The sequence below is a fragment of the Uranotaenia lowii genome, chromosome 3, assembly GCF_029784155.1.
Source record: "Uranotaenia lowii strain MFRU-FL chromosome 3, ASM2978415v1, whole genome shotgun sequence".
NCBI lineage: Eukaryota > Metazoa > Arthropoda > Insecta > Diptera > Culicidae > Uranotaenia > Uranotaenia lowii.
The window spans coordinates 92,369,389-92,441,477 of NC_073693.1; the positions used below are offsets into that span (position 1 = coordinate 92,369,389).

General features: G+C 37.0%; 1 protein-coding gene across 1 annotated transcript; it reads right to left on the reverse strand.

Annotated features, from left to right (window-relative positions):
- Positions 1-33,295: 33,295 nt before the first annotated feature.
- Positions 33,296-36,793, reverse strand: LOC129752416 (uncharacterized). Its single transcript, XM_055748200.1, has one exon. It carries the CDS (start codon positions 36,791-36,793, stop codon positions 33,296-33,298), a length of 3,498 nt encoding a protein of 1,165 aa, XP_055604175.1.
- Positions 36,794-72,089: the final 35,296 nt, after the last annotated feature.

Consider the following 72,089-nt stretch of genomic DNA (forward strand, 5'->3'; position numbering starts at 1 on the left):
ATTGATTTGATTTGAGATTTTGACACACCCCTTCCCGTGATCCGATCTCGCCCAAATTTGGCATGAGATCTTGTACTAGGCCAAGGATCAGTTTTAGCCTGCAGCATATAACTTTTTCAAAAGTCGGGTCATTTGGGGCACTCTAATGCTTAATTTTCATAAAATATGCTCAAAAACTCCACAAATAATGTGATTTAATGATGTAATCGATCCATTTATACCAACAAAATTAAGGGAATTGAATCTAAATGGCTCATATAAGCAGATAAGGTTTGCGACACATTTTATTCAAAATTTATTTGTGCGATGATGTGAATATTATTTTAAGAAAAACTTATGCAAGGAAATATTCATTTGTAAAAGCATTGAAATATGTTTCTGAATCTTTTCAATATTTAATTGGAAAGGAAAGGAAAAATGAATGATAATTTCAAAATCCTGCGATCTATTCAAAATTAGTTAATGGACACTAGGGTGTCCCAAAATTGAATAACTTCTGGGAATCTGGGGGCTCACCCTCCAAATGGTAGATTAGGATGTGCAGAACAAACTTTTGTATGGGGCCGACTAAAAAAAATCATGTTTAGAGGTTCCGCAAGCGCGATCTTTGAAAAAAGTCCACTTTCAAAAGATTTGATTTTAAATAAATTCTGGGTCCAAAAATTTTCATAAAACTTATTTATTTTATATTTTTTTAATTTTATTTGGGTTAAATACTACACGTAAAAAATGAAAAATGATACAAACTTGTATTAAAATGTAAAACAAGCAAGCTATTTCGAAGAAAAAAATTTTTTTGGTCCAAAAATTTTGAATTCAATTGACCAAAATGTGTACCAAGCGTAAAATATTTTTAACACCTATGCCATCAAAAGATGCGTATTTTTGTACAGTTAAACTTTGCTGAACAAAACATGTTGTTTGTATCATCGTGTGAAGAGCTATTCACGGTTGAATCCTTAATAAAAATCACAATTTAGGATATTTTTTATTTAATTTATCAAAATTGTCTTAATAAATACCTACTTTAAAATCAAAATACTTGCTAAAAAGACTTGAATGGTTTAAGGAAGTCATCAGAAGGCCATATGCCAAATTTGAGCGGAATCGGACAACAGGAAGGGGTTGCACTGAATCTCAAGTGTGAAAAGGATTCTGAGACATAGTGTTCTAAAACAGCATAAAAAACTGGTTTTTCATCAAACATGTTTTTCTTTACCAATCGATTGCTTGATTATGTAGATTTTATTAAAATTTCAACCAAAACTAACGTTTCACCTGAAGACTGCAACTCGATTGGACTTAAGACAAAAAAGTTATGGCTGCTCAAAGATTGTATTTTGGTTACAAATTGTCCTGTAACACGGAATGAGTAAAATTTTCTTTATTCTGTGTTAAACGACAAATTGCCAAAAAAATACAATCTTTGAACAGTCATAACTTTTTTATTTTAAGTCCAATCGAGTTGCAGTCTTCAGGTGAAATGTTAGTCTTAATTGAAATTTTAATAAAATCTACATAATCAAGCAATCGATTATTAACGAAAAAAAATGTATGATGAAAATCCAGTTTTTTATGCTTCTTTAGAACACTATGTCTCAGAATCCTTTTCACACTTGAGATTCAGTGCAACCCCTTCCTGTTGTCCGATTCCGCTCGAATTTGGCATATGGCCTTCTGATGACTTCCTTAAACCATTCAAGTCTTTTTAGCAAGTATTTTGATTTTAAAGTAGGTATTCATTAAGACAATTTTGATAAATTAAATAAAAAATATCCTAAATTGTGATTTTTATTAAGGATTCAACCGTGAATAGCTCTTCACACGATGATACAAACAACATGTTTTGTTCAGCAAAGTTTAACTGTACAAAAATACGCATCTTTTGATGGCATAGGTGTTAAAAATATTTTACGCTTGGTACACATTTTGGTCAATTGAATTCAAAATTTTTGGACCAAAAAAATTTTTTTTCTTCGAAATAGCTTGCTTGTTTCACATTTTGATACAAATTTGGATCATTTTTCATTTTTCACGTGTAGTATTTAACCCAAATAAAATTAAAAAAATATAAAATAAATAAGTTTTATGAAAATTTTTGGACCCAGAATTCATTTAAAATCAAATCTTTTGAAAGTGGACTTTTTTCAAAGATCGCGCTTGCGGAACCTCTAAACATAATTTTTTTTAGTCGGCCCCATACAAAAGTTTGTTCTGCACATCCTAATCTACCATTTGGAGGGTGAGCCCCCAGATTCCCAGAAGTTATTCAATTTTGGGACACCCTAATGGACACTAGAGGGCCTAATTCAGCCGACTTATGAAAAGCTAAAATAGATCCGAGGCCTAGCACAAGGTCCAGTGCTCAATTTGGGGGATCGGACCACGGAAATAGAAGGCGCAATGAGCCTAAAATTTATAAGGAATTATGAGAAATTTTTCTTGGAAAAAAAACATGAACAACCAGTTTTGCACCAATTTCTGAAGTCCCTATCGGGTGATTTGTTTTCATTATAGTCATTCACAAAGTTTCCGTTTTGACAAACAGTTTATCCCAAGGTCTCATTTGGATATGAGTTATGGTAAAAAAAACGTATTGAGTTTCAAAAATAAGCATCTGATGGGTCAATTACAATAAAAAATACATGAATGATCGTTGATTGACGCTTTTATACCTGTTTTGAAGCTTATTAACTGTTTTATGACAACTCTAATCGAAATGCGTTCCTCAGATGAAATATTGTTATAATTTGAGCTAAAAAAAATAGGGTACTAAGGACCAAAATTATTGGCGAAAAACTGTTTAAAAGGTTTTTTTTATCCTGAACGAATTCCGCTCAATTCTATACAAACTTAAGGTTTGTTGCGCGACTCCTTTTCGTATTAAAATCTGGCTCTAATTTTGCATAGAACCCTGGGCTAGTACCTTCATATTTTAATTTTGTTATCCAATTAAAAATCTCTGCGTGGGATTTCCTTTAAAAACGGGGTTCGATTTAGATTTTCTAGCAATATTCTTCTAGCAATATAGGACACTTTTTTTTAAATATTTTATGAGTAATTTATTTTCCTTTAAAGTTTTATGAATTCGTACGAAAAAAAAATGTTTAAAGATTTTTTTAATCTCAATGCATAATTTATTCCATAGATATTTAGTTATTTTGTTTGAAAATAATATTAGCTAGTAACATGGCCGTAGGAATGGGGGGGGGGGGGGTTGGGGGTTAACCCCCCCCATTAGTGTCCAAAAAAGGAAGCAATTTATTCTACTCTAAACTCAAAATTTTAAATTCATAATCAAATTATGATAACAGAGTAAAGTTTTTAAGAGTAGTTCCCAGGTTCGAAATTCAACAGTTTTTTTTAAATTTTCTCATTTTATCATAAAAAACTTAGGTCTTAGTATTAAATTTTAATCAATACACATTTCGGAAGTTCTGGTTCTAATTTCCTATAACCAAAATTTAATTTCTATTTTCGTATTTCTGATTTTGTATCCAGTTTATTATTCTTGTTTTTCAGTTCGAATAATCATAAGAAATATGAAATTAACAAGGCTATGATCATTTAGTATCCGGGCACTTTATTTCGGTGATAGCTACGTTAATAGAGCTCGGATATGCAAAACTTTAGGAGCGTTGTGAAAAGGACTATCTTGCCTATTTTTGATAGATTTTTAAGTTAACGTGTGTTTGAGATATTTACGATGCAAAAAGACATAGTACAAAAATGTTGCACAAATTTGCTCCTTTTACGCATTTTGCGCCTCGAAAATTCTTCATTGCTGACTTGAAAGCTCATGAACTATTGATTTTTCTGATTTTTTTTTCGGACCAAATGGTTAAGAAGTATAAGGAGCCACTCTAGGATCCACACGAAGTTCTAACCAACCATCGGAGTGCAACCCATGATCTAAAATTTGGTAAAAATTCTATGATTATTGGGGATAACTGAATGCAGACTTCTTAAATAATGCAAAAAATCCATTTCTGGCAGGCAAAAAATATTTCCTGACTAGTAGTCTTCACTAAATAACTAATAATGATCAGTTCCAAAGATCGCAATCTGTGCATCCGGCTTTTACGCAATATGACAGATGTGTTTTGATGGATAAAAAATGTACATACGTAAAAACCGCATTTAGGAGATAAAATTCTTCGACATGTCTACTTATGAAAAGGTTCCAACCAGATTCCAATTGCTTTTTCCAGGTAGTTTGTGTAAAATATCATGATTTTGCAAAGGTTTTGCTTCTAAGGTAAAAAAAATAAATCAATACGTGACTGAAAAAAGTGTAATTCGGATTTACAATACAGATTAAAAATAAACGATTGAAAAAATTAACAAAAATTAACCAGAACTACAGAATTAAAATAATACATTCATGAATGAAGGCTCTGAAATTTGGCTCACAAAATTCTGATCTGGAATTAAGATTCGGATATCGTTTTTTTATTTTTACAGAAATCGTACAGAAATTCGGAAACTGATTCAAAGCTGAATTTTTAAATTCAAGTTAGGAATTCAGATTCAGAATGCAGATCCAAAACTCAGAAAAAAATTTAGCTTGTTATTGAGTTTATCAATCAACATAAAATTGTTGAGATATTGAAGAGAACATGAACTTTAAAACTTTAACTTGTCAACTCAATTTCTAGATTTCAATTTTTTTTTAAATCAAAATATATTTGTACACACGGTTCACCTAAAAATTACAAATATAAGGTAGAATTTGGGTTAATTTTCTAAGTTTTGTTTTAGGCAAAAATTCCCAAATGTTATTTTAAAAAAATCATCCACAGGATTGTCATTATGAAATTGATTCTTTGTGCAAAATGTTTGCTGTGAAAGAAAGAAGCATCTGATTTTCACTTAAAAAGCTGCACAATATTCTATTTTTTTTTCGTTGTATTGTTTATCATTATTTATTTTGCAGTTTTTTTCAAAGCCAAATTTTAAACTTAAAACATAAATTTGGTTTAAGTTTGCATCAAACAAATTTGAGCCGACAAATTTGTATCGCTTTTTTTAATTTTTTTTTTATCAAAGGTTAGAATCTTGGAATTCGCAAAAGAGTTTGGAAGATTGGGCTTGTTTTATTTGAGTATAAAAATAGTTTTTTTTTATCAAATTGAAGTTTGAATCAAATTAGTTTGATCTAACAGACACTAGAACAAATTCAAAGATTTTAACCATCGATGATCGCATATTCCATATTTTGATTCTTAAGGTTTCATTATAAAATTTCAGGCCATTCTTTAGGTAAAGAACCACTTTACTTAAAGTAACAGTTTAAAACGAAAACTATTAATAAGTACTTAAAAATAAATAATCATATTGTTACTAACATTTTTTTTAAATTTATTCATTCGTGCATTGTTGGGCAAAAATCATAGATAAATATCAGTCGCCAAACCTTATATCATGCTTAAAAAATGACTTTTAACAATCATTTTGCAATAATTTTTTTATATAGCTATTTTTTTGACAAAGGTTTATTTCAAATACAGAATAATTGTTAAAATCTGTTTATTTTCATACAAATTTTTTTAAATTTTTAACGTCAAATAAACTCCGAAAAAAGGTAACTGAAATTCTTTTGATGGAAAATGAAGCTCAAGAAATAAACTTTCAAATGCTGAGCATATTATTTTTAAATAATGAAAAATGAAAATCGGGTTTCCAGTTCAGGGGCGCTTGGAATGGATCATTTATAACAAGAATTTCTTTAATGAATTCTTTAACTTATTTTTTTTTTATCTCATCGGCAAAAATAACTTAAATGATCTTTTTAACAACATTTTCCTGCATGGAACATTTAAGATTCGTAGATTAAAATTGAATAGAAGGATATCAAAATAAGTATTTTGAAAATATTTGTCGAAGTTTTTTACTGTTTTTTTTTTATTTTTCATATTATACAAAATACCTCTGATTTTATTCTATTAAGTTCAAAAGCAGGAGAAAGGGTGCTTAATCGGAAGGGCACGGCACCCTTCCAAATAAACGAATTTCAAATCAAAATCAAAAGCAGGAGGAGGGGCAATGTGCAGCAATCATTTAAGACTTTTTTGCAACACCCCATCCCTTCTTTTTCCCAAAATTGACGCTTTTCACCAAAGTTTTAAATTTCTTGACTGATTTTTTAAATATTTTAAAAATAATCCCTCTCAGGAGCTAGCTTTAGGGCCACACTAGGAACTAGCTCTAGTCGGACCCCAAACCAGTGAATTCGCTCTTTTTTAGTCTAAACATAACTTTTGTTTACCTTTTTGTTCGAAAACTTCCAAAATTTTTTATTGGATTTTATATTGGAGCCAGGGCGGATGTTTACACGATTTTTTTGGCCATGTAGATCAAAAGAATACTGCTGTTTCCTACGCATTTTGGTTTGGGTCAATATATTTTTTGAACAATGTATTTGTCCTTCTGTCTCGTTTCTAGCATAGATTCTTCCAGGTTCTCGTAAAAAATGTCAATTTTATCATCAGAAATAACATAACCGTTGGTCCGCATGAAAATTTTTCTATCACCGCCCTCTTCGGACACCTCATCACTATATTCACCATACTTTTCCACTTAAAAATCGGAGAGAGAAGAAAAAGAGGAGGATTCATATATTTCTTGTTGTTAAGCTTAACAACTTATCAACCAATAATGGATCTAAAATTGATAGGAGAGGGATTTTGGGTACGAAAAAAATGGATATGATAACATTAGTTTACAGCATTTTTGAACTAAGTTAATTGACGATCATTTTATTTGTAAAATCAGGCGTTAAACTCAAAAAATCTCACAGATCAGTTTTTGAATTTTGCTAAAATAGAGATTTTGGAAAAAGATAAAAATACTTGTACTTATACTCAAATATCTCGGGTTGCATAAAAAAATTAAAAATTTCTTTTTCGCATATTGAAGATGGATAAGTTTGCTACTGATATTCTGAACTTTATTTTTGTGCATCAATGTATATGGTGTATTTTTTTAAGAAACGCAAAGAAACCATAACTTTTACAATCTTTAGTCGATATCGTTCTAGAAATTTTGGTTTCAAACTGACATTCAAGGACCATAAAAAATATTTTTTTAAATTGTTACTTTCTAGTCCAAAACCGTCGATGACACTAAATTTTCTCTAAAAAATCTCTCTTCATGGCGTAGTCAGAAGATATTGTCTAGGTGTAATAGCAGACATGTGCGCCTGCATTTTTCAAAGGAATTTTGTTTTCGCGTTCTGAGAAAAAAAAAACCCGATTTCCGCAGCCGCAAAGGTCGATTTGTCTCCTGTTGGTCCCCCAAAACATGATGGTGATAGATTGGGTTTGGCAGCTAAACGTCCAAATGAGTATTAAACATGCCGTTTTCTTAGACTAGCCGGGGCAACAAGAGTGTCCTCGCATCTCTTCTACGTACGGAGACTGATCATCGTCAGCTGGGGAGCATCACATTTTTCAAATTTTACCAACCCACGATCGTCTTTGACTGGCGACTGCCGCAGCAAAAGTGATCCAAATGGACTGTTAATATAGATCTATAAATTTTTTTAGAAATCTCAAAACGAAAGACCGCTTTTTGCTTATCCTACTCCAACTAGTTGGGGAAAATATGTTTTGGCGAGCGTGAAAAATTCCACTTATTCGTCAAGTTGACAGGAGAACACTGTGAAATTCCCATCAGCCATCAAATAAAGGGGGGCCGGCAAATCGAAAACCTCCTGACCCTCCAATTTAGTCTGGTCGTGCGAGAAATCGTTTTGTCTGTCAGGTGCAGGATTTTTCGTCTACCATCATTAATTTGAACCTATGAAGTCTCCAAGGGAAGGGTACTGACTGGAAGCAACAAGAAGCTAGTTAATTGTCCACTCGTGGCATGGCTTAGATCGTCGGTCTGGCCACGCGGAAAATATCAAGGCGCGAAAAATAGACGACGACCACGAGATAGAGTTATAAAACCAGGAATGTCACATCGTCGTCTTCGTGTTGGTTCCCCGAACATCTGTCCCGCGCCATTTGTTCGGACGATCGTTTGAATTGTGATTTGTTGTTTTGGGTTTTTTTGCTTCTCCTCTTGGGTGCTCGCTCGTGTAATAATTTCACAACCTATCTATGGCCAGTGCGTGTGCGTGTTTGTCAGCGCGGCTAAGTCTCTAATTTTAACGTCCCGCTGACCTTGTCGGAAGCATCTATAGGGTTCTTCTGAAACACGTATGTAGGTATGCTTTTTCTAAAGAAAGTTATGATAAAAGGGCGGCATTTAAAGGGCGAACACAAAATTATTGCGACAAATTTAACAGGGCAAAACTTTTTTACCATTGGGTTAAAATCAACCAAATTTCGTACATTTTCTTACTGATGTGTATTGTTTACATGCTGTCGAACTCGAAGTCGAGTTTTTAGATTCAACGAAAATGGAGGTGAACCAACGTGAATCGAGAAAACAATTTCTTTCAAAAGACCTGGAATTTCCTGACCTGTCGCACCGCCAGTTGGGAATAATGTTAAACATTCATCATTCGGCATGTCGCATAGCTACAGGGGGGTGACAGCCCTATCCTTTGTCATTGATTTTGACAACCATCAAAATAACGGGCCCACGATTTTGTGGGCCCATAACAAACCTGACATTTTGCTGTCAAGGAACCGGACTAGATGTCAAATCCTAGAGAATTATGAATGATTGCACACTAACACAACAATCATTCTGGTTCCTCATTGGTTGAAATTTTGACTTTTTCAACTCTTTACTGCTTTGAGAGGAAAACACCATAAAAGTTTCTCCCGATGGATAAAAAAAAGAAAAAGATTCTTGTTCGCAAGAAGAACCAGATTGTCACCCCCCTGCATAGCTACGTCCAGAATGCAAAAAAGAGAGCTAAACTACATACATACAAGGTACAGAACTTCCCAAACCGCGATGAAAGGCAACAATCGATAGCTAAAACTCGGGCACGGAAGCTCTACGAGAAGATGCTGACAAAATATGACTGCTGTGTGGTGGACGACGAAACGCATATAAAATCCGATGCTAAGCGAATTTCGGGGTTAGAGTTTATCACCGGCAAGAGCAAGTTCGATGTGGACGACAAATTTAAGACGAAGAAAATGTCAAAGTTCACCTTCAAATATCTCGTTTGGCAGGCCATCTGCTTTTGCGGACTAAGGAGTGAATTTTTCATGACAAAGGGCACAGTAAATGGCGAGATCTACAAATCTGAGTGCCTCTAGAAGCGCCTTTTGCCGTTCAAGCAGCAGCACGACGAAGCTCCGCTATTTTGGCCAGATTTGGCATCATGTCACTATTCTGAAAGTGTCCTGGAGTGGTATGAGGCCAATTTTGTTACTATATAATGTTTGTTACTATATTTGTTACTATATAAGTATTATTTTTAAGTACTTTGACATTAGGAGTTTTCGTATTAAACCGCAACTTTAGAAAATTGGCCCAAAACCTCAAATGAGAGCTAAATTTGCTTTCATCGATGGTTAAAATCTTTGAATTTGTTTATGAGTCTGATAGATCAAACTTAGTTGATTTCTTTAAAAAAAAAACTGATTCTATACTCAAATTAAACAAGCCCAATTTTCCAAACTATTTTTCAAATTTAAAGATTTTAACATTTGATGAAAATAAAACAAATTTTCAAAAAAATGTAAGAGATAAAAATTATCAGTTTCTCGGATGAAATTTTTTAAAGCCAATTTGAACCAAATTAATGATAATAGTATGAAATTTTGGCTTTTAGAAAACTGCAATGATAACACATCGCGAACAAAATACGTGTTATTTCGTTTTTTAGCTAAACGCTTGTATGCAAAAAGCATAATTCAAATGTTACGAATCAAATAATGAAACCTCATTCTACAAAATGTAACATAACATTTCTCGCAACTCAAATATCTATATTTAATTAGCAGAATGTTGTCTTTTGGTTTCTGAAACATAAAATTCCAAATTTTGGTGTCCTTTATGTATTGATAATGAGAATACACTAGGAAAATATAAAATTTTGTGCAAATTTTTTAGATGAAGATTTTTCTTGAAAAGTAATATTTTTTCATAAAGAATCAATACCATAAAAAAAACCTGTGGTGTGAATTTTGTTCTGATTTGTTTTTTATGGTAATTTATCAAGTGAAGTAAGAGATTCTTGATTAATTTCAAAATTCTTTTCGTAGTATTTCGTCTAGAGCAGGGGTTGGAGAACTTTTTGAATCATCATCCCAAACATTTTTATTTAAGATTTGGTTTTATGTTACGACCGGATGTTGTTCATTAATTTTTTTTTGGCTTTTTCGGTCTTTTAAGTATATCAAACAACTTTGTTTTGAAATACCCTGGTATTTTAAAACAAATTTGGTCGATATACTTAAAAGACCGAAAAAGCCAAAAATAAAATATTTAATTTTTATTTGAGTTAATATAACCCCACGACGAAGAGCAAAAAAAACGAAAAAAAAATTAAACACTCTTCTACGTTTTGGAGAAATGATGTTGTTTCATGTTCGAAATAATTGCATCAAAATTGGGACTTTTTGATGTAGGGGCGATTTGAATACAGTCTTCGGCGTTATAGCTTTCAGCTTATCACAAATATGTATGTTGTTCCAAAGGGCAGTCACTTTTTAACCGCCTCTTCATGTGCAATTTTGAAAGCCTTAGCCGCTTTTGACATCCAAAAAGACGACAAATTTGGTTTGTTCTTAAATTGAATGCGTGCTTCCTTATTAGACCGAAGTTCGAAAATTGCTTCTGGCAAACCTGAAGGTTCATCTGGTATAGTAGCAATTTCAAGATCTTGAAAGTAATCAGAAAACCACTTTCTGAGTTCGACAAGATGTCTTACAATTGTATCCTTGATGTCTGCAATAGTTATATCTTCAGCATCTTCCACAAACAAAGCTAATCTTGAAAAAGAAGCAATCTTGTTCAGTTCTACTTTCTGTCTCCAATAATGCAGTTTTAAACCAAACTTGTTTCTTTTTTTTTTGTTTCGGTTATTGTCGTTTTACCATCTTTATGGCATTCGCGACTTTATCAACGTTGCAGTTGGCGGATCGTTATTGAAAAACTTATCCGGTACAACTGTCTTCGATGTTTACTCTTGGTCTCGAACTCGCGGACATCGGCTCAGGAGACAACAGACTTGCTAACTGAGCTATATCACAAGCCCTCTTTAAACTAAACGCTGACATCATTGCTGCCGCTGAAATGATATCAAGTTTTTTTCCTTGCAATTTTTTCAATATATTTAATATTCAATTCATTTATACCATCAAATTCAATATATTTATATTTCAAAAATGTCCGTTAAATAAGCGAGATATGCAACAAAGAAAGAGTTTTTGGACTTATCTGCAAGAATATATTTTTTGACCAGTCATAAAAATTTCGACGTCATTTTTAAGAGTCCATATTTGATTTAGTACATTTCCGCCACCTTACTTCTGTATAATAAAGTAGGTCCGTATATTCAGCTTCTCCATCCTGACATAGTTCACGAAATAGCCGCGTGTTGAGTCCCTTGATAAAATTTACAATTTTGATGACATAATTCATGACAGCTTCCAGAGTAGGTTCTAAATATTTGACCATAAGAGCCTGGCATTGGATCACACAGTGAGTTACTTGAATATTCCGATTACTTTTATTTACGAAAGCCGAAAAACCATTACTATGGCTTAGCATAGCTGGAGCTCCATCCAAATATACAGAAATACAGTTTTCCCAATTTAAATTCTGTACATTGAGATATTTATTCACTTTATTATTGACATCAATTCCACAAGATCTCAACTCGAACGGAGAACAAAACAGCAATTCTTCTTTAAAACTCTTTGTAGCGAACATATACCATAAGCTGTGAATTGCTACCGAAATCGGTTGTCTCATCAAGCTGAATAGCAAAGCATTTTGCCTGTTTTAAAGCAAAAATAACTTGTTCCCTCACTATTTCGGCTAATGTAGAAATTCGTTCTTTAACTATTCTAGCAGACAAGGGCACTGAATCCAGTTTCTTCGCTTCTGTTTCGCCACACATAATCTCTGCCATTTTAACAGCAGCTGGTTTAATCAAATCTACACAAATAGTGTATGATTTCTTATTTCGAGCAATCAACCAGGCCACTTTAAAGCTAGCCCTCGAAACTGAAAGCTGAATGTACCAAATAAATAGCTGGTCAATATTTGCCTTTTCACAGATATTTTAGATATTTCTGTCCTTTACTGCGCAAAGTATAATCACTCGAAAACGCTTTAGTGGTGGAGGAGTGCCCTGCATACGCAAAGTTTGTTTTTTCAACATTTTGTATTAGGAAATTTAAAACTATGAATGAAAAATTCTATATTTGTTCACACCGTTTATTCATTCTGTCTTATTGTAATAAAATATTATCGGTTTGACCATCCTTCAAATTCAATGTTCACCATTTTATGAAGAATGATGAAAATCTGTACCAATCTGTATAAAATTTGAAAATCTGTTTTATGAACAGAATCTGTACCGAAAAAAAGACAGAATCTGTACTTTTAAGACATAATCTGTTCATGTGGCAACCATAAATACACCATAAGTTGAGTGTTCTGCAAAAACGTATGAAAGAGGGTGGTTTGAATAAATAAATGTATATGTATTGTATCCGTAAATACTGAGCGAGCTTTCAAAGCATGTTATTTAAATGTCTCAGGGGGAAATATTCACTTCTGCATATGTCGCTAAATTCTTTACTTTCGAAATAAAACCAACAAAGTCATAAAATTGCAAAATGAAAATATACACTTTTCACTCACAAAATATTCACTGCTACCCCCAAGAATTTCAATTTTACCTCATTTGGGGTAATTTATCCCGGTTCCCCGACCGCTGGTCTAGAGATAAGCCGTGTGTAGTGAGCCAAGCAGTTATTTATTTGTGCCTGATAAAAAGCAAGGTAAAAAGTGCCCTAAAACGTTTGTGCTCTTGTATAACAATAACCCTAATTGTAACTAGAGATCGCACTCTAATAATCGGCAAGCCCCTGCTACACACTCCACCCCGAGACACCAGCCCGTTGGGCTAAACTTCACCGAGAAGCTCAATCTGTCACCACATCGGCTGGAAAAAGGCTGGGAACTTCTGGTCACACTGGAAGCATATCCGGTGTATTTACAACCCCGCCAACGTCAAATCATCCACGCTTCTAGTTGGCAAACGTTCGCTACTGTTGGGCGGAAGTTTGAGTTTGGTCGTTTCGGAGATTTCCGTAGTCTAGCTGTCCTGCCCCTCCTCGATTTGGGGAGCAATGCATACGACTCGTTCAAAAGAATTTCATTCTGGCAAAACCTAGCTGTGCGGTCTCCCTTCCGGTGTGGCGCTTTTTTAAGCCGCATAGTAGGTATTAAAGTCAGAGCAGCACCGACTACATATTGGCGCCCAACGTGGATTTGGCATGGCGTGGATTGAACTAGCAAAATCTTTGAAATCAGGTTGTGGTTCTTATGTTCAAATGGGATCAAATGGTTTTCGGTAATGGGCCAAAACGCGTATTGTCTATTTGCACGTTGTTAGTGAAAAAACGGCATTAAAATTTTCTCCATACATATCCAAACCAGACGGCTTGAATCATGGCTTAAAAATACTTCTCTCTTTTTTTTAATTCGTTTATAGTCGTTTTTACATCTTTATGTCATTCGCTACTTATATCGACGAAGCAGTTGGCGGACAGTCATTGAAAACCTTATCCGGTACAACTGTGATCAAGGTTTACTCTTGGGCTCAAACTCACGGACATCGGCTCAGGTTGCAGCTGACTTGCCAACTAAGCTATATCACAGGCCAAAAAATATCTCTCTCAGAAATGGCGATGTACAGCATCATTTTCTGTTCAAACTTATGTTTGAACTTTTTTTAATGTTCGGAAAAGTAGTATAAAGGGTGATACGGTCAAAATTTGGTCTATATCAACTTGACGTATTTCTTTCAATTTTGCATTTAAAAAACCTGAACACTCCTCATTTTGAAGGTGTGTGTGTGTGTGTGTGTGTGTGTGTGTGTGTGTGTGTGTGTGTGTGTGTGTGTGTGTGTGTGTGTGTGTGTGTGTGTGTGTGTGTGTGTGTGTGTGTGTGTGTGTGTGTGTGTGTGTGTGTGTGTGTGTGTGTGTGTGTGTGTGTGTGTGTGTGTGTGTGTGTGTGTGTGTGTGTGTGTGTGTGTGTGTGTGTGTGTGTGTGTGTGTGTGTGTGTGTGTGTGTGTGTGTGTGTGTGTGTGTGTGTGTGTGTGTGTGTGTGTGTGTGTGTGTGTGTGTGTGTGTGTGTGTGTGTGTGTGTGTGTGTGTGTGTGTGTGTGTGTGTGTGTGTGTGTGTGTGTGTGTGTGTGTGTGTGTGTGTGTGTGTGTGTGTGTGTGTGTGTGTGTGTGTGTGTGTGTGTGTGTGTGTGTGTGTGTGTGTGTGTGTGTGTGTGTGTGTGTGTGTGTGTGTGTGTGTGTGTGTGTGTGTGTGTGTGTGTGTGTGTGTGTGTGTGTGTGTGTGTGTGTGTGTGTGTGTGTGTGTGTGTGTGTGTGTGTGTGTGTGTGTGTGTGTGTGTGTGTGTGTGTGTGTGTGTGTGTGTGTGTGTGTGTGTGTGTGTGTGTGTGTGTGTGTGTGTGTGTGTGTGTGTGTGTGTGTGTGTGTGTGTGTGTGTGTGTGTGTGTGTGTGTGTGTGTGTGTGTGTGTGTGTGTGTGTGTGTGTGTGTGTGTGTGTGTGTGTGTGTGTGTGTGTTGATGACTAAAACGGCAGAATCGCTAATAGTTACCAAATCAACCGTTACAGATGTTATTAAAGTGTTTGGGGGACGTTTGTTGACATCCATGAAACCTGGATCGGGGGGAAATCTGGATCGGAGGCTGTACACGACGATGCTGATGAAGTTTGACTGCGTGGTAATGGACGACGAAACATACGTCAAAGCTTCCGGGATAGAAGTTTTTTACGGCAAAAGGAAGGGGAAAGGTAGCAGGTATTTTCAAACACATGAAACAGTCAAAGTTCGCGAAGAAATATCTGGTTTGGCAAGCCATCTGTACCATCTGTGCATTTTCATAGCTTCCGGGACTGTCAACCAAGAAATTTACGTGAAAGAGTGTTTGAATAAACGTTTGCTGCCTTTCCTGAAGAAACACGGTTGTTCCGTACTGTTTTGGCCGGATTTGGCATCTTGCCATTACGGTAAAAAGGCCATGGAGTGGTACGCCGCCAACAACGTGCAGGTGGTTCCCAAGGACAAGAACCCTCCCAACACGCCAGAGCTCTGCCCAATTGTGAAATACTGAGCTATTGTCAAGCGGAACCTAAAGAAGACCAAAAAAACTGCTAAGGACGAGCAGCAGTTCAAGGCAAACTTGCTTCGAAGAAGGTGAACAAGGTGGCTGTACAAAATCTGATGGCAGGGGTTAAGCATAAGGCCCGGCAATTCGGATTTAGAAAAGCGGAAGCCTAGCTGAATATTTTTCCTGAATTTTATACTAATTAAACTTAAAAGAGAAATTTAATTTGATTTTTTAAATAAACGATTTCACCGATTTACACGCGTTTTCCCTTGACCAAATTTTGACCGTTTCATCCTTGGAATAGTATCGATCGTTTCCGAGGATCTACGTCTTCGAATGAGGAAAGCAACATTCGCCGTCCAAAACGAAACATTTTCCGGTAAAACTTTTATCATCCAGCGCTATTGGGATTCAAGAGTCGAAATCTGATCCTCAGTGTATTGTGGAAGGCACGAGAAAGAGAATGAAGTCCTTTTGCATCCATTATTTTTGCTGGTCTTCCACTACCTTGCTTGCGAATAGTTGTTGGAGATTCGAGGATATGGTAAACAGTGGAAGCCGCCACATTTCACTTTTATCATGTTATACTGTATACATTTTTATCGAGATTTTTGTGTAGATCGTAAAACTGTACAACGCGCTCGTGAAACGCTTCTTTTTTCGAAGGCATTTTAAGCCATACTGGGTAAACCTAAACAAAACAAAAAAAGCTCACACATACATACTTCCGCATACAAAAAATCAAAAATTTTAGTTGCTACTTGTTATTATTAATCATTTGAAATAATAAAAAAATGTGGGGAAGTTTTTTGTAGAAACTAAAAACAAAATCATAGAAACAACGCATTTAAAATATTACTCCGAGAAACCTGTAAAATTTACGAAAGTAAATTGCTTTGAATGCAATGAAAGACCACAATTTGTTAGCACTTTTCACTCTCACTGAGACATTTAGTTCAACTGGGTACTAAATATAAAAATTTCGGTATTTTCCTAACTGTTAAGGAAATTTTTCCCAACTCAACCCACCCTTACGTACAACATTTTTAGGGTATCCATTTAGTGGTCGCGGTTTGACGCGATCGCAGAGGAAGGTGATTTTTCGCGTGCGCCAAACCAAATCTAATAGCTCATATTTGGCTTGAGCCATCCGCATGCTCGAGCAGACTTTATGACACGACGAGATACTGGGAGGGAGCTATTTTCGTCCACCATTTGTTCATCTACCAAACGAAATAACGCACTGGCTATCTTCCACCGTGTCATAATTTCTGGCCCGCGAAATTGGAGCATATTTTTCTTTTATAATTTCGCATATTTAGAAAACACACCACTCGCCAGATGACTAATAGAGAGTGGATCCATCTCACTGGGGGCTGCTTATAGGTGCTTAGAGCTTGCTAAATCACGGTTATTATTTTGTTTGCCGGGATTTTTCCTGCTTCTGACGGTGTAGTCAGTAGTGATTCCGAGCTAATCCTAGTAGATGATGTGATAATTTATTACAGAAAATTAAATTTTTTAAATAGATTGCCCATCGTCAACCTTGTTTAGCTTGAACTAATTAAGAGAATTAAATTATAATGTGCTTTTCCGTTGTAGGATTTTTTTTCTCTTATTTCGATGTTTTAAAATTTTAAAACTTTCATCAATTTGAAAATAAATTTGAAAAATAAATTTAACTTTAAACAGATTAATTAAGACTTACATCACATCCATAGAATCCTCAGTTTCCCAGATGTAGCTCGGTCAGCTTGACGTACAGCTTGTAAGTTAATTGAGACCTTTGGTACCCTGTACTTGAAACGGTGCATGACTTTGGACAATCGGCGTCACTTTATGGGCAAGACCCATTCATGAATTGGTGTATTCACGAATGGGGCTTTCATTTTTTTTTCTTGTTTTGTTTTCTCAATGCTTTGGGATACGCTAGCTGGTTTTCGAATGTGCTGCTCCATGGAAATTTGGGATTCGTGGGAAATTGTAGCAGCTGCATGATGCGTTGTTCTACCGTGAGGAGTGCGCTGGACTGCAATCAATGTGAGGGTCCTTGAATGGTTTCTATGATGTTGTTATGTGAACAAGCTAGTTATGTGTAAAGGGTGATACGGTCAAAATTTAGTCAAGGGAAACGCGTGTAAATCGGTGAAATCGATTATTTAAAAAATCAAATTAAATTTCTTTTTCAAGTTTAATTAGTATAAAATTCAGGAAAAATATTCAGTTAGGCATCCGCTTTTCCAAATCCGAATTGCCGGGCCTTACGCTTAACCCCTGCCATCAGATTTTGTACAGCCACCTTGTCCACTTTCCTCGCCGCAGAAAGCCAGTTTGCCTTGAACTGCTGCTCGTCCTTAGCAGTTTTTTTTTTGGTCTTCTTTAGGTTACGCTTGGTAATAGCCCAGTATTTCTCAATTGGGCGGAGCTCTGGCGTGTTGGGAGGGTTCTTGTCCTTGGGAACCACCTGCACGTTGTTGACGGCGTACCACTCCATGGCCTTTTTATCGTAATGGCAAGATGCCAAATCCGGCCGAAACAGTACGGAACGACCGTGTTTCTTCAGGAAAGACAGCAGACGTTTATTCAAACACTTTTTCAGGTAAATTTCTTGGTTGACAGTCCCGAAAGCTATGAAAATGCTGCTTTTCAAGCCACAGGTACAGATGGCTTGCCAAACCAGATATTTTTTCGCGAACTTTGACAGTTTCATGTGCTTGAAAATATCTGTTACCTTTCCCCTTCCTTTTTTCGTATAAAACTCCGGTTCCGGAAGCTGCTGGTAGTCGGCTTTGACGTAGGTTTCGTCGTCCATTACCACGCAGTCAAACTTCGTCAGCATCGTCGTGTACAGCCTCCGGGATCGCGCTTTGGCAGTCGTATTTTGTTTATCATCGCGATTTGGAGTCACTACCTTCTTGTAAGTCGATAGTCCGGCTCGTTTTTTTACCCGATGCACGGTTGTAGACAATACACCCAGCTTATTTGCGGCATCTCGGAGAGAGAGGTTAGGGTTTCGCAACCTACTGGCAACTCTCTTTGTCGTCTCAGCGGCTTCCAGTTTTCGATTTCTCCCCGATCCAGACTTCCTGGCTGTCGACATACGTTCCCCAAACACTTTAATTACATTTGTAACGGTTGATTTGGCAACTTTTAGTGATTTTGCCAGCTTTGCGTGCGAGTAGCTCGGATTTTCACGATGCGCGAGCAAAATTTTGATACGCTGATCTTTTTCCTTGGACGGCATTTTGACAACTGAAGAGTGAATTCCACAATCAAAATAGGAGCAACATTCTACACACACACACCTTCAAAATGAGGGGTGTTTAGGTTTTTTTTAATGCAAAATTGAAAGAAATACGTCAAGTTGATATTGACCAAATTTTGACCGTATCACCCTTTATGAAAGATTCTTTCCAATTTTCAGTAACTGTCTTTCGTTTGCCTGACATGTTTCTGTACTCTGCATCATGTTACTAATCGAATTCTAACAATTTAAACTCAAATAACATCTTGTCATTCTTTACCCTCAATGAACTATAATATTTAAAATTGCTATGTGGTAGGCTTTATGCCATATTTTGTTAAGAATCCCCATGTGGATAGGCCTCATGCCACGTTTAATACTATTGAATTTATTTTCTTATCCTTTTTATGGATTTTAAGGTTTCTCAGGTAAATGATGAAAACTGCTAAAAGAGGCTATTTTCCCATTTGTTTATAGAACGTGCTGCTAAAAAAGTATTAAAATGAGGTTTTAAGAGATGCTCCTCTAGCGTTAAGAAATTTGATATTTTAGCTGTAATACTTTAATACTACCAAACTGCTTACTTGACGTGACTGAATGACGTGTAATGACAAAAAAAAATTCTGAGTTTATTTTGGATCAGAACAAAAAGGTTGGAATTAAGAAACTTAGATTTTTTTGTTTCCAGTAAATCACACTTTTTCCAGTTTAAAGTTATAAATGGCAGCACTATCTTGCACTTTAAACCAAATAATGTCTTAATATTGATTTTCCAGGTTTATTCAGACCCATATTCATCATATTGAGGTAGTTTTCTAACACAGTTCTGATGGAGTTCACGCTGCAGAAACCATTTTTCGGAATTTCAAAAAAACACCAGCACAAAAATATACAACCGCTAAAATTCTAGCTCATCTCAACTTCCGATTCAATTGCAAATCATACCAATGATACTGATACTGATCTGGTCCATCAAGCTCCATCGAAAAGTACAACATTATTCTGATTGTTGGTCCAAGAAATTCACGTTTTAGTGACCTTGATGCAATTTTAATTTTTTGATTTGGTGATCTAGGCTTTCACAAGGTACCAAGTACTTATTTCTTGACCAAAATCATCCAGCACACCTTAATTAATCACATATATTCGAAAATGGGGTTCAATTCAGTTTAATTGCAAGACAGTGCTGCCATCTATGACTTGAAACTTGAGAAACAGTGTTTGACTATTTAAATTTACATTCAATCATACAAATTTACATAGCACAATAGATCAACTACTGATCGCAGTGGGCTCTCCCTCACAAAAATAAAATAAAATTATTCATAATCTCATGCTTCACTTGTGGGAGTGTAAATAGCATCTTCAAACCATATTTGGAATGCATTTTGCAGTCATATAGGTATATATCACGTTCACTTTTGTATCAATAAGCTACTTAGGTAAGTTTCATCCGATAAATTTATCTCCTATATGTGCTTCAAAATATCTATTTTTTTCTTTCATTTACTAACTCAATGTTTTCTAGGTTTAATTGCTGATTAAAAAAAACAGATGAACGCATGCATAAGAATAATTTGAATCTACTAATTTCAACGGAATCCAAATCCTGGATTGAAAATAAATCAATTGAATAAAATTTGATCATACTCTTCTTCAAATCCGCTCATTTAGTCGAATAAGCAATCTTCGTGAAAACGTCTGTACTAATTTTCGCGTTCTATTCAAGCCTGGGAACTATTAGGAACAAATCCGCCGTGAGGGATCCTAATTGCAACCTACGAGAGAAAACCGAAAAAAAACAAGACCCTAAAGCACCCAAGCTTGGTCCCTCCGTTTAGGAAATCGAACGAAGATCCAAGGAGGAAATTTTGATTTCGCAGCTACGGTGTTAAAATATTAATCCTCTCGGTTTTCGTGCGATGGGAAGATTACTCAACTCGGTTTCCTGTGTAAAGTTGAAAAGCTTAAAACGAAACCCAAACGAGAAGAGGAAAAATAAACCGGTAAGAAACATGGATTTTGTTGCCTTCTTCAGAAGCGGCCCAACAGATCATCACCCGCATTTTCGAGAACCCCTTTCGTGAAGAGTCGGACTTGGGCTGGATTGGGCTTAATGGCAGCGCGCCGATTCAGCGAATAATCATTGAGCACCAATCCCGGGCCGGCCTTCGGTTGATTCCGGGAGGAGATCGGTGTGCGCAAATGGGACTCAATGGGATAGCTCTCTTGATAGCCGCCGGGTTGTTAGACTCAATCCAGACTTTCACACCGGCTGCTGCCGGATTCTGGCTGAACCATGGCTGATCCTTTGAATTATGCACCGGCTCTGGGAATGGTCGGCATGTCCTGGAAATCACACACCTCCGATATTATAAATAGCCCTACATTTAGGAGCAGCGAACGCCATTTGGCCGCCGGGCGTCAGATTGTGATCGCATTAATGCGTCGAATGTTCGTGACTTACGCCCTTGGGGTTTGATCCCATTAAAAACTTATGGGAAGTGGATCCTGAGTGCTGCTCTTTCGAATCCAGAACGAAGAACTGTTTTTCAGTGTTTTTTAATCAACCGGTTCCATGAAAAAATCATAAGGGAATATTCTGGAATAATTCAAAATTGAAATGACAGTTTGTTTATCAATTCAATCGAAATGTTTAACATATCTCAAAACATGTCAAAACGATCGCACATTTACATTTTAAGTTTTTGAAAAATTTGCTCCCCTTAAAAAAATTGGAAATAATTTCTTTTAAAGTTATGCTATGCGAATATTCGACGGTTTTCGTTTTTTGTATGGATACACTAATTATCACAGTTTTTTTAACACAGTTTTCAAAATAAACACGATACCTGAGAGCAAATATTTTACGAGATCTGAATTCTGGGACATGGGATATGAAACCTGATACACGAGATATTAGACATGAAACTAGGCATAAGGTCTTACGTCTCATTGCTCACAATTTATCTCATCTCCCAAGTCCCACGTCTTCTCACTTTCCACTTTTCTACTCTTGCGTCTCATTTATCACTTTTCCCGTTTTACATCTATGTAGTTTATCTCGTTTTACTTCTCAGCTCTATTTCTAACGTCTCACGTCTCATGTCCCACTCCTCCCAGCAAACATTTATGTAAATATATTTATCAATAACTTTGTAATATTTCCCATATGTTTTATAGAATAATTGTATAGAATTCACAAAAACAGCATTTACTTACATAAAAGGCTGCATTATACATACACCTTATCCGTACATCCTAAAAGCATGCAAAAGAGCGTTAGTTTTTGCTCTCAGCGCATGCTAACCGTTGCCGGCGAATAGTTGCTGCTTCTCTCATTGGACAATTAATTCAGAAAATCATCTGGTTTTTAGCAATCTGAGTACACTGCTAGTCGCAGAGGAAACAACAAAGCTCATCCCTCACTTGAAGCCCGCGTGGGAAAACAAATTGAATAAAATAGCGGTCTTTTCATAATATCCGATGTATACCGACTTGCAGTAATCATTTATATGATCAATTTGCTTGTTTGTGATTAGATTGTCAACGACTCAAGCTATCATTTTTAATGCGTTGTTTTCTGGGTTCTCACGTCTTATTTCTTAGTTTTTTTATTATTTACGTCTCGTTCTTGGCGTTTAACGTCTCACGTACCACATTTTTACTTTTCACTTTTCATTTCTAAGGAATCATTTCTTATACCTTAGTCCTCACGTCTCATTTCCCACATCTCATGCCACAATTCTCATGACTCACGTCAATTCTTTGATCTTAAACCTCATTTCTCATGTCGTAGGTCTCAAACAAATCTCTCATCTCTGGTGCATCCATAATAGTGGTAGCAGAAATCCAATGCCTATATAATGAATCTCTGTGCCCAAAATGCGCTGAAAAGTGTACTGTACCAAAGATGATACAATTGGAAACGCACTACTGGCATAAAAACTTGAATTCGCAAGCAAAATAATGCATGACCAAGCGAAACAAAAACTTTTTATGGTACTTTCATCCTATGGGATAATTCATCCAAAAAAATATATATACATATATGTATAGTGAGAATCGAACTCACTGCCACATTCTCATCTCGGCTTGCCAATCCTATATCTTACCTAGTGCACCATCTGAGTCGATTAGCAAACGTAGGTTTATTATCGTAGTCTTTCTGCCACTGCCGATTACAAAAAAACGCACTGCATTGGCAGTCTGCTATTTGGCTGATTCACCATTCTTTAAAAAAATTCTCTATCTTTGATGGGAATAGGGTATGAATGGAAGGGGAATGTGAAACTAAAGACTGTTAGGGGAAAACTGTACAAGACGCACCAGTTAAGCATAATCGCTCTTTACAGCGATACCAATCATCTAAGAACCAAATTGAAAGTTAACGACTATTCAGGGATCAGATTTACGTATTATCAAAATGAAAATATATGATGAAAACACGATTTTTATTATATTTTGAAAACTTAAACAGTCAAAAAAGAAACCGCGGGGTAGAACGCAAAACTAGTGAACAGAACGCACCATACTGAAAAGGTGATAAGAAATGAAACAATGATTACAAAGAGCGTAATGAATGAAATATAAAATGTTTAATAACAAGTTCATCGTATTTTTGTAAACTAACCATACAAATGGCAAAAAATCATTTACTAATGCTAAACTTATTGAAAGTTTTGCTTTTCAAAATACACTTTTTTACAGCCTTATAGGTAAAACGCCTTCAATGAAAATCAATTTCCTGACTGTTATCGCGGCAAAAATGGTGGCAGATAATTTTTTCGAGTCGAATGTTGGTGCATCTTTTTAACTCGAACATTGACGAAACTTGTTATAATTATGCATTGATATCGTAATTTGGGAATCAGCAAATAAATAGTAAGGCATTAATTGGTTTAGTTATTCAACAATAAATATAATAAATTCAACTATACATTTCTGGTTTTCCTCTAGCATTTAACTATATTTAAATATGATAGATTCAACTATAGTGGTATAATTGATTCAATCTTAAATTTGATAGACAAATGTATGATTGATTCTAGGTGTTGAACTATAAATATAGTAAATTAAACTATGTTTTATTATTGATTTTGTGCTACTTGAATACTATTGTATTCATCAGTGTTCAACAGCAAAAAAAAAATCGTAAGTGAGAGACCAGCGTGCTCCCTGCAACGATCGTTGTGCTGTTTTATGGCTCAGCTGGCGTTTCCTGACGTCGGTGGCAAAGCACAAGCGCTTTCCGGCGATGAGGAAACATTTTCCTTTACCAGTTCCTGGTAGCGGTCGTGTAGTAGGCTTACATTTTCTGAAATCGGGAAAGGTACACCTTCTCAGGCTGCCCGCGAAATTGACGTAGGTCTTGACGTTCCTTCACGTGATCCTTGCGAACTTATTAGTTAAGACGAACAATTTGCTGGGCAACCATGCATCAGGAAGCAAAAAGGACAACAGCGGAAGAACCAGTACGTGGATATAGAGATCTCCGGTCAATTTTCCAGCATCGTGGCGGCTAAAACGAAAAAATATGCAAAATGCTAAAATAATAAATTAAAAGAAAATAAAACGTAGAAATAAAATTATTTCGAAAAAAAATCTAAAGTATGATAACTTCCAATACAAACAAAATTTAAATTCACAATATTTATAGTTGACCTCATTGAATCAATCAATCATGAAACTATCATATTTATAATTGAATCTATCTTGGTTTATTTGACTAAATCAATCATATTATTATAGTTGAATCTACTATAATTATTGTTGAAAGTATGACATCAATCGTACTTTATAATTGAATCTACGATATTCATGGTTGAATGCACAAAATCAATCATACAACTGTAGTTGAATTTATTATATATATTGTTTGATGTACGAAACCATTCAGATTGTCGATTATGTATTGTTAAAATTTTGATTATTTCAGTTGGTCAGAAGCAATCAGATATAGGATTGAAATTAAGTGGGTTATTGATGGAAACACCATACTTTTTTCTCCGTGTAAATCCAATCCTCAAGAAATTTGATCTCTCTTACCGCCGCCCCCTACCCTCTGACAATCGTTTGGTCCAAGCCAAGGATGAGCAACGAGCAGCCCGCGGGCCGCATGCCCTCGGAAAGTTTTTGTGAGGCCTACTTTTTTTTTTAAATTTCATTTCTTTTTCAACTTTTTTCCTCGATAGATTGTAAATTATATTTAAAAAATTAAACCTGAAAAAAATATGTGTCAGTAATTTGATCATATATGCATTTGACTCACAATTATTCAAATTAACTTTTTTCAAGCGTTTCGAGCATTCATTGTGTTCTTTTTAAAGCAAAAGTGTAATATAAATAATTAGCAAAAAATATTATTGATTTCCTTTATTAACATCTAGTTTTTTTCCCTATAATTTGCCTAGGACTTTAAAATTCACAGTAAATGAAACTGGGAAGGGAAAACGAAAACTCAAATATATTCACCGTTTGTTGGAAAAGAAATTACTTTTTATTCAAAGAAAACGGAAGTAAATGGTGGCTATCAAGAAAGGGAAACATATGGATAAGCTTTCGATATCTTGTAAAAACCTCCCAAAGGCAATAAAGTAACTGTTTGGGTAGACCAATTCGGATGAGTTACAGTTACAGATAGATGTTATCTTGTCGACGAATAAAACTAAAGAGACAATTCATTTTATTTCCGTTCATCATTACAGTTTTTGGCGCCTAAATTATTTAAACTATTTCAGAACACTCAAACAAACTGGCAACATTTAACATTTGAATTTATAGCAAACGTTACAAGTGGTTCTGTAAAGATCACTTGATATTTGAAATCAGGGTGATCAATATGAACGAGATCGATCAGTAACTTATCGTTATTTATTTATTCACACGTGCAGGTTATTGATGGTGGTTCTTCTAAGAGAAAATAGCGAGAATGTTTACCTTTGATTTATGAAATCACGATTGAAAACTGAAACTCAATCAGAGTTATGTTCAAAAAAGGGTTTCCTTAGAATGTAGCGAAACAATGTTAGGTCTTTGAGAAAGATTCAAATTACGGAAAAACTGAAAAAAGTTCAAAAAAAGGAATTTTAGTAAATAAATTTGAATTAAGATTTTAAATCTAAAGGGTGATTTAAAAAAATGTGTTTTTTGATAGAACAATTTTTTTCGAAATAGATAAATATAATCTAAAAATTAAATTATTCAAAAAAGACTTGTACTTGATCAATATCGGCTGCTATTATCCATTTTGTGCTTAAAAAATTGTGTTGAATTTCCCTACAAATTTTTCGGATAAACAATGTTTGAGTGTCTGCTCTCTTTCCTCCTTTTCAGTATTTATTTGTCAATAATTTGTAATTATAAAAAAAACTAGCTGACCCGGCAAACTTCGTTAAGCCTTTGAATTTCGCAAAAATAATGAACATGTGAATAAGCAGAAAATAGGTAAATAATTATTTGCGCTCATGAAACTGGATTGTTACCTTCAAACGGAGTGAATCGACACAGTTTTTGACTATTTTCGTAATACTTTTGTTATATTTTGGTAGTGCCTACCTCCAGGGGCAAAAATTTTCGAAGAAGATTGACTTCCAACAAAACTGGAAAGCGAATATCTTCTGGGATAAAGTTAAAAATCTGTTTTCTTCCGTTTTACATTTTTTTTTACATTTACAGAGGATCCTTGACACCGATATGTTCAATTTCTATTAACCCCAAGATAAGTGCCAAAAAGTGTTTTGTTGAAATGTGTCGTCATTTTAAGCAGTTTTGATCAACTGTCTTTCATTTTTCGCCAAAACCATGTTTGAAATTTTCTTTATCGTATAGGTACCAAATTTGTAGAAATGGCACAACACTTTTCATGGTATGAAATTTCGCGATTTTTTTTATGCTGCAAATATATCAATATCAAAAAAATTTCATATACCATTCTGTTTTTCGTTATCTATAATGCATTTGATATGTTCTCTGTATTAGATAATATCCTCTTAATTTTTAAAATCATCTTTTTTATATCGACTTTAACTTTATCATATTTATCGAAAAATGGATGCTTAAGCACTGAACAAAGAAAATAAGAACATTCAATATATGTGTATGTACATGGAATTTTTATTCACAACAATTTCAAATCAAACGGTTATGAAATCTTTTTTTACTTTGAGATCTTGAATTCAAAATCAGAAATGAAATTAAAAAAAGTCTCTGCAAATGTAATTCAGTTTTCATTATCTCTGTTTTGGATCTTGAATCATATTTTCGTTGAGACTAAAATTTTTATTTTCCAAGCTTCTTGTATTTTAAGATGTTATTGAACCAGTTATCTGTTCTTGATTTCTAATACTGAGTGTTGGATCAAATTATGAATTTTATTTTTACAAAGTCAACCCTTTTTATATCCTCAATTTTGTTTAGTTTTTAAGCACCTTAGTATGAAAGGAAGAAGTGGATAGTATCTAACATTTCCTTGGTTTTCTGATGAAATTCACATATAATTACAAAGTTAATATCATTCTATACTCGAACTAACTCATTACATTCTTGACGTTTACAAAAAACAAGTAAATCAATTTATGGTCGTCTTATTCTATTATTTAAAAATTAAACGTTCTCTTGGTGTTATACCATAAATATGAACAGAAGATTCTGTAATGGAATATTTCATTGTTATCTGTTCAGTTGTTTTGGATATGTCAAAACTTCCACAGTCATACGTAAAATATTATTTTTCTTGAATAATATGAAAGTCTTCCAGTTAACCGGAAAATAAACAAAACATAATAACGGAGTAAATAAAAGAGATCAGAATTTTTCCCGCGCGTATCCTGGTCAGGCAAATTTATTCTATCTTAAAACCTAACAATATCCGGGCATTTGATTTCAAAATAGTCAATCCAAAATCCGGGCAATACCAAGCAAATTAGGGCTAAATTCAGAAACAACTAAAAAATATTCAAACGAAAAGCACTTGAAATTTTTTTTTTCTTCGAAACACATCAGTAATTTTGAATTGTATTTTAACACGTTCGTCGCCACGTCACCCATATTCGGCAGACGGGTGTATTTCCTGGGGGGCCCCGTCACATCAAAAAGCAGGTGACGCTCTCTTACTTGAGTTTACCGCTCAGCTTCGCCACACGTTTCAAATATGGGAGTTCTCCCTCTTTGCTTTCTCTCTCTGAAAATTTCTTTTGGCCCGGCTAGCAAAACTACCAAAATAAGCGTGGCGACGAACGTGTTAAGCAACCAGAAACCGTGCATGATTAATCTGTTAAAAGTTGCTCAAAAAATTTCGTTTTAGTACGCAAAATTAGAAAAAATTAACTTAATAAGCGATTTTTTTTTATTTGGCAAATGAAATGACTAAATCTGGAAAATTCGGGTTTTTTTTTCATCAAAATCCGGACAACCGGGCTGGACGACTTGACCGGGCCCTTTAAATTTTGTTTTATCAATAACCCGGTCAAATCCGGGTAAAACCGGGACAACCGGGTAGTTTAGGGTAAATTAGCTTAAAAAATGTTAAAGTTGCCTTGATGCTGAAGCAAAAATGACAATTTTCGAAAATAGGTATACTTCATGCCGGATTATTGCGTTCTTTTTTTTTCACCCCATACATCCAAGTATCCATTTTACTGGAGCCACGTGGAAAGTACACTTGCAACGAAAATGGGCGCCAAAACATCCTATAGAGAGATGGATGAACATCAGTAAGCCTTGATTGCTTTTGGCGCCTTACTACTCTGGGTGATTCGAATGAAAAAAAATGGAAATTGGGTGCCATGACTTTTATTTGAAACGAATAAAAACTAAAAATTAATTTTCAAATTCCACAAAAACATTTTCGAAATAATCTCTCCGTTTTGTTATTCTTCGCGTGAAGACGAACACAACAAAAAAAATCGCATGCAAATCGGATGATCCAGTGAAGAGTTTTGCGTGTTCGCACATTTCTGTATGGTCTGTCTCTCTCCCTGTTTTATATACACTGGATTCTTTTTTTAAACGATCTTATTTTACACGGTTTTATTTTAAACTTTTTTTAAACGATTTGCTCGAAATAAGACGATTTTCGAACATGTCAAAAACAGGTCCTAAACATTCCTGCTTTTTGCTAAACCACTATTGGGTGGTAAATTGATTCGGACGTTGCTTCCCGACAGAAACATGGGCCGGAATGACCACTTAGATACTCTGCGGAAGTTCCGGAACAACCGTGGCTTAAAACAGATCAATCCAAAATAAATCTTTGAGCTTCCCGAATTCACTCAAATTTCCTCAGAGTGGTCTACCTGGTTGGAAATGATCGATTTACGGTCCAAGTTGGTCACTTTACTCGAAATAAGCGATGAATTTTGCCCGTTTGTTTTGAACTTTTTTTAAATGATTTCTTTTTTTGCACGAACACAACAATCGTTTAAAAAAAGAATCCAGTGTATATAGATAGCGTTTGATATGAATATTTTTCGAATACTACCCATGAATATTTTTAAATTTGATATTTTGAGTGCGCCCGCCGGGAATATTATAAATTCTAAATGGCTTGTTAGTTCAAAAGATTGCTCACCCCTGGGCTATGCGGTTTTCATGTCGTGATTTCATTTCGAATCCCAATCCACAATTCGCAAAAAATGGCAAAAACAAATGCCTACTGATGTTATCAGAGTCTTTCGTTGACACTGATTGAATGCTAAAGCTGCATTCACTGATAGAATGCAGTGAGCGAAGAAATGCCTAAGTAAAAGGCTCTTTCGTAGCAGTCGAGTGAAACAAGTTTGTTTGTGTTTAAGAGTGAGCTTTCTACTGACTGATAGATATATTCACAAAGCTTGCCGTAAGCATGTGGATGACCGAGTCGATCAGAAGCTTTTATATTTGTTGACTTTACTAATCGATTTATTTCAGTTTAAGCTTTTACACTGATAGAAAATCACAGTCAATATCGTTCGTGCTTTCAGAAAATTCGCCACACTGCTTGTGATAAGATATGGAATAAGTTTTTTTAGGTTCTTTCAGACATATGTATGTAATGCGGTTGCGTTGGGAGAACAATGCCAGTTATAAGAAAGCCTGTTAATATGCCGGTCCGGCATGAAATCTTATATCGATAATTCCACCTGCAAGGAAGTTCATGATTGAAGTAGAGTCTGTTTCGTAGGTGTATCAAAATCCAAGTTTCAAGTTAATGTTAATGCATTAATAGCTATGCTTGAAATAAGTTTTTAATATGGTATTTTTATATTCTTGCCTCTGATCTGCAGAAGTGGATAAGATAAGAAAAACTGTTGAAAATATTCACCAAATCTAACGTCACTTTAAATAAACCTACCCCTAGTCCAATAAGCTTAAGCAAATTTCCATTGAGATCATTTCTGCGTTCGAGACTAATTGTTACTGGCTATTTTTAAGCCACAATGTCATAAAACTTTTGCAATCTTCCGAGATACGAACGGTCAAGTAATGAATTATCTCCGTGTGCAATTCTCTTCATTGCCAGCGTCATTACTTTTATGAAACCACAAACATCTGCAGCTATTTTTGGATACTGCTACTGATAAAGATTTCTGTAGTCCTACCTACTTCTTTATCTTTACGATGATTCCTGGGAAAGTGTAGATAATTTTGTAGTTGTTAAATTTCCGTTTTTGAAAATGTTATTCAATTACTTCTTTTTCTGTGAGCAGAAAAAAAAAATCTTTCACGATTTGTTTGTTTGTTTGTCTTAAAAAGTCAATCGATTGATGTTTTGCCCAAACAAATAAACAGGAAATGTCGATTGACTTCCTCCATCGATCAACATAAACGATCAGTAGATTTTGTTTACGATGAACCGTCGATTCCGATCTGATAAAAAGTCTGACCAGCTATAAACAAACTTTGTCCATTGAACCAACTTCCACTGACTTACTGGTGAGAAAGAAAACCAATGGAAACAGTTTAGAGGGCTTCAGTTGCTTTTTTTTCCTTTCTTAAATATCTGAAGCAAGGAGGCAAGCGGGGTTTCATTCATAAAATTAGTTTCACTTTTTTCCATCGGCATCGTAATGGTCAATGAATGAATAGAACGAGCTTTGAACTGACCGTAAGTGTGGGCATGTAGAGGAGCGGCTCGTTTAATTTGACACACACATGTGCTGCCCAAACCGCAATAATGGACACGATCGTCAAGATCTGATGACTCCGGATAAAAAGTACGTATATGAGCCAGTATGGGATGGGAAGAATAATAAAATAAAACCGTTCGGGATGGAGAAGTCTCGTGAGAATTTTTGCATCATATGATGGGATTGATGGCCTACAATATATTTAAGTTAAACAAAAATCGTCATTGTAAAACAAACGAAATGCCAAACATGGGTGACTCAATAGTCAAAGTTATTTAATGTGTTAAATTTAGATTTTTGTTTGAAGTACACTAGATGAACTCCTGGGGAAAATGAAGACGCCATAACGTTAAATAACCTTTCAGTAACTTGGAATGCCAATCAACTTAAAAATTATGCAAAAATACTTTTGAGGAAACGAGGTTTGCTTACAAATTAGACCTTAATAAGTAGTTTTTTGATCTCAAAAGCCAATCGATACATGCGCTACAACGTGATTATTAGCATCATCAGTTTTTTTTAACAGAAAACCTGTAAAGAAGAGTAAAAAAAAATCTGAAAACCTGTGCAAAACTTCCGAAAGCCGTAAAAATTGACCGAAACAGTGACATCTCCTATTTGTTTCTAGGTACAAATAACAATAATATGTTACGACCCTTTTATAACCGAAAGGATTTTTGTTATTTTGTTTTGTTCACATTTTGACAGATCTCTCCAGAGTAATTGGAGACATCTGGTGGTTCAGCAAAAAACATAAAATTGATTTAAAACGGTCGTTGGGACTTTACACACTTTCCAAGGCTTAGCTTGTACATCTGTTCATCTGTGTCTATATCAAATGGAATTATCAATTAGTCGATTGTTTCGAAAACCACTTCAAATAGCGAAAAAAAAAGAAGTTTCGTTATGTAGGGACTCTTGGGGTAAGACGCCCACGTTATGAAGTCAAATTTACGTGATATAAAAAACTTGAAGGTTCACAAATTCTAATGAACTCTTAAAAGTGTAAACAGAATAAACTGGCATTTTCAGAAATGTTGAATAATGTTGGATTAGTGAAATACTGATGGTGGCGCATCTTGTCCGCTCTGCGCATTTTGTACCCATTTCTCCCCAATATCTCGCGTGATCTTTGATTACGTCGTATGAAACATCTTAAGAATTCCCAAAAACTGCTGCAAAAGTTATGAAAACAACTTTAAAATTTGTATTTCACATATAGAATATGATGTCCAGGCTAAACATATTCTAAATGGAAAGAAGTTGCAACTAGTTCATGTCAGTTTTTGTATTTTTTCCTACAAAAACTTTTTATTTACATTTTGTTTCATAAGACATAATAAAAGCTCACGCTAGATATAAGCATATTGTTGAGGATTCAGGGGGTAGCTTACCGGGTTCAAAATGATCGGAGGGTTTACCAATTGCTGTTTGTTGGTACAGCAATAAACACCAGCAGCGGGTACACCCAGGGGCGGTCGATTCCTTAGCGCTATTGGTTTTGTGGTTCGCTGCTTCTCCACTGCCGACGGGTCAGGAGGAAGGTTTTTGTTGCACCTAATTCAAGTCCGCACACAACACACAGCACAAATCCTTCTGTTCTGGGTTTCGGATGTGCTTTAAAACACAAAAGACGACCGATTTACAACAAATAAAACACCACTTTATTGGACTTAATTTTACTCGACCGACAAACAAACAATCAAAGTACGGAGCTGATGTTGCCGCTACGAGACTTTATTCAGACTAACTTATGCTGACTTTTTTGTTGCTTTGGTCAGCTGGTTGGTGAGTTACCGTTTCCAAACAGTTCATTCGGTAACTCACTGGTATGTTGTTTCTTATACTAGACTGGTTCAATATTTTAAGTTTTAACATTAATACAAATAATTTAAAGAAATTTAACATTTAACAAATAATTGAATTCTAGGTTTGGTTACAAACATTCCGGCCACCTTGAAATGGCACGGACATTTCAACACTCGCTTCGGTATCATTGGGGAGCCTTCATCGGTTGCCTTCATCTTCGACTAAATACGTGGACCAACAGGACGCAGCACGGAACCAGGTGAGCAGGAGGAGTGATTGGTACTGGGCGGTACGGACACCATCTGGAGCTTTGCTTTCTGGAACAAAGAGGAACCCAGTAGACCAACAAACATACAATAGAAGGATTGGAACCGCAATCACCTGGTGCTTAAGGTTGTCATACAGGAGCTAACTTAGAGTGTAGCTCTACTCATTGAAGCTGCGACCACCGACTACTGCCTTCAATCAGCCATTGCTAGGAAACCGATGGGAAAGGATGTCCACCACATGGAGCCGGAAACGATAAAGTGCGACCTCACTCGGAGCGTTGATTTCTGCGGAACAAGAAGGAACCCAGTAGCCCAACAAACAAAATATGGGGATATTGGAATCGCAATCACCTGATTTTCAAAATTGATGTACAGGAGCTAGCTTAGAGTGTAGCTCTACTCATTCAGGCTGCAATCTGCGACTACTGGTTCTGGGAGGTCCGCAATATACAGGCGGAAACGACGACAAGTGACACCATCTGGGATTTGTTTCTGGGAAGCAAAAGGGAACCCAGTAGACCAACAAACGAAATGTAAAACTATTGGAACCGCAATCACCTGATCCATAAAATTCTGTGCAGGAGCTGTCTTAGAGTGCAACTCTACTCATTGCGGATTTCCAGGAACTGCGGTGACCGGTTCTCCAATTGTTGACCACGTTCATCAGCAGGATCATCTTCGGTCTGCTTCGGAAACACTTGTGGCGTTCATGGAATGTGCGGCGCACTAGATTGCGTCCTCCAATGATCCAATGTTTTTGAAGGATCGTGGGGAGCATTAGTTGTGGGCCGAGGTGAAGTAAATTCCCATGATAATACTTCGCCAACAGATTTAATAGCAGGAGTTTCACGAGCAGAACAATTCGAATAATTCCATTTGAATTCAGTTTGATGCGGGTGTGTTTCAACTGCGATGAAGATGGAAGGCGACTGGTCGATGCAAGGGTGACTAACTTCTCAGGAAAATCCTGTTTCTGGGCAAGACGATACAGAACGAAGGCTGCTTCTTTCAGATCGGCGGTGGTTAGCATCATGAATGGGTCCTTTTCCGACTTCCGTGCAGCAGCTTTCAACAAGCGGAAGTACCGCATGCAGCAACTTCCATGGGACTTCTCCGACGCTTCCGAGATGAAATGCAAATGGTAAAAAGTGGCATTGGCGGAAGACACGTAGCGAGGAACTTGGATCGTAACGGTTGTATCTTGCGTGCTGTGAAAATCCTTCCAATCAGCTTGGTACGACGCTGGTAGTGGGAATTGGATACGAAAACAGTGCAACGTCGTTTCCCAAACAAGTCCGAACGTGGAGACATCCTGATCGTCCTGCAGGCTGTGGATTGCGGATACAGCCAAATCTTCTGGAGGAATACCACGAAGCGCTTCAGGAACATTGGATGCCCATTTCTTGAGTGGTAAACCGGCAGAAACAACTAGAGCAGATGCCTTTCGGCGGAGTTGAACGGCAGAATCGACATCTTCGGCACCAGTCAAACAGACGTCGACGTAGAAGTCACTCTTGAAAACTGGGGTGGCAACAGGAAAACGACTGACTTCATTCTCAGCGAGGCGTTTTAAGGTGCGGGTGGCCAAAAATGGCGAGTCGTCCAGGTGCAGTTGTATTTGGCGGTACATCTTTTCAATGTCGGCTACGAGTGCGATTGGGTGGGTTCGGAAGCGCATAATGATCGACAGTAGATCGTCCTGGATAGTAGGTCCCACCAACTGCGTATCGTTGATGGAGTAACCGGTTGATGTCTTGCACGAAGCGTCAAAAACAACACGGACCTTGGTGCTTGTGCTTGACTCCTTGAAGACTGGATGATGTGGTAGATAGCAGTGGGGGACAGAGTCGTCTACTGGATCAGTTAACTCGATCATGAGGCCCAAACGTTCGTAGTCGGCCATGAAACAAACGTAGGCTTCTCGAGGGGCAGGATCTCGCTTAAGTCTCCTCTCTAGACCTTGGAAGCGGCGCTCGACGATGGATCTTGGTTCACCAACACGTACCAGGGGATAACTAGTGAGTGGCAATCTAACAACGAAACGACCGGACGAATCGCGAGTGGTGGTAGCACTGAACACTTCTTCACACTTTGTTTCTTCAGCTGACAGAGCTTGAGACGGCAACAGAGATTCGAGTTCCCAGGACCTTTCGATGGATTGTTCTAGGTCTCGATCGATGGTCGTACGATGACATAACCGGGGAGTTTCGGAGGAATTTATTGGAACCGATCCGGATACAGCCCATCCAAACACAGTCTCAACTAGAGTCGGCATTTCAATGCCGAGGGAAATCTTGCTGCCACTGTGAAGTTCGTGGTACACTTCTCCGCCCACAATGAGGTCAATGTCCGTAGGAATGAAGAAGTATGGATCAGCCAGGTTGACATCGGGTATTTTCCAAGCAGCAACATCAATGTCCACAGTCGGTAGGCAGACTGTTGGCCTTTTCAGGATCAAGAAATCTAGCTCCGTTGCATACTTGGATACAGTTGAACGAATCTTCGCTGTTAACTGGCGCTTGATCTGCTTGGATGACTCACCAATCCCTGAAACGGCAATGTCAACGGTAGAACGGCGGAGATCGAGGGTGTTGGCCAACTTCTTCGTCATAAAACTGCACATACTAGCGGAATCAAGTAGCGCTCGAGCCGGAATTTCCTTTCCCGTACTGTCAACCACCATAAGCATAACCGTTTCTAGCAAAACTGTACTGGTTGATGCCTGAACAGTCATACATACTTGTTGGCTCGAAGTTGATGGTTGCGGATCTGCATCTGTAGGGGCGGTACTGCGCTGCGGAGCTGGTAGGGGCGAATTCGACAATAACGACGTTGGTTCCGGCAGCGAATTGAAAAAGGTGGCCTTGATTGCATCGTGGAGGAGAGAGTGATGCCTTCCGTTGCAGAAACGACAAGTGTGTCGAGAGGAACATGTTCTTGCTAAATGTCCAAAATTGAAACAATTCCAACACAAACGATGCGATGTAACAACTTGACGACGGTTGTTGGGAGAGAAACTGGCGAATTTCCTGCAGCGAAACAGATGGTGTCGTTCCGAACATACAATACACGGCGGTGGATCAGGTTTTGTATCCGACGCAACAGGATTGGCCACTAATCGGTACTGCTTCTTCGGTTGGGATCCCGTCATCCTCGTTGGCATCGTTTGCAGGTAGTGCTGCTCCTCTGAGACGATCGTCTTCAGCATCATCGCTCGAGAATACAGGAAATCGATCAGCTCTTGATAGGTGATGTCTCTAAGGTCGCTCGTTTTTTCCTCCCAGGCTCGAAGAGTCGTTGGATCCAGTTTGTAGCACAGTAGGTTCACTAGTGGAGTATCCCAGTAACCTACCGGCTCACCCAGTTTAGCCATGGCCTTCACATGGCGGTCAAAATCATCTGTCAACGTATGAAGATCCTTTGAAGACTCTTTCCTTAAAGGTTGAATGTCGTACATTGCCCTGAAGAGCTGTCGTTTCAAGTACCGCTGGTTATCATACCGCTTCATTAACGCTTCCCAAGTGATAAGATAATTGGCAGCCTCAACGTTTACGGACTCGAAAGGTTTCTTGGCTTCGCCTTCCAAACTCTGAAGCAGGTACTGAAGCTTTGCAACCGCTGGAACATCTGGATTCAAGTGTACCATGGACTTGAACGTGTCTCGGAACGACAACCATCGCGAAAAATCACCATCGAACCTCGGCAAATCTATTTTGGGCAGGCGTAGGTGAAACATAGCTGTGCTGGTTGCTGCGGTCGGCTCTGCTGATGTAGAACTGTTCAACCTTTCCGGGATGTTGTTCAACAGGAATGCTTTCACCTCACAAAACCTTTCTTCGATGGTTGATCTCTCAGCCAAACGCATTTCAAGCCGATCTGGTCCATCCCACTTCTCGATGACGGTTTGCGTTTTCTGGAACTGGTCGTAGATCCGATCAACTAGATCTTGTCGAACTTGAAGGCGCCCAGCATCACGATCTACGTTGAACTCTCTCGTAAACCTTTCAACATCCGATAGATTTGTCAGGATGGCCTTGCGACGAATGATAGCATCCTCCACTCTTTCGTCTGACTTGGTTTTCGGCATATTGAAAAACACTGACACTTGCTACCACCACTGTACGATAACGAAAACACAGCACAAAAAACGAAAACGAAATCCTTCCCGAACCGATGTACTGGTTTTTAACACGACGGCGGAAGTGTAAACCAATCGTACGATTAAATCCTTCCCGTCGCGGATTTACACTTCTACACGACGAAGAATGATACAAATCGTACGATATAATCCTTCCCGTCGCGGTGTATCAAACTTAAAACGAAACGAAACCGAGAATTGTGTGTTAAAATCGACGAAAAAATCCTTCCCGACGCGACACACAATTCTTTCGCGAAGACTGCCACCCACTCACACCCAATCGCATATAATTTCAATCAATATTGCCAATATTTGCCTCAGGTACAAAAGGACTGAATTCGCCAATAAAAATTCAAAGTCCGAATTTCAATCAACAAAAAACATCAAATCCAAGTTTTCCAATTTTTGCTGACCGGTGTAGAGCATAAACATAACAGCCGATCACAATTAACAGCTGCTGATGGATTTGTGTAAACGGCTTGGCTTGGTTCCTTTGTGCGCTTTTTCGGCTCGTCGAACAATGTACAGCAGTACAAAAGGCAAGCAAAATGGCCCAATTTGATGCAGCCAGCGCGTCGAGTAAATAAAATGGTGTACTCACCGCTACCTTCCGTGTGGGGAATTCCTCCGATCCGGCTCGAAGGACCAATGTTGAGGATTCAGGGGGTAGCTTACCGGGTTCAAAATGATCGGAGGGTTTACCAATTGCTGTTTGTTGGTACAGCAATAAACACCAGCAGCGGGTACACCCAGGGGCGGTCGATTCCTTAGCGCTATTGGTTTTGTGGTTCGCTGCTTCTCCACTGCCGACGGGTCAGGAGGAAGGTTTTTGTTGCACCTAATTCAAGTCCGCACACAACACACAGCACAAATCCTTCTGTTCTGGGTTTCGGATGTGCTTTAAAACACAAAAGACGACCGATTTACAACAAATAAAACACCACTTTATTGGACTTAATTTTACTCGACCGACAAACAAACAATCAAAGTACGGAGCTGATGTTGCCGCTACGAGACTTTATTCAGACTAACTTATGCTGACTTTTTTGTTGCTTTGGTCAGCTGGTTGGTGAGTTACCGTTTCCAAACAGTTCATTCGGTAACTCACTGGTATGTTGTTTCTTATACTAGACTGGTTCAATATTTTAAGTTTTAACATTAATACAAATAATTTAAAGAAATTTAACATTTAACAAATAATTGAATTCTAGGTTTGGTTACAAACACATATTTTTGTCTTGAATGTTAAGTTTTCCGTCGGTGCAGTTTGTGGACGCTTAAATTAATTGAAAAGTTGATTCATTTTAGCTTGTCAAATATAAGCAGCAAACGATTCGTACACATGTCAACAAAATGTGGGAAAAATATGCTTACACAGGGCGACAACACACAGTACCTAATTCAAAATAAAAAAAAAATCGACAAAAATGATTCAAAAGTTTTTTATTGAAGATTGTTTGTGGAAAGTTGGAAAAAAGGGTATTGAATTTTTTTCAATGTTTTTTTTCCAAAATTACTTAACAGGTTTTGAGGCTCCAAATGGAAAATTGAATATTTTTCAAATAAACTTGTTCCATTCAAAGCTATTGTGTTCAAAATATAACAAAAACTAGCAGCTGATTTAAAAGAATGTTTTTGTTGAAAGTTCCACCTATTCAACGTTTAATAATTTATCACCGTGATCAACAGCGTAAGCTATATTTTTGCTTTTGAAAAATTAACAGAGTAAATCGAACTTCTGTGATCACCCAATTTTGAGCTCTAAACTAATTCAAACTTCATTATTTCATGATATTGAGGAAGCTTTTCATCTCAAATCTGTAAAATTAATTATAATACATCACTTTGTTATAGACATTTATGAATTTTTCAAGATATAGATTCCTTTTTTAATTGTTCGGAGTTAAGAATAAAAAAAAACCCTTTTTTAATTATTTTCATGTTTTAAATGACTTTCTTGTTTATTCCATGGACGGTGTATGAAAACTCCTAGAAAATATCTAATTACATAAAAACGTTTCTTTAATATTATTAATTCGAATCCTGAATAATAAAATTTGTTGTCACACACTTGATAATATGATTTTTTCCTGCTGTCTAAGGATTTGCACCACTGTGCGATGCCCGATCAGAAGAGCATATCAAAATAATAACTCAATCGTATCTCACCAAGATATTTACATCTGATTCAGTTATAATTACGTACTGAAAAAATTAGATTTTAAGTTTCTCCAATCTAAATTATATTTTATTCTGATTGACAGACTTGAATGGGGTTGAGATAATTTTCAATGATAAAGAATTTTTTCGGGTTGTCCCAAAATAAAATGATTATATCTTATTTTGATATATGTACAACTTTTTCTGAAACACGGACATCGAAGTCAACGGCCCAAACCGTACATTAATGAATTTCGCTCAACAGATCCATTAAATTGGATCCAATTTTTGGGAAACCAAAAATGAAACATAGTTTTAGTCAATAATATGGTTTATTGACATTCCACTAGAAATTTTTCTCGAAGCACTCATATCTTGATAAGTTATAATTTTGATAGGTTTTGTTCTGCCCAATATCAAACTATGCTATCTGAACGAGATATAATCTTGATAGGAGCATATCTAAAATTGATATAATTTAGCTATGATCGTATAGATTTTTTGATATAATTTGAGATATTTTAACATCCTACGAGTACTGAATAATAACTCATTTAGATAGGAAAAAATTAGTATCAAAATATCTCATCTTGATATAATTTAGTTTTTCCCTCCTGATCGGGTGATGAAATTTGGATTGAGATTTTTTAATCAACTCAAGCGATGACCCAAGATCAAGGCCGTGGAAGTGGGGCGGAGGGAGGAAGGTGTATTGCTTTAGTGGTTAAACTCCTCCAAGGAGATTTTTCCAAGAAAAATTTCGAGCACAAAAAATGATAAATCTTTTTTAACGGGCCTTACTTTATCCCAAAAGTCCATCCTCAGGCGCTATTTAGCACCATATCACTTTAAGCCCAAGACATTTTTATTGACGACACTAAATTGAAACTATGAATTGTAAATTTTGTATTGCAATTCCACAAAAATTTTGTTCTGCAACTCAAAATTTATCTAATTAAGAAGCTGAAAGCCTTGTGACTAGTGATTACTATTCACAATTGTCGACTGAATGAGCAAAAAACTAAATAGCTATAACTTCATCACTTAATTTTGATTCTGATTAACTTTTAAAAGTATCAGTTAAATTTATTACTAAATGGAAGCGTCGATCGAATCGTTAACCAAGAAAAGGATTCCCATCTGAAAGATGTAAAATATCACTCGGCTCCAAAGGCCTAACAGCAAACGAGTCTTCGAAAGAAAAATAAATGATTAATAAAAAAAAAGTTAATTTCTTTATCGAGTATGTGTTTATTTGTTTGTTTATTTGTGTAAAAACATCAACGAATCACCTGTTGATCCTAATGATAGCTTAATAAAATAATGAGTTACAAACAAGCTAAAAACTACCTTAGCCTACACAGTCCTCGATACCATTAAAATTTTTCTTCGGAAAGTGGCTCTTGAAACGTTGAAATCGAAGTACTCGGCGAAGTGGTTAAAAATTCTAAAAAGTCCTATAAGAGCGCTGTTGGCTCCGTAGTTGTTCAGCCGTATTGGAACATAGAGCTGCAGATTTTGGTTCCTTAGTCCTCGGGGTCGCACACTGAGGGGAATAGCTTCCAGCAACACGGGAGAGTCAATTCTCGATGCGAGGAGATCCGCTACGACTAAAACACGTGCAGCGTTTCGGCGGACATGAAGTGTGTCCAAATCAATTAGGCGGCAACGGCTTTCGTAACTGGGTAAACGAAACGGATCTAGCCAGTTCAAGTGTGTCAGGGCATACGACATGAAGCGCCGCTGGATAGCCTCAATTCGTTCGGCTCCATTCTGGTAAAATGGGCACCAAACTGCTGATGCATATTCGAGAATTGAGCGAACGATGCTGCAATACAAGCTTTTTAGGCAGTACACATCTTTGAACTCCTTGGTTACGCGAAATAAGAAGCCAAGACTTCTAGATGCTTTATCAACGATGTAATTCGTATGAGTCTTAAACTCCAGCCGATGGTCTAGGATCACGCCCAGATCGTTGATGTGGTTCACCCGGGCGATGGTTTCGTTACCAAGAGTGTACTCCGCGTGTATAGAGTTCCGCTTGCGAGAAAATGAAATGACAGCACATTTACTCCGGTTCAGAGGCAGGCAGTTGATGTCACACCAGTGAGCGAAGGTATTGTCCTCTTGGCTGTTGATGGTGTGAAAAAGTTTGAGGTCATCAGCATACACAAGTTTAGGTCCATCAAGGACAGTGAGTACATCGTTAAAATAGATGACAAAAATTATCGGTCCCAAGTGGCTTCCCTGAGGCACGCCTGAACAAGCGGAGAATTGTCTTGAGAAAAAATTTCTTGTTTGAACTGATAATTTTCGTCCCGTTAAGTAGCTTCGAAACCAGTCCAGTAAAGATCCACAGAATCCTAAGCGTTCGAGTTTAACGATTGCAATATCGTGATTTACTTTATCGAAAGCAGCAGACAAATCAGTATTGATGGCGTCAGTTTGACACTTTATGGCAAAGCTATCTTGCACGAACGATGTGCAAGTCAGCAAATTTGTAGTCGTGGATCGTTTTTGGCAAAAATCCGTGTTGATCGTTGGAAAAGTATTGCTTCGTGGATAAAAAAATTGGATCCAGAACAACCAATTCAAACAGTTTTGCTATGGAACAGAGAGCTGAAATTCCGCGGTAGTTGTTTATATCTTTCTTATCTCCTTTTTTGTGAACAGGGAACACGTAAGCTTCTTTCCAAAACGAGGGAAAGATTGCGAAGTCCAGCGAAGCTCGAAAAATATGCCTAATGGGAGTCAGTAGGTGTGGCATGAAACGTTTCAAGAAAATAGCTGGTATCCCGTCCGGACCCGTAGAAGATGAAATTTTAAGCTTAGCTGTCGCCTTCAAAATGGCTGCGTCATCGAATGTGATACCGTTTAAGGAAGAATCTAGAGGTGAAATATTTCTTACAGCCATATCCAGGTGCTCTGAGGAAATGGACCCCGTTGTGAAAACGCTTGAAAATTTCTCAGCAAAAAGATTACATATTTCAGGACCGGTGTTTGCTGAGTTGCCGTTCAAGAACATTTGAGACGGAAGTCCGGATTCTTTCCGCTGATTTTTGACGTACTTCCAGAAATATTTCGGATTGGTTTTAAAATTGCGTTGAAGCCGGTGAAGATAGTTCTGGTAGCAACGCCTGCTGCTTTTTTTGTACGCTGTGTTTAGTTTGCGGTATTCTTCTTTTGTGCAGAGGGACTTGTGCTTGCTGTAGTATCGAAGAGCACGGTTTTTAGCCGTCTTCAATTGTCGCAGCTGGTTAGTGACCCAGGGAGCTCGAGGGTTAGAAGGTAAGCTACGTTTCGGAACATGACGATCGATTATGTAGTTCAGTATGTTTGAAAAAGTCGCAGCGGCAGCATTGGGGTTAGAGAGATCGAGCTCGTTCTCCCATTCGATGGAACCTAGGACTCGAGAGATAGCTTCGTAATCGACGTTTTTGAAGTCCTGGTAGAATGAAGCAGTTTCCTCTAAGGGGGCGTTAATGTTAGTGACATCGAGTGAGACCACTAACGCTGGATGATGAGAAACATCTTTGACGAGAGGAGCGGGAGCTAAATCATCTGTCGGATTCCTGAAGCCTTCGTTTATGAAGCAGAGGTAATGTGTGATAGTCTTAAATAGGAAAACGGTTTTAGTTATTAATTTTCCTGTTTGTTTTCCAATCATTTTATTTTTTTATTTGCTCGATCATTTCTCAAGTTATTAAAAATAAGTATGAGTGCACCACTCTCCCTTTTCTAGCTCCCCACTGAAAAGAAAGGAATTCTGGAATTCTTATTTCCATATACTTTCCTATGCCAAAATTGACCCCATTTGCTTGAAATGTTATCGAGTTACGCAAAAAATTGAATGAGAACACACCTTTTCTTTATTCATTCCCCCACTGGAGGGTTCCCGAATTAGCATAGAAACATTTTTCTATTCCAAAAATCCTCCACTACTAATGTTATATCCGTCATGTTTGCATATTTTGAAGACGATTTCGTTCCTTTTTTTTCACGACGTGGGTCAAGTGAGAGAACAGCTCTCTGCGACCAGCAGTGCAACCAGATTTCTAAAAATCAGATGATGTATTTGCAAGAATTGCTCAATGACAGAAGCAGAAAATATTGGCAACGGTTCGCAAGCGTTGAAAGAAAAAACTTGTCCTCTCTTGCATTCTTTCAGGATGTATGAATAAGGTGTCGAATATCGTTCAATTCGTATACTCTTATCGTTTTAGCCAGAAATTGAAAATAAGTATGTATATTACCTTCACTTTAGTAGGTAAATGCTGTTTTTTTTTCGAGTTTCATACGTTCATTCTATAATGTATATGAAACGTATAACAAAGTTGTTGAGAAACATACCTACAAAAATGTTTGCTGGGTAGTTTCTTTCGTATGATTCACTCCATAGAAATGTAACAAATATGTATGAGACTGCTGTCTCCTTTTCCTATCTCACTCAGTGGAAGAAGGGAAGGGTCGCGAATAATCAAAGACACTCGTATTACTCGTATCAAAATACAAGTCCATACCAAATTCGGTGCCTTTCGACTGCATACCTCTCGAAATCTAAAAAAGACTGCGGTAGCCCCTCCTATTTTCCTATTTGTTTACTGGGTCCAGGAGAGGGGGTCTCAATCAACCATAGAGTCTTATTCCAAATTTCCCTCCATGCCAAATTAAGTTCCATTTGCTCGATTATTTCACCAGTCACAAAAAAAAATTATAGAAGCCCTCTCCCCCTTTCTGTTTCTTCAAAGGAATGTAGGAAGTGCTTCAAACCGTTTTTTGAAAATTTAGGTTACCCAAATACTTTCGCATGCCAAATTGGAATTCCTCTCGTTTGATCAATCATTGAGTGTTGCAAAATTGTAAGGGCCCCCTCTGAGAAGAGTCTCAAACAATCATAGGATTTTTTCCCATATCCAAATATCCTTCCGTGTCAATTTGGTTCCGTTTGCTTGAATTGAACAGTTATCGAATTTTGCAATAAAAATTGTATAGAAGCCCACCTACTTCTTTTAATCTAACCACTGAAAGAAGAGAAGGGTCTCAATTAATCATTGAAACATTTTTCGTATCCAAATACCCCCACACGTCAAATATGGTGCCGCTTGCTTGAAAAATTACAGAGATATGTTGAAAATTGTAAGAGAGCCACCCTTCCCCTTCCTATCTCCCCCCTGGAAAAAGGGAGGACCATTTGCTGACACACAGACAGACAGACAATAATAAATAAACCATCAAAATAAATTGAATATAAGCTTGACAAAAAAATATTCCAGTATTTCAAGGGCATTACATCCCGGTGAATCTGTGGTCCAATTCTAAGCCATCATACTCGCACGGTCATCAAAGATTCCCGAGCGCCATCTGCTCGACTCGGTAGTGAACCCATTTCTCTACATTTCCCACACCCTCGCCTCGGCAACGACACGATCGCGATTGGGTCGGGGGAGCACACTCAACTCTAAACTAGCTCAAGCGACCGAAGACGACGACGAAGACGTTGTTTTCCCAGAGCAATTTAGCGGCGATAAATTTAGCTCTTTTATTGTCTACTTTTCGCCACCACCTCGCTTGGTAGATTGTGTTTAAGGATGGGGAGGGGGTGTTTTGTGGGGAGACCGTCTTGTTGAGTCCGGCCATTCGTTCATCCGCCCGCCGCCGCCGTTTAGCTTAGAAGAGAGAGGGGGTGGATGCGAAAAGAGCAGAGCAGAGCGCGTGGTTGTTGAGCTCATTTGTTTGCCCCACAACTTGATCGGCACATTATTCATTCGCGTGGTCCCGCGCCAGGAAAGAATTTGCGGTGGCACGCGGACGCAGACTCTGGCGGTGGTCGGTGTTTTGAGGTTAGGTGAGGCGCCCCTATTCTCTATGAGAAAGGTAGCCTCCCGCAGCCGGAGATAGCTGTTTTAAAACGTGATGAGTGTGGGGTTGAGGCATCAGAAGAGAATGTGGATGACGGCGTAGAAAATAGCCGGCGCGCGATGATCTGCGATGATAGGAATTAACGACTGACGCCGCCAATAGGACTTTTGGCTTAGCTGTGGCTGAGCGCGGCCCCCAGTCATTAGTAAGATTGTTACATAGTAGTCGATTGACGGTTGTTGCGTAGAGCTGATGGAGGAGGAGTTGCCCTATAGCAGCAGGATTGATTTGTTGGCAGCAGCGATTTAATTTATGCATTCAAATTAGGTGCTGCGAAATGGTGGATAAAAAAGGGGTTCCACCCGGCAATTTGTCGAAACCATCACCCATCACGTTCATCGTTCGTGGGGAGAGAACATGTTCATTTAGCACGGCAGACGAGGTAGTAACAACGGAATACCGAAATTTCATTATTTGAAGCGTCACGAGCGCGCACTCTCCAGGTCGCGTGGTTCCCATGGACGGCAACAAACCTCGGCCTCGAAAATCCCGATCGCCAAAATTACCGAAGCCTCCGAAGACCGTCCGAACGCACCGGAGAGCTTAACAACCCACAAAAAAGCGACCATGTGGCGGCAGTTAAGAAGTTAAGGGTTTCCCCCAATCCTCCAACAAATCCCACCACTAGAAGCAGGGAAGCCTTTTTTCCCGGCTGTTAATCACCCGACCCACCCGTTGAGTTCTTGGGAAGTTCCAACACGCGAAAACTACGTCGGCACAACAATCTTTATCTCTTTTGTGTCGAGCGCCGAACCTTGGCAATTGAGTCGGGACACACAACAAAAAAAACGACACAGTCGCAATAAGCCACCGGATCTGTCTTGAGCTCGTTTTGCATCCCACCCAATAACGTTGATGGTAAGGCTTTGGCGATACGTTGCGGATAGTGTCTGTTCGCTTCCATTCTTTCAGATATTTTGGCGCTTAAAGCATAGTTTATCTTAAATTTGGACGCATTAAAACGGGTCCATCGCGGAGCTGTGAACGAAATGGAAATTTTATGTACTCAAAATGTAGGTCTTCTATTGCACTTTATAGGAAAAATAACAAAAAAAAAATATATTCCGAGGTGGTTTTGATGAAATCTCGATTTTTCCGCATAGTTTAGACACCCTGTTCACTGACCTCTGCGGTCATTTTGTTCCACAATCTGTTCATCTCTGTTGCATCTCGCTAGAGTCATCCTACTATTCTTCTTCATCTTCTGCTCGATAATTGCCCAATATTTTTAGATAGTAGGGAATTGGGTGGGTTGATGTCCTTTTCGATAAAATCCACCCCGTTGTCCCGATATCACTGTAGTAATGAAGGGAAGAATACGTTTTCTCAGGCACTCCTATTTGTACATCTTGGAGTTCATGGTCTTGTTTGATACAAAAACCGGGATTTTCGTCCACAGCTGCGAATACTTTTCCAGATCAAACACTTTCCTGCAAACTTATCGGCAGAAACGAACTTGAACTTACCGAGGACATTACCCCGACCAGTGCACAATGGGGAAAAAAGTGTACAAACCGCGAAGAAATTCAACATCTTTCGTCCTACATGCTTGCGAACGGAGATATAGTGCCTTTTTAACCCCTAATTCCCCTATATTTTGTCAACATTCCAGAAAAACACTGATTCGAACCAGAGAATTTTGAACGAAAATAGACCTATTGTGTGTATTTTTTTCTCATTAATCGAATGAAGGCTGTTTTGGCCACCGCACTCTTCAGAAAATGTAATTAAGGCTGTTTTTACCCTCAATTCCCCTATATTTTTCAATTATTTCTGAAAAAAGCTCGTTTGGACTTGAAAATTTTGAACCAAATGGGTTGTATCTTGTATGGTTTTTTTTGCGGGCAATCGAATGAAGGCTGTTTGAGCCCCCGCACATTTTGAAAAATGAAGTTATGGCTGTTTTACCTTCAATTCCCCTCAATTTTTCAAATTGTTAAGAAAATGCATGTTCAGACTTGAAAATTTTGAACCTTTTGGAACGTATCCTGTGTGATTTTTTTTTGCGAAAAATGAAGGCTGTTTGAGCCACCGCACGCTTCGGAATATGGAGTTATGGCTGTTTTTACCCTCAATTCCCCTATATTTTTCAATAATTTCAGAAAAAAACATGTTCGGACTTGAAAATTTTTCCGAGGAATCCAACGAAGCCTATTTGAGCCATCGCACGAATTGGGAACAGGAGTTATGGCTGTTTTACCCTCAATTGCCCAACATTTTTCAAATAGCTCAGAAAAAGCATCTCATTATCTTATTCATCTAAATTTGAGGTATTTTGTAGAATTTCAAAATTTTTATATCATTATTTCATTTTTATGAGCTCATGAAAGGATCTCTCGGTAAAAATTTCAAATTAAAAATGAATATAATACACTTGTCGTTGAAAAGAAGAAAATATTAAGAAACTTTCCAATCATCTATTTTTAGTTAGCTTTTTCATATCACTCCAAGGTATCACGACGAAATTTTAATGATTCCCGTTTCGAAAACCAAATATTTGAGATAAGTTCTTTATTATAATTGCTATGCACTTAAACCTGATTTTTTAAATTTTTTTTATTCTGATATATTTTTAAGAATAGTGATTCGAAAACATCGTGTTGTCTTAATCAACTCTGAAATGAATGAAATGAATGAAATGAAACATTGTGAATTGTGCTCCAGGAATTTTATTTCCAAAACTTAATTGAACTCTGAATTAAACTAATTAAATACCAATTAAGATTAATCACCGTGATTTTTGTTTTGAAATTAATTTTTACGGCCTTATCGGTGAATGTTATGTTCTCATAGTGAGAACATTTCAAGAAGAGAAAATTATAGATGGATAGAAGAAGATTAGAAGAAATTACAGGTGTTTGAAATGAGCGGGTAGTGTTAACTTTTGTTAAAGAATGGATAAACTATTTTGAAATGTTATAATCGGACAGGGTTGAGTCTTACACAACACAATAGTTGGAACGTGGTGGCTACAAAAAGAAACAATTTCAGATGATTTTTCCGAACCAGCACGTCATCGTTCAAGAACAAATCACATCGTATGACGTTTTTTAAAAAAGCGTACATAGAAACTTACGTAAAATTTCTTGAATTTTGTTTTTGTTAGTTTCTGAATGCCACCATACGAAGAATATGTATAAGTAGGGGAGGAGCGGGCTATATGCGCCTTTTAAGCAGAACACTGATTTAATCAAATATCACGTCGAATATGTGTACAAAAGCTATATACACGTGTGCAGGCATCTGTTTTCTATACAATGGAGTAATTTTTATGTTAAAATTTTCTTCTTTTTCCAAGAAAACAATTTTATTGTAAGTGTTGTCTAAAATGCCGAACCTCAAACCGTGCGGGCTAAATGCGCCTATTTATGTTTTGAACAAAATTTCTGTTTTTTGGGAAAAATTTTCGTATAATTTAATTCAAACTGCTAGACAGTAATAATTTCCGTACGACAAAGCTGAAGTTTTATAAAAATCTATGAATATTATAATTTTGTGGAATAAAACAAAAGTTAGGGTTGCCATACTATGGAGGCAGTTCATCCATAAGAAAAACTTAATCAAATCTGTCTTTAGATCTTCAATTCATTCTTAAGATGTCATTCAGAGGTTAGATTTGAAGGTTCAGTGATAAAAATAATTTATTTATTCTATTTAACCTGTGATTTTAGGATGGAGGCATTTTACAAACATGATGGGGGCATACAAAAACACGCTATTATTCCACTAAATAATCATTATTAAACGTCCACAAAAGCTGAAATATGTTTAATTTCTTAAGTTCATTTGAGTAAGAAACAAAAACCATCCTAGTTTTTGTTTTGAGCTTCTTTACGTATAATTTTTAAAAGTCGAAATATTAGATCAAAATGTATCAAAACCTTGTATGATTTTTTAAATTTTTTTGAGTTTATAAATTCATAAAATTCTTTCTCGCCTTTTGTTCTAAGCGTATCACCCTCAAAATGCATTGGTCAGATAAGCTGTCTAGTCAGCCATTCCGCCAAACAGCCGTAGGGTCATTTAACCCGATAGGCCCATTTAGGAAACCTTTCCCCTATCTCGTTTCCAGACAAAATACGCACCATGGTGATACTTGCATGTCTGGCCACGAACAGCAAGCGATGATCGATGAACGGTCCTGAACCGCAACAGGTCTCCAAGCTTTGAAGGAAGCTAACATTCTCAAGCCACTCACTTTTTAGGCACAGTTGTCGTTCATCAACTGACGGAGATACGGTATTTCCCGGATTAGAGCTGGTCACTTCAGCCTACTTTCACCAGGGGCAGGATATAGACAAGTTTTATTCTTTATCGGTTCTTTGACTACGCGGCGCGATTGTAAACAAACTTTCTGGACAGAAAAAACATCGACAGCAAAATCGATGAGTTTTTGACTGCGTTTTCTCACGCTCATTTAATTTTAGATTGAGTGTGATGTAAAATTAGACTATTCTGGATAGGTTCTTGGGGTTTTACCAGTGTGCGTGATGTTTGTGTTCGAATTGATGTAAAATTATATCTTTTCTTGATTAGATCGAAATTCCATTAGGTGTTTAAGCGTTTCTGACACGTTTAAAATTATAGAATTTTTGGTGTGTGGTCTTGCGTGGTTCGCACCGCGAAACTTTCAGTGCGAACGACCAAAAGGAAAGCATGTGGTCGCCCTGAAAAGCTCCCCCTGTAATTTTCTTCTAATCTTCTGCTATCCATCTATAATTTTCAATTCTTGAAATTTTCTCACTATGAGAACATAACAGTCACCGATAAGGCCGTAAAAATTAATTTCTAATGAAATATCTTTATTTTAAAACTTCATTTAATCTTAAGCGAATGAAACTGAATTGTGTTGGAGTGTTGGGAGAGTTGAACATTTTCGGCACGAAATTGCCCTTATTGTCTGCATACCACTTCAGCACGTCTTTGAAGTAGTGGCATGAGGCCAAATCCAAAGAGAGATTATTGGGACGTTGTGAGCCTTCAGGAGAGGAAGCAGTCGCTTTTGGAGGCAGTCTTTCATGTACACCTGTCCATTTATCGTGTCCTGGGTCACGGAAGGTGCATTCCGCTTCCCGCACGTGCAGGTGGCTTGACGAACCAGGAATTTATTCGCAAATTTGGACATCTTCTGAGTGCTGGCATGCTCCGGAACGCTGAACTTATCCTTGGCCGCGAAAAACAGGTTGCCGGGGATCTGTTTGAAGTCGGCCTTCACATATGTTTCGTCGTCCATGATTCAGCATTCAACCTTCGTCAGCATGTTGAGGTACAACTTCCTGGCACGGGTTTTGGCGGACTTGTTCTGGTTCTCGTCACAATTAGGGGCCTTTTGTACCTTGAACGTTCAAAGCATAGCCTTAGTTTTGGCCTTCTGGACAAAACTTCGGCTTAGGTGCAGCTTCTAAGCCACATCCCGATCGGAGGCGTTCGGATTTTGGCCCCAACTAAGCGGTTGTTGTACGGAATACTTTTTCCTTCACTTCTGGGCTTCCGATCGGTGGTGAATCGATCTTCGAACTGCTTAATCACTCGCGACACCGTGGAATCCGAAATTCCCAACGTTTTGGCGATGGAACGATGCGAGAGATCCTTGTTCTCGTGATGAATGCGCATGATTTTATCACGCACTAGCTGTTCTTTTGACTCCATTTCTGCGAGTTTTGATCACAGGACTTTAAAACGTGCAGGATGTAAACAATGCATTATGAACTAAATCCACCCAAATTTTCATAAAATTCTACCCCACGGTTAAAAAGTAAGAGCAATTTCATAGTGTGGCGATTTCATCGTGGATACCCTTTAAGTAGAAATAAAATGGTATATAATCATGAGATTAAACTTCTGTGACTTTTTCAGCGAAAAAATGGTTTTAAGGAGTTTAACATTCAATATTCAGTAGTTACAGTGTTAAAAGAAAGATAACATAGTTACACTGCAGTGCACTGTCATTAGAAGACCTAGGCTCTGAAGCGCCTTATAGAAAATTGATCAATCCAAAGGAAAATTTAACAGAAATTTCTTTGGGAAACATTCCCATGGAGTGCAAAATTTTTTAAATACAAGAGTATACCGACTAGGAAAAGTTCAAAATTTTTATGAAGTTCTAGCGCTTTCGTGTATTGTTTGACGGATTTTTCCCGCTTGGATGGGAAGGGGTGATCACTAGACCGCTGCAAAAAATGTCTTTGTGCTTCCATATGATTTTTCGATGCCTTTTGGGTCACCAAGGATCAGTTTAAAATTTGAGATGAAATGGTTGATTCCTGATTTATCGCAATGCGTTTCAATTTTGTATGGAAATTTGTATGGAAGAAAACATTTTTGCACATTAAATCATCTAGAAAACTCAAATAAGCTTTAAATGCAGTCGGTTATTGATTTTTGGTTTTGACTATTCTTAAGCTTCATTTTTTGCTAACATGACAAGCAGCTAAGAATTTCATGAATAAGTTATTACCGTTTCAAAATAAAAAATCTGAATCCATTAAAATGTATTTAAAAATAGCAGACTTTGCTAGCTAGAGCTTTTAATAATTTCATGAAATGTTTTTGGAAATGTTAAACAAATCAATAAATTTCCTGGCTATGCAAAGCAGTTTTTTTAAATTTTTTTTTATTCTCGTCCTACGGTTTCACAGCTGTCAAACAAGTTGTCAAAAACGCTAAAAATAAAAAAATAAAATTGGAAACAAAAATTTTGTATAACATCGAATATCTTTCCTGTGGACCTGTGGTTAAAGTTTGGTTTGTGGTTTGTTCACATAAATTGTACTGCAAGAATAAAGGATTTTTCATTCAAAGTTATATTTCTTGGAGCTTTCAGCACAGCTCTGACGATTTTTCAATGAAAAATTTTCATTTCCCATACAAATTTCCGTTCAAAATTAAAACTCGTTGCGCTAATTCAAGACTAGATGGATCGCTACCATAATTTTTATTGCTATTTCTGGCAGCAAAAACAATCAAAAAAAGTCTGGGAGGTGTAAAAATTTAAGAATTTGAAATTTTCATACAAAGCTTGCAGCCAGCGGTCTATCCCTCCCCATAGCACCGCGCATACGCAGAACAGAGATTCGTTCAAAAGATTTCAAAATTGGCAGACATACTTGAAAATGCATGAGGAACAACCCATATGAGTCCGACTTTGATCTGCGGAAAAAGCCGAAAAGTTAACTAGTCTACTGTACATACTTACCTAATGCTTTGAAAATTTTTTTCAATTATTTTTAGAAACTCAAAAATTATTACTTTTCCTGGCTATTCGGTTATACGGTTGGCCGAATATTCGGCGCCGAATACTGCCTAAAAACCGTTAGGCCGAATATTCCGCTCACCGTATAGTTGAGCCAAGTATTCGGCCGAATATGCCGAATAAGCCGAATATTTATTTTTAAAATTTAAACAATAACATAATTGTTAAATTTTTTAAAGGATTTTGTATAATTTAAATTATAATATACGATTTTTGCTGCTGTGATGCAATGTAAACTTGAAATTTCGCTTTCCTTTCTTTCTTGTATGTTTTTAGCCAAGATTTTGTTCAGTTTTTCCCTTTTTCTACAATTTTTTCTAAAAATTACCTTGAATTGCCCAAACGGGTGGTAAAAAGTATGGTACGTTTAGTGATCATCATTCTATTAAACAGCTATTTGAAAATATCTGGCTCAAATTCAAATTTGATCTTATTCAAATGGGAAATATCAAATTGCTTTGCACCTGTTTCGACGTGTTTTATACCAGATTTCACAGGAACCTGGTGATAAACGCCCTAGAAGCGACAAGTCATCTGATGTCCATTCGGTTATTGGTGACCTTTTGAAAATCTGAAAGACCCCTACTTTAAAAAGACCTAGTAATAAATCATCTGGTTATATCATCTGGTTGAAAATGATCATGAGAGACATTAAGGTGGATGAAATAGAAGGAAATTAAAATAATAGCTTTTGTATTTTTATTAAAAACACGACAGAATATTCGACCGAATATTCGACCGAATATTCGTTTGGCCGAATAGTTGAAAAGGCCGTTCGCCGAATACCACTTTTCGATATATTTCTAATTTTGACATTGTTGAAACCTGTTAGTTTGAATTTGAGCTTGGGACATTCTATGGATTTCTTTTTTGTAGAAAATTCCTTTGACGTAACTTCAAAATTCCCATAATTTATCCAATGGAGAAAAGTTAAGCTTCATTAACATTTTTTCCTGACAGTATTTTTTCCGTTCATTTTTTTTTATTGAGACTTCTACATGCATATTTATAACATTCACATTACCAAAAAATACTTTAAATTGAGTGAATGTAAAACAACTGATAAATAGGGGAAGATCTTTTTGGATTTTTTGAACAAAGTGTTCAAAATCTGAAAATAATTTCAAAATTGAAATTCAATTTTCCCTGAGTTATCGTAAAATATAATGAAAAATTGTATTCTTACTGTTCGTACTGTTCACAACATACTGTAAGAAGCTGACCAGATTGATTAGGGCAACGATGGATGGAACGCAGTGCTGTGTACGAATCTCGGATGAATTGTCGAGTTCTTTCGAATCGCTCAAGAGGCTTCGACAAGGCGATGGTCTTTCCTGCATGATGTTCAACGTGGCGCTCGAAGGTGTCATTTGAAGAGCGGTGGGCGAAATGCGGAGTACGGTTTTCAACCGATTCAGTCAACTTATCTGCTTTGCCGATGACATCGATATAGCCGGTAGATCATCTGCGGCTGTGGAGGAGATCTATTGCAAACTGAAACGCAAATCAAGAAGGATTGGGTTGATGATTAATACGTCCGAGACGAAGAATATGCATCAATAACAAGGTCACGATCGACGGCGACGAGCTGGAGATAGTCGAAGACTTCGTCTATCTCAGCACACTGGTGACGGCAGACAATGACACCAGTCGTGAGATCCGGTGACGAATGATCAGCGGAAGTCGCGCCTACTATGGACTCTACAAGCAACTGTGGTCGAGAAGACTTAGCCCTCGCACGAAGTGTAACCTGTATACGACGCTCATTAGACCGGTTGTTCTCTACGGGCACGAGACATGGATATTGCTCGAAGAGGACCTGCGTACACTCGGAGTATTCGAGCGACGAGTGTTAAGAACCATCTTTGACGGCGTACAGGAGAACGGAGTGTGGAGGAGAAAGATGAACCACGAGCTCGCGCGACTCTACAGCGAACCCAGTATCCAGAAGGTGTTGAAGGTTGGATGCTGAACGACTGTGGAGCGTGATCTGGCGAATGTGGGATGTTCAAGAAATAGGAAAACGGTTGCCAGGGACGGAGTGAATCTTAGGGATTATGTTCGTCAAGTTATGTCGTGAGACGGAATACTATCTAATTAACAAAATAAGATTACAATAGAGAATTATCGGAATTCCACGCTAATTTTGCAGTCGTAGCTTGATTACAACCATACAACGAATTTTTTTTACTTGATTTTTGTTGAATATTTTCAAGATTTTACCAAATTTGCCTGGATTTCGGTTACTAATTTTGAAATCATTGCTCTGGTTTTACTAGCTTTTAGAATAATATAGCCTGGATTTTCATCAGCCCGGATAAGAGCAACACACGCTTCAAGGTTTTCATTTTTTTGTTTATCATATACAGTTGCGTTCAAAAAAGAACGAAATCGCATGAAGCTGCGCACCCACTTCTAACTTAGACAAGCTGCCATTTCTCTCTCGATAAATATTTTTTCATGAAAATTTCAAACAATCTAGTTCTACTTTTCAACTAACACTCCACAAAATTTGAAGTCTTTACAATGACGAGAAACAAAGATACAGCTTTTCCCATAAAAAAGGGATATTTGGAATTGCTTCACTAAATATGCTGTATCTTTGACATATTTCCTTGAAAAATCTTGAAATTTGGTCCAAAGGTGTAAAATTGTTTGATCTGATACCAGGCCAAGTTTCATCAAAATCGATGAACGTGATCAAAAATGGTGCCGGGTTGAAGATGAGGTTCATGATCGCAAAACAGACTATTTCATTCTTTTTTGGACGGATGTTTGTATGGAAGATATCGAAAACTATGTATTCTTGGTTTTTTCTTCCACAAAACCAACATTTATTTGAACCCCGTTGAAACGTTTTTTCTTTTGAAACAAAGTACGAATAAAGGATTAAGCAATTTATAATTTCTTTGTGATAACTTTTGGTTTTGTGAAAGAAAAAACCAAGAATACATGGATTACGATGTTTTCCATACAAACATCCGTCCAAAAGAGAATGAAATCGTCTGCTGGGCGATAATGAACCTCATTTTCAATCCGGCACCATTTTTGATCACGTTTATCGATTTTGACGAAACTTGGCCCGGTATTAGATCAAACATTTTTACATCTTTGGACCAAATTTCAAGATTTTTCAATGAAAGTGGTCAAAGATATAGCCAATTTAGTGAAATATTTCCAAATTTCCCTTTTTTACGGGAAAAGCTGTATCTTTGTTTTCCGTCATTAAAAAAACTTCAATTTTTGTGCTGTGTTAGTTGAATAGTTGAACTAGATTGTGTGAAATTTTCATGAAAAAATATAAACCAAGAGAGAAATGGCAGCTTGTCAAAGTTGGAAGTGGGTGCGCAGCTTCATGTGATTTCATCCTTTTTTGAACGCAATGTATATTTCGGAAAATTGTAGTTTGAGTTCGATCAAAAAGTATGAAAAAAAAAATTACCCCAGATGAAGATAAAGATGCCGAGAATCGTTTATCGTTGGTAACTTAAATTTGCTTAGGATTTTCAGTAATACCATCTGGCTGAAATGGCCTAATTTTATCCCGGTCAAAAGGCATTGATTGGTTTCAGATTTCTATCATATTTTCTGTAATATGCACATGAAAACTTGTGCACTGGGACGGAAAAGAAAGGTTTGTCTTTAAATAAATTTCAGGCCAAAATACAATACGGGACTAAAGTCACGTAATGCAATTAAAATGATTAACTGCCAATCTCTAGAAACAGAGACCCTCTTGAGTCGCATTTGAGCCGTCCACTCAAGAATAGACCGGCGGACCAGCCAGGGGGTATTGCCATTTGACAAGGTTAGTAACTCATCAATTGAAACGTTGACAGTAGGTGACACCTCGATGCTTACTGGGAAATCTTCACCGGTTGATACGGAACAAATTTCCCATCCGGTGCCAGACCGGGTTTATCTGTACTGTCCACTTTACTACAATACATAGTATCTCAAAAGACTAGCGCCGACTGACGACAACGTCTAAAAGTGCTAGCGGTTGTTGCCATCTAGTTAAGTGGCTGGCGTTCAGGACTTATCGGGAATGAAGGTGTAAGACTGTCTCATGTTTCCCCCTTCTGAATTGTTTCCGACACAGGTTGCGGTAAGATAAGATAACGAGTGATTGCAATTGTGTCTTTCCATCCGGGGGCCGGAAACGACTACTTGGGGGAAAGAGCATTAAAGGAAAAGGTTTGATTATGGAAAGCTTCCTGCTTTTTCCTCCAGATAAAGACAAATTACGACGCCTTTGCAAAACGTTTCATGGATACTATCAGTGAAAAAAACTTTAGTGTTGAATATAATATAAAATTAAAAAATTGTGCTTACATATTCCTTAAAAAACAGAAATTTCTAATAGAAATCTTAACTAAAAATTTTAAATTTTAATTGAAGAAATTAAAACTATATTTTATTTAAAGAAAAATCAAAGGTTTTTACCATTGATTCGTTCTTGAAGTAATAAAATGACAAAGTCATTGGAACAAAACCCTTTCTCCGATGTCACAAAACGAGTCTATTTTATAACCTGTTTGTTGTTCGAAGGCAGCCCAAAAGTTAACCCGTTAGGATAATAAACATGCCGAAAGGGTTGTGTAACAGTCGGTAAAACTTTTTCAAGCAGAGGGCAAACAATTGCAGATTGCTCCATAAAACCGTTTTTCTAAGGTAGTTGACAATTGAAATCCGGTCAAAATTATTGAGCAACCCTTTCCTCAAACGGTACTGCTCAATAATTACCCTCGGCTGTGTATTCCTAACCCTTTAATGGCAAAGTTTATCCTTTGAAGTAAAGGAGAAAGGTCAAAGAAAATGAGCGAAAGGGTTGACATTTTTTTTTCTCAATTTTCTCTGGGATCGACAAATTGTGCAATAAAATAATTGAATTGTGTCGAGATGATTTGATTTTTTTTCCTTCAAGACTCGTGCCGATCGATCTAAAACGGAGTAAAATTTTCTAGAAAGTGAAGAAAAAGGGTTTGTAAAATACACATAACTTTTCAACTCTCAACTGCGTCAATGGGAAAGTATACTTAAGAATCAAATCCATTCATCAATCTTCCCTCGAATGACCGCGACAAGTTTATCCTGGTATTCGGCATCCGAAAGTTCAAGAGTCACACTTCTCGACGGAACCAAGTGTGTGCCAAAGAAGTTATTTGTGGTCCATGACCAGGCACTGTCGCTAATTAGTTCGGTAATTAATCCATCTGTTAAAGGCTAAACGGTTGCATAATTTGGCAAAATAAGCACACACTTGGGAGAGGAAAAAAAATCGTTCCCCCAATTCAGCCGGGCGCGGAAAAATTACGACTTTTCCAGTCACCGGGCCGTGGCCATTCATCGTTTGGACGTTTGGACCTTTCATCGAGACGTCGCGACGACGACGCCGACGGAAGTTTGCCTCACCGTGTGGCGCGCGATGAGCAGTTATTTTGGTCCACGTGACATTTCGAGCCAGTTTTTATAAAAAAGGCAAAGGTGATGGCTGGAAGATTTGGGTTGAACGGAACATGTGTGCAAAAATTCTTTCAACAACTAATACCCACGTCTTTTGTTTTTCGAAACGGAAGCTTCCAGCTTCCACTATATGGTTAAAAGTAAATATCCGGCTCTTGCGATTCAATTCCCATGGTCTGAAATCTAATCGTCCACACGCGCGCACAGGATATCGATTGATCGAGCTAACGTAGGCTAAGCAAGGTCATCGATTGATAAACTCTGTTTATTGTTTACTTTCCGGCAGTTTCGCGCACTGGGTACTGACTGGCTGGTTCATGAGCTTACGCGATAGTTTACATACTCATTCTCGTAGTTCATTGATGAGAAATCATGAATGGGATCCATTCATTGATGGAACCGACTAACGAAAGGCCGGTTGTTTATCGGAAAGTTGCATAACATTCGATACCGATATGAGGAATGATATTTGCAAAGGGTGAATTTTGATTTTTGCAAATATTTTTTGAGTAAGGGTTTTTTTAACAGAAATAAACAAAAATTCATGATTAAATTATGAATTTTTCTCTGAATTTATTCTAAAGTTTTCATATGAAGGATCATTTCCCTGGAAATTTTTTAATATAGGTATAAGGTTATATATCTGTCTGTCTGTCCTTTGATTTGATTTTTTATTATTAGATAACGAAAGGAAGGGATCCCTACCACTTTCCAGCAGTGGCAAATCGGAAGGAGAAAAGGGGGTTTTCATACATGTTTGTTGGAATTCATCGAGTACTTACTAAGCAATAGAGATAAAATAATATGAAAGAGGTTTTTTTCGTACCTTAAACTGCGGGAACATTGAACACTTTTTTAATTCATTTTCGAATATTTTGGAAGAGGTTACACTAAAAAATTTAAAATACTTACTGAGGGAAGGGGTATAAAGCATGATCATTACTAACAGAATATTCAAACGACATTAGTGACCAATTAGCACAGAAGTCTTAAAACATCAAAAACAGATTTTTTTTTGTTTGGATTCAATTGAATTTATTAACGTTTTCTTTCAAAAACAAATATACTCAAAAGATGGACATTGTTACTGCATACATTTAAAGGGCAAAAATTTCAAATATTTCTCAATATTTTTTGGCCTCAAAAACAAATGAAATTTTACCATCATGCAATTCCCCAGGTCCTCCTACTTGTTCCTATGTCCTTTTTTTAAACTTAACCATTTGATAGGGGCAGGCTTTCTCATAGAAAATGACCTTTTTTTCAAATGTCCAAAAGTTATCATATAATGACCATAAAAATAACTCTAAAACTGTACCTATGGAAAGGAAAAGAGTTAAACTTTCATATTACACAACCCATTTTCTTCTAACTACTATCACTTTATCAGGAGAGGTGTTTATTTGGGAGTCTTCGCAAAACAGAAAGTTTAAAACTTTAAAACTACATTCTAAGTAATATTAAAAAAAATCTCCAACTACAAACCAAATTTAGTCTATTTGAAACTCAATTTATAGGCTTTAAAACTAAGAAAACCGTTTTCAGATATTTTAATTTCAGACTAAGATAATGATGACTATCTGCATAAATTTCATGTTGATCAAAGTTATCCCAGTTTACGGTACGTATACTTGGAGATCCTCACTTTAACCTCTAAAACTTATCAAAAAATAATAAGAAATTTGTTATGTTGTTCAGATTTCCACTGGTTTTTGTTGATTTGGTATTGATTTTCTTTTTGAAATCGGCACTGCAGTAGTTTTTTTCAAATGATGATCATTTTATTTCATACAACTTTTCGAGACAAGGTTGGTCTCATCCTCTGGGAAAAAATATACCTAGTCATCTTATGTAGCTTTTGCAAAGACTTATGTCTGGTACTGTTGTAGATTTTACTGTACGAACAATAATTAACAGTAATAACACTAGTTTACAAAATTTAAAAAAAAACGTGAACTTGATTAACTGACCAACATTTTTAATGTAAAATCAGGCGCTGAATTTGAAAATGAAATTCAAAAAAATCTCAGTAGAACCGTTTTTGAGCTATGCTCCAAATATGAAATTTCGAAAAAATTAAAAAAGTTCTTGTACTTAGATTAAAATATCTCGGACGGCATAACAGTAATTTGAAATCCCTCTTTTGCATATTGAAGGTGATTAAGTTTTCTATCGATCATCTGAACACTGTTTTTGCGTTTGACCAACAGTATTGTTGATATAAGTGACTTTTTGAGAAAAAAAATTATAAAAAACGCATTTTTTTAGAGAAAATTTTGTTTCAACGAAGGTTTTAGACTCGATGGTAGCATTTAAAAAATCTGATTTTCTTTTGCGCTTGAATGTCAATTTAAAACAAAGATTTCAAGTAGTTATTTATCAAAATCGGTTGAAAATTGAAGAAGTTATGGCTACTTTACCATAACTGAAAATTTTGGAGTTTTTAATAATTTAACGAACCGCAGTACACTTATCATAGTATAGGAAGAATTAAACATGATAAATCTCACTCGCTCCAAGTCAAAATAATTTATTAGCTTACCAGAAGGTCACATGCCAAGTTTCAGGAAGATCTGACCATAGGAAGGGGTTGCTTAAGTCTTAAACGTGAATTAAATTTTGAGGTATTTTGCCCGGAAGGAACGAAAAATACTGGTTTTTCATCAATAACTTTTTTCATCACTAGCTGATTGTTTTTTATGGTTGATTTTATTAAAGTCTAAGTTGAGACAAATATTTTACCCGAAGATTGTAACTCGATTGGATTTGAAACAGAAAAGTTATTGCGGTTCAAAGGCCGCAAATTTTGTCCAACACGCAATGAGTACTTTTTACCCATTGCGTTTTATACGACAATTTTTGACCAAAATACAATCTTTGAACCGCAATAACTTTTCTGTTTCAAATCCAATCGAGTTACAGTCTTCAGGGGAAATATTTGTCTCAACTTAGGCTTTAAGAAAATCAACCATAAAAAACAATCAGCTAGGGATGAAAAAAGTTATTGATGAAAAACCAGTATTTTTCGTTCCTTCCGGGCAAAATACCTCAAAATTTAATTCACGTTTGAGACTTAAGCAACTCCTTCCTATGGTCAGATCTTCCTGAAACTTGGCACGTGACCTTCTGGTAAGCTAATAAATAATTTTGACTTGGAGCGAGTGAGATTTATCATGTTTCATTCTTCCTATACTATGATAAGTGTACTGCGGTTCGTTAAATTATTAAAAACTCCAAAATTTTCAGTTATGGTAAAGTAGCCATAACTTCTTCAATTTTCAACCGATTTTGATAAATAACTACTTGAAATCTTTGTTTTAAATTGACATTCAAGCGCAAAAGAAAATCAGATTTTTTAAATGCTACCATTGAGTCTAAAACCTTCGTTGAAACAAAATTTTCTCTAAAAAAATGCGTTTTTTATAATTTTTTTTCTCAAAAAGTCACTTATATCAACAATACTGTTGGTCAAACGCAAAAACAGTGTTCAGATGATCGATAGAAAACTTAATCACCTTCAATATGCAAAAGAGGGATTTCAAATTACTGTTATGCCGTCCGAGATATTTTAATCTAAGTACAAGAACTTTTTTTATTTTTCCAAAATTTCATATTTGGAGCATAGCTCAAAAACGGTTCTACTGAGATTTTTTTGAATTTCATTTTCAAATTCAGCGCCCGATTTTACATTGGAAATGACCTTTAGTTTACTGAGTTCAAAAATGCTGTAAACTAGTGTAATTAATTTAAAACTATCTCACAGAAATTTGCAACGGGGATTTTGAAAGACTTCATTTTGAAATAGCCGTTTGTTTAGTCTTTGGGAATCACAGACATAATTCGACTAACCAACTAACCAAGCAAATGGAACTTAATTTGACTTGGGATAGAAATATTTCCATGATTGTTTCAAACCATTCTTTTCTTGCAGTAGAAGAAAAAGATTGACGAGCCCGAGAATTTATCTAACAAATAGACAAAATTTAACATGGGAAATATTTTGATATGGTTCTGATTATTTTTTAGCATAAATTCTCATCTCTAAATTTATGTTGACAAAGCCAGCAAATGGAATTAAGTATTTGAATACGAGATATGTTCAACGATTGTAATAGATCCTTACGCCCTACAGTGTGGAGATGGTAGGAAAGGAAGTGGTTCCATTTAAATTTAGTAAGGGAGCTTAAAACTCATCAACCAATGTGATAAAATTTGAAATGAGAGGGTTTTTTTTGAGTATGAAATAAATGGGTTTGATTTAGAGACCCCGACTTCATTCCAGCATTGGAGGTTGTGAAGGACAGAAAGTCTTACTTACCAGTTTTTTTTTTGGCATAAATCGAGAACATATCAAGCCACCATATTTTAAAACATAGGTTGTTAGCGTTTGAATGATTCGAGACCCTCCTTTTTTCAGGGTGGAGTCGGGAAGAAAGAGACAGGCATTATTCTTTTCTTTTTTTTTTGACATAGCTTGGAAACTCTTATCAAACCAATGGAGCCTAATGTGGCATGTGATATTTTCCAGATACTCAAAATATTACTATGGTATAGTTCGGATATATATTGGAGGAGAGGAAGGGGAATTCTTATCAATTGATTCATTTATTAATTTAAGAATTTTTGAAGCTCATAAAAACAGATTTAAAATTTCAAATCTTGCAAACAAATTAGGGTAAATGTACCCGACCTTGGCACCTAAGGCATGGTTTACCCTTTTTTTCGACATTCCTACCTTCCTGTTGAGTGCACCATATAACATCCTTTGAAGAATTTACTTGCTAACTTGCTTAGAATTCAACAAAAATATGTTTTCTCTATGGAACTTTCATTAATGTGAGCAAAATGCATGCAAAGTATTCACTGCGGTGCTCCAATTACTTGGCCGCCGTACCAATTGTTTGCCGTTTCGATGATCCGATTCTTGGCCACCAGCAATGTGCAATAGATCTTTACCAACAATGCGCAATTGACAGTTAACAGAATCGTTGGCTATTCTGAATATAAGACCACTGACAGAATGACGTCAGCTAAGCGTAAAGTTCTATGCGACGATGGAGCACCGGGCTTCACCCATACAACAAAAAGGCTTTAGAAAACATTGATGAAACTTGGTTGGAAGGGAAGCACAAAATAAGCTTTCATTTCAAAAAGTCGGAAGTCCAGAAATTCCGCAATGCGGTTGCGACACATAGGGTTATTTTCACTACCAAACAACTGTCTTCATATTGTGGAGTTTGGCTTCATAAAGAAAGAAATTGAAAAATTCCTTGAATGGTATTTAAAAATTTTGCCCTTTTGAATTTGTTAGCTGAGATTATGAGCTTCTGGCAAGAGCCATCTCGAATGCCCGGGGCGTTGCGCAGTGGTTTGACACGCCAAATAAATGTTAGAATGTAAACCTTGCTAAAACAGTTTTTTTTAATTCGACTCACATCAAATATTTTAAGGAATAATTGGAAAGCAAACGATATTTTCCTGAACTTCCAACTTCTGTTTCCATGAAAAAAATTAGAACAAAATTCCAAAAAATTAAATCTGAGTAGGTATATGGTTCCCAAGCAATAGAAAACGATTCCAAAACTCAATTAATTATGTATTTTATATACTTAAGTCATAAATTGCCATCGATCTAACAATTTTTAGATGAAAAAAAACTTAAGTCTTGTGAGATGCTTAATTTAACTTAGTTTTTTTTCAATATTTCGAACCACTGTGTTCTGTAGGAGACCACGTGGCTTTTGCTCGGCAGACTGCAATGCAAATGCTGTTCGCACGCATACCAATGTACCTTCGGTTCATGGTTCCCAAATAGCGATTTTTGCATTTAAAATGCTTGGATATGACTTTTAGTTAGTCGAATCACTTATGTTCTCCAACTTATTTCGAAGCTTAAGTTGATAGCAACGGTCTTATCATATAACCCAATTAGTATGGAAACATTTGTGCGTAGTTTTAAATGAAGTTTTAGGGAAAACATCAGCCCAAAAATACCTCTTTAATGAACATGTATTTTTTCCAGCTTCCAACACTGGTGGTGTATTTCGATTGAAGTTGCATGCCAAGAAAAGAAAAAAAAATTAGTTTTAAATTTTTATTCAAAACTTAAACAAATATTCACTCCTTGGTTTTTCTAGTATTTTTTTATTTTTTGCCGAGTTTAACTGTAAGTATGAGTATTTATTGCAAATTTTTCAAATGAATGTCCGCGTTTGAAAGCGCATGTGAATTTAACAGTTGCACTAGAAAGGTGAGTTCATCTGATTTTCATGCGGTGATTTCTAACATAATTTCCTCGGATGCAGATCGAAAAAAATTAACTTCTTTATTAAAGTACAAACAATCAAAAAAATCGGTATGCACAGATTTGAAACAAATTATTCTCTTCGCAATGAAAATATATTCAAAAATTTTTAAGCTCAATTTGGACCTGAAAAACATGAAAAGACATGTTGGCATGCCAAGAAAAGGACCATGCCAAAATAGGGCTCACTTACCCTAATAAACAAATTTTCAAAAAATAAGTCAATTCAAGACTCCAGCTGCATCTCCCATTCTATTGCGGTTGCTTAAGATTTTTTTTATAATTTTATTTAAAATTTAACCACCGATCGTGTTTTAAAGAAGTGAGTTTTAGTCTATAAGCCAGAGGTCATGAGATCGAGTCTCGGTCACGGCATAAATAGTACTTTTCTATGGGCTGGTGGTTTTAGCATTTGGAAGATGCTAGCCATTATATCCTTTTAAGATGTACGTCTAGAGTTAAGTAAAATTTAGATCTCTTCAAAAAAGCATGAAATTTTACTGAGATCCTATATGTGTGTGTTCGTTTAAAAAAAAAATTCGCAAAACAATTAAAATTTGAATAATTTTCAGAAAATTTCATTAATTTTGAAAGGTGTAGCAAAGCACAACGGAATAGCTAGTATTCATATAAAATTTTATATTCAAATTATTAAAAAAAAAAGTTTAATCACCGTTAGCTATAAAAATATAAAAGAAAGTTATTAAAAAAAATGAATAGATATTGAAATTCATAAAGAAGAATTTGATTAGAAGCATTATCATCATTTGTCATCAATTTGATCCTCATGAAACAAATTTTTATTTCCATCATCTTGAAATGTTCTTACTAAAAGAACAAAACTCTCCCGATAAAGCCGATAAATTTAATTGACGTTTTATAATTGTTTTCGGAAAAATTTATCCAATTTTATTTTATAGTTAATAAATTTGCTAAGTGTTATAGGCAAACTAATAAAAAAAAATATCTTTGATATATTTGCTTATCATTTTAATCTCTTAGTTTTTGTGTTCAGAAGCATAGTCTTCATGGCAGCCATTTAATCTAAATTTGTAACAAGAAAAACTTAGTTTCATGCATTAAAATTTTCCAGGATCCAATATTTCAAAAGACGATCACAAAATATTTATAACTTGTAATTTTAAGCTGTAACTGCAGTCGAAAATTTATAAAAGTTAAGGAAAACGCGAGCAGTTTGAACCGTAGAAATAATATTTATTCGGGAGGCAAAAGTAAACTACAATGTGGTTTGCGAATATACACAGCCGAACAGTGACGAGGATATAGTGCATTTGGTTGTCGCAAGATGGCCCTTCTGGTACAGTGTGTATTCCATAACTAGCGCACCACATCTATCTTCATTTAATTATATGAAATAATATTTTTTGAAGAGCTTAAAGCTTAAAAAGGATTTTATGGCTGATTTTGATCCTTGGATTAACTTTTGTCTTAAAATTAATTTTTTTTCTTTCTATCAAACAAAATTAATTCAAAATTAATGTATTTTCATTGAGTTAAAATTATCAATAAATATACACTGAGGTTTTTTACGCGGAGGTTTTGTACCGCTTAAAAAAATCCGAGTAATAAAACCGCGTTAATCGAAAATCCGCTTTAAAAAACCTTATTTATTCGAAAATCCGCTTTAAAAAACCGCCGTTATTCGGAAATCCCCCTAAAATATCCACCATTATTAAAAAGTCCGCGCAAAAAAAGCACGTTACTAAAGGAAACGACGATCGTTCATTTTTAAGATAAAAAACAAAATCAATTAGATAAATAGTATAGTTGAATAAAGTGAGGCTTATTTGACAGTGTGGAATTCAGATCGATAAAACAATATGCATTATTCGGATTGAAATAAATTCAGTTTTTTAATCTTTTTTATCAGTTCAGCAACAAATCATTATTTTGTTTAATTGACAACAAAAAAAATCGTTCAGTTTATTTAGTCTAAAAATATTATTATTTTTACACAACTAAGTTGGAACTTTCAACACTAATTGAAAGTTACGAAAAAATATCGAGGTTTTTTAACACGAGGGTTTCGCTTCGATTTATGTAGAACAGCTCTTTTAAGCTTTGATTTAGCGTTTTTCAATGTATCTTGTGTTGTCGTTTCATGTGAACTTATCTGAAGCAAGACTGAGTACGTTCATTTTCGGAAAGAACAGAAAAACACACAGAAAACGCTTAATTGCACAATTTGATCCGGAAAAAGAAAACCCCCTAGGCTTCTGATCAGGGAAGCAAATCGAGCAGATCTGATAATGATAACTGGTTTATCACTTGTTTAACACAGCGATTAATATTAGACCGCGGTGACTCCTCGTCCCTTTCCAATGCCGATCAAGATAACTCGTCCGAAATTATTTTCTCTCAGTCAGTTCTAGTTCTGAGAATATTCTTCGACAAAGCTCGAAGCGATCAAGAGAACAAACGCACAGAGAGTGCTTTTTCTAGCTATTTACGTCCATTCTGACTCTTCGCGCCCTTAACTCCATACAAAATATTTAGTGAGAAATTTTCTCTCGTCCGTGAGCGAGAACTTATGCTTAACATTACAAGAGCGATAAATTTTAATCGGAATGCACAACTTATAGTAAAGTGTTCTTACGGATGAAAATCTCTCTCACGGTTGTTTCGATCGGCAAGTTCTAACGGAGGATAACGATTTTTAGATTCCCTGCTTCTGATTCATGAGTAAGCTATTTGTAATTGTTGCGGGTACCCCTGGGATTTAGCAACTCTAGTGACGTGAGTACCGGTCGTCCCCTGGATGACATATCAACACGTTTTGAAGCGGAGAGAAATGTCAATTTCAGGCGAATGCTTACTCATGATTAGAATCAAATGTTTACCTTTGGAAGTCGTATCCAGTTCTAGAAAACTAACAGTGATAAATCAGTCTAGTTTTATTTTATTAAAAGGTCCAGTTTATCCTAGTAAATTTCACCAACGTTGGTAAGCTTCGTAGTTTATTATAAATTTATAATTCCATCGGAATGTGCTAATCAGATCATCTTCTGTAGTTCTTTTGCCCCAGATAGAAACCTTCATTACCATACACAAACTGCTCAAGCGAAAGTTTGTGACTACGTAGTAAGTAGTAAATTATAAATCTAGTCTTTATTCAGTATCTATATATATAAAAATGAATTTCTGTCTGTCTGTCTGTCTGTCTGTCTGTTCCCTATAGACTCGAAAACTACTGAACCGATTTGCTTGAAACTTGGCAGGTGGGGGTATTGAAGGCAGGGGAAGGTCCCTATTATGGTTTGAGACCCCTCCCTCTATCATAAAGGGGGGAGGGGCCTCCCAAACAAAAGACAATTTTTTGCATAACTCGAGAACCAATCAAGCAAATGGTATCAAATTTGGCATAGGGTGGTATTTGGGAATGGAGAATATTTCAATGAATATAAGGTACCCCTCCCTCCTCTCAGTGGGGTAATAGAAAGGGGGGAGGGGGGCTACCTTACAATTTTTCATGTAATTCGAAAACTATTCAAGATATTGGATCCAAATTTGGCATGGGAAGGTATTTTGGTACGAAAAATATTTCAATGATTATTTGAGACCCCTCCCTTTTTGCAGTTGAAAGAGGGAGGGGCCTATTCAATATTTTTTTACATAACTCAAAAACTTAGAAAGCAAATAGAACCAAATTTGTCATGGGAAGGTTTTTGGATACGAAAAATATTGTTATGATTATTTGAAACCCCTCCCTCTTTTCAGTAGGGGGATATAAAGGGGGGAGGGGTCCTCTTTTTAATTTTTAAATAACTCAAAAACTAATAAAGCAAATGGAATCAAATTGGGCATGGGCGGATATTTGGGAACGTGACATGTTCTAATGATTGTTTGAGACCCCTTCCTTCTTTCAGCGGGGAGAAAGGAAAGAGGGAGGGAAGTTCCATACAATTTTTATTGCATAACTCAAGAACTACAACAGCAAATGGAACCAAATTTGGCATGGAACGTTATTTGGGTACGAGAAATGCTCCTTTGAAAATTTGGTATCCCTTAATCCTTCAAAAAGGTGGATGAAAAGGGGGAGGAGAGGTCTCCCTTACAATTTTCAGTATAACTGGAGATCTGATCGAGTAAATTTGAACCATGTTTGGCATGTGAGGGTATTTGGATACGAGAAATGTTTCTATTATAAATTGAAGCCCCACCTTTTTTCAAGGGGAAAGGGGGGCAACCATACATTTTTGAGTACAAAAAATCTTATATATAAAAATGGAAGCGTCTTCTTTGTAATAACATCACGTATAAACGGTTGGTCGGAATGAAGTAAAATTTGGTATCCGCGGGTTTTTTGGGTCAGAGATGGTTTGTATAATAGTTTCAAGAATCTCACTTTTTATGGAAGGGGGGTCCCATACTAAATCAACTTTAAATGGGAAAGCCATTCAATTTAGTACGATTTTCAAAAAATCCAATTCGCGAGCACGATGTAGTTAAGGACGTGTGGATGAAACAAAACATTTATTACGATTTATTTATTTAAAGGTAAAACGAAGTTTACCGGGTCAGCTAGTAATGAATAATTTGACTCTAACAGCCTTCGATTGCTGATCAACCTATCGTCAGAACTTGCCCTTGAAGTAAAAGAGTGAGAAACACATTGTATGTATACAATCATTAATTAAGCTAATTTAGGATTAACACTTTTAATAAATTACTACTTTAAAGCATCAGCTATAAAATCGGTTTTTCCTTCGGCGGTTCTGAACAGTAATCTAAAATATGTTCTCTTGGGCTCGAACTCGCGGACATCGGCTCTGGAGGTATCCGACTGGCCAACTGAGCTATATCACAAGCCCACGCCTTTCCCTCTCATAAAAGATGAGTTGGAATTGGAAATTTAATGCCATTAGATATAGACAGGGCCGTAGGAAGAACTGACTCATGGGGGGGGGGGGAGGGGGGGGGGGGTTTGGTTCGAGTTCATTGTGTGACCTGGAATAGAGCGGACGTGTTTTTGCATTGTGCTTAGTGAGGTATTGTGAAGTCTAGTTCAAGGTCACTTGATAAGGGCTCCACAAACTGGTATCTGTTAGAGGAACACGTGTTCGATTGTTTGCAAAAAATGGAATCGATTTTTGTTCGAGAAAATACTTTGAGGCTGCATTTTGGACCGACTACAAGGAATCCTTCAAATGAAGAAATATTTGGTTTCTTTAGACAACAAGGTTGGAATCCAGACGAACTTACGGCGATGTATCGAGAGGAGTTTTGTCTTTTTATCAAATTTGAAACTAAGAATTTGATGGAAAATGCGTTGAAGAAACTAGGGCAGTCTGTGGCTTTCATTTATGCTGATAATACAAATGTTAAGGTGGATGTTACTGAAGCAAACGGATCAATTAAATATGTCCGGGTATTTGGTTTACCTCCAGAGGTGGACGACAAACAGCTTACGGCAGTATTTTCACAGTATGGAGATATTAAGCAGATAGTGCGAGAGCGTTACCCGGCGGAGCTTGGATTTCCAATCTGGAATGGCGTCCGTGGTTTGCACATTGAACTGCGTGACGAAATTCCGACCCAAGTATTTGTACAGAGTTTTAAATCCAGGGTTTACTACGAAGGAATGATAAACAAATGTTTCACATGTGGATCAAAAGAACATTTGAAGGTTAATTGTCCAGCCCGGAATACGATGAATAGAAGACTGGGGTCATACGCTCATCCGACAACAAGTGACAGAGCTGGAATAATGCACCAACAAACAGTCAAGAAGCCAGAAGACAAGATATCATCCCCAGAATTGACAGAATCTACGGAAAACAAACAAGAACTTGGAGGAAGTGGAACTAAACATCAGCTCACACGTACCGAACCCTTGAAGCCGACAGGTAAACCAAAACGAAATCGAGTGGCTAAAATCGAATCAGGAAGCTCGGAAGAAGGAAAAGCAAAAAAATCCATGGTGGTGCCGGAAACAACATCTTTAATAAGGCTGCAAGAGAGACGATCGCGCTCGTTGACAATGAAGAAAACGTTAACAAGTTTACAAGCTTAGAAATCACGTGTTTAAAATTGAGGCTAGGAAAATGTATGACTTGTGAATCTCAGGTTAGAATTCTAACGTTTCAGTACGTAGTAGTGAAGATATTGTTTTGATTTCACAAATCAATAATTCTGTCGCTATATACGAGATGCTACAGTCAGGAAACGAGTGAACAAATGGAAATAAGAATTGAATAGTGCAATAGCAATGTTTTAAATGTAAAATTTGTTATCTTGTTGTAAATGAGTTATTAATAAAAGTATTTTTTTATTAAAAAAAAAAAAAAAAAAACAGTAATCTAAAATATGTTCTTTTGGGCTCGAACTCGCGGACATCGGCTCTGGAGGTATCCGACTGGCCAACTGAGCTATATCACAAGCCCACGCCTTTCCCTCTCATAAAAGATGAGTTGGAATTGGAAATTTAATGCCATTAGATATAGACAGGGCCGTAGGAAGAACTGACTCATGGGGAGGGGGGAGGGGGGGGGGGGTTTGGTGACCGAATATTACCTATGGTTTTTTGCCCAACAATTCACGAATACAAAAACAAATTATGTTTGTAACTATATGATTATTTATTTTCAAGTACTTTGTACTTAATGTTTTAGCACAAAAGTACTTTTGAAGTACTTAAGTACTAAAAGGTTAGCTAAATTGATGTGAAAATCTTTGAATTTGTAAAGAGTCTGTTAGAATTTGGGCTTTTCGGATAAAACCAAGAACTCAAATTCTACCTTTTATTTATGATTTTCAATTGAATTGTGATTACAAACAATTGGGCGTAGCTCTCGCGTGTTGAGAGGGTTCTTGTCCTTGGGAACCACCTGCACGATGTTGGCGGCGTACCACCCATGACCTTTTTACCGCAATGGCAAGATGCCAAATCCGACCAAAACAGTACGGAACAACCGTGTTTCTTGAGGAAAGGCAGCAGACGTTTATTCAAACACTCTTTCACGTAAATTCCCTACGCACCATCTATTCATCGACTTCAAAGCCGCATACGACACGATCGACCGTAACGAGCTATGGAAAATCATGGACGAGAACGGCTTTTCCGGGAAGCTGATCAGACTGATCAAGGCGACGAAGGATGGAACGCAGTGCTGTGTGCGGATCTTGGGTGAATTGTCGAGTTCATTCGAATCGCGCAGGGGGCTTCGACAAGGTGATGGTTTATCCTGCATGATGTTCAACGTGGCGCTAGAAGGTGTTATTCGACGAGCGGTGGGCGAAATGCGCAACTTATCTGCTTTGCCGATGACCTTGATATAGTCGGCAGATCATCTGCGGCGGTGGAAGGCATCTACCGCAAACTGAAACGCGAAGCAGGAAGGATTGGGTTGATGATTAATACGTCCAAGACGAAGTATATGCTGGCCTGCGAATCCGAGACCGACCGAACCCGCGTGTCCAGTAATAACAAGGTCACGATCGACGGCGACGAGCTGGAGATAGTCGAAGACTTAGTCTATCTCGGCTCACTGGTGATCGCAGACAATGACACCAGCCGTGAGATCCGGAGGCGAATTATCAGCGGAAGTCGTGCCTACTATGGACTCCACAAGCAACTGCGGTCGAGAAGACTTAGCCCTCGCACGAAGTGTAACCTGTATACGACGCTCATTAGACCGGTTGTTCTCTACGGGCACGAGACATGGATATTGCTCGAGGAGGACCTGCGTGCACTCGGAGTATTCGAGCGACGAGTGTTAAGAACCATCTTTGGCGGCGTACAGGAGAACGGAGTGTGGAGGCGAAGGATGAACCACGAGCTCGCGCGACTCTACAGCGAACCCAGTATCCAGAAGGTGGTGAAAGCTGGCCGGATACGCTGGGCGGGACATGTTGCGAGAATGCCGGACGACTGTCCTGCAAAACAGGTGTTCGCTACGAATCCGGTGGGAACAAGACGAGCTTGGGCGCGAGGTGGTTAGACCAAGTGGAGCGTGATCTGGCGAACGTGGGGTGCCCGAGAAATTGGAAAACGGTTGCTATGAACCGAGTGAATTTTAGTAATTATGTTCGTTCAGTTATGTCGTAAGACGGAATACTATGTAAATAAAAATAAAATAATTCACGTAAATTTCTTGGTTGACAGCCCGGAAGCTATGAAAATG

Excerpts from the sequence above, each read along its gene's own strand:
- LOC129752416 (XM_055748200.1), bottom strand. The coding sequence starts at position 36,793 with ATGCCGAAAACCAAGTCAGACGAAAGAGTGGAGGATGCTATCATTCGT.